The following is a 72,089-nucleotide window of genomic DNA, read 5'->3' on the forward strand; positions in this document are numbered from 1 at the left end:
CTGGACTGTGTACTGTTACTGTATTCTTTTTCATGTTCATCACACTGTTAATTGTTACTGCTGCTTTATCCTTGCTGATTGATGCTGAGTTCTTATTTCAATTTGAACTTCATTGTTTCATTCAGTGATGCTTAATTGTTTGAATCCATATTCCTTACTTGTAATTGATTGTTGAATTCAATGAAGGAATGCTGACTGAATCAATTCTTTTTATGCTATTTTGGGTGCCGTATCTTAGGCCATTACTTGCTCCTTGCTGCTTTTTGTTGTTTTTATGAGTTTAATTGTTAATGAATTCATATGGAATCTGAATTGATTGATTGAAATTGGGAAATAGGCCAATTTACTGCTGAAATGCTACCGAATTTTTCCTAACCTTATTTTATCAAGTGACATTGCATTATTTGGCGCAACAAGATTCTATTTGATGGATTTCTGTGTCAATAGAATCTTGTTTGCTACACGGTTTTGGAAATTTCCTCAAGAACTTCTTTGTAAGTTTTGGTCATGCTTCTAACATTCTTTGCTTGTTTGTAATGCTAATTTACTTCTATGCATTAAATAGTTCAAGTGGATTTTCAAATTGACCAGAATTTGAATTCTTTTGAAAATTAGAGCCTCTTTTGTATAAACTCACAAGATTGAAGGTTTTTAATCTATGTGACTGAATTGATTCATTTTATTTTTTACCTAACTTCCATTAAGTCACATAGATCATGCGGTTTTCAATTCTTGTTTCAACTTGTGACTTTTATGCTTCATTATAATTGTTTGAATTCTCCTTGTTTACCTTGTTCATCAAGGTTTCACCTTTGTTAACACCAAAATGTCCTACCTTGTGCTAAGTGAATGTGCCCAATTATTCTTTGATTATGTGCTTTACACATCTAATTGCATTACTCACTTAAGTATAATGCATATTTTATTTTGCGAAGTTGAACATGAACTTGCTTGTTTTGGAACTTTGGAAACTCTCTGAAATTAAGGAACATTTTTGCTATGCATATAACTTTTGCCTTTCTTTTTGTTTTCAACTAACTCTTTCTTTTTCTTCACATAACTCTTGACCTTTCTTTCCTTTTTTGACTAACTTTTTCTTTTTTTTCTTCACTTAACTATTAACTTTCCTTTTCCTTTTTAACTAACCATTTTTCCTTTTTCTTCATTTAACTTTTGACTTTCCTTTTTTCTTTTCAACTAACATTAATTTTTAACTGTTTTCTTTTTCTTTGTGTATAGCAACAATGCTTCTTTCTTCTCTTTACCTTTGATAAACAAGCAAGTTAGTTATCTTAGATTACTTAATTTGATTGGAAGTTGCTTCTGTTTACTTTTGGCTTGAATCTCATGTATACTTCCATTCAAATTTACATTATCTGTTCATTTCATATATATGCTATTTTGTGGATTAGTTCTCTCTTTTTCAGCACCACCATCGTTCTTGCAGCCACTCTATCACCTGACCCACCAGATGACGGTGGAGGTGACGACAGTGATGACTTCTTCCACTCCACATGATCTTGAGCACCAAGGACGGTGCTACATTTTAAGTGTGGGGAGGTCGTCCAACTTTAGCAGTGCATTTTGGGTGAAAAATCTCATTTTTGAACACTTTTAGCTTAGCTTTTTAGTTGCTTTGTACATATTTTATCCTTTTGAAAACTTTTTTACTTAGTTTATTACTTTTTTTACTTACTTAGTTTATTGCATCTTTCAATTTTGCTTGTACATAACCTAGTATTATATTGTAGTGATGCATATTTTTACATCTTTTAATTTTGGCTTTCACATATGTTTTTAGCTTTTAGTTATGATTGTGATTTGGATGATGTGATGATTGCGCTAAGTTAATTTCTTATACACTTGCTATTTTGGTTTGATTGAAATTAGGAATTAAACTTAGGATTTTTGACTTTTTCCATCCAATCACATTATATATACATATATATAAAATAAATGCTAGTCAATTTAATAAAATTTTCAAAAAACTTACTTTTTATTTAGGGCATTGAAATTCAAATTAAATTGAGTTAAAAATTTTCGTTGAAACTTGCATGATTTATACATTGTGGAATATGGTTTTTGAGTTAAAGAATATACAATTTGTGAGTTTTTGGGCTTTATTGTGTGGTTACATCATTTGACCACTTATTTCATTCTTGTGTGTTGCTCTTCTCTATGATTGTAATCTTCGGTTTGTTTATTTCTATATATCCATTGTTTAATATATATTTGTGATTGAGATCTTCACTTCTTTATAGCTCACTTAACCCAAATAGCCTACCATTTCATTTATCTTTGTTTGCCACTTTGAGCCTTTATAGTCTCCTTTTGTTCTTTATATTGCCACATCACTAACCTTAAGCGGAAAATAATTAATCTTCCTATTTGAATCTTTGGTTAGCTTAGGATAGTGAGTGTGTATGTCAACTAAGTGTGGGGAAGATTTGGGAACATGAAAATGTGTGTTTTAATTCTTGTTGGGAAATCTTGGAAATTTAGGTGTATACTCATGTAATATTATAGAAACCATACGTATTGATATTTTGTTATATATTTTATATTTAAAAAAAAAGAAAAGAAAAGAAAAGGAAAAGAAATAATGAAAAAGGGGACAAAATTACCCCTATGAGAAATTGGTGCACAAAATTGACTCCGCAATATTCGCACAGATAGACTGACAAGTGCACCGGGTTGTCCAAGTAATACCTCAGATGAGTGAGGGTCGATCCCACAGATATTATTGGTTTGAACAAGCAATGGCTACCTTGTAGATTTTAGTCAGGCGGATAGAAAATATAGTTGTCACAAAAAACACATAAAACAGAATAAATAAATAGAACGTTACTAGATAGATGTGAAATCAGTGATGAGAAAACGGTTGAGGTTTCAGAGATGCTTCTTCCTTATGGATCAAATTTTCTCACCATCTACTCCAACTTCTGATTAATTCATTCCATGGCAGGCTGTAAATGATTAACACCGGGTCTCATTAATCTCCTCTACTTCAGATCAAACGCCGGGCCAGCGGTCATCCAATCTAAACGGGGTGAAGCTCTAGCAATCCATTCCCTTGGTGATTGGTGCGCAGAAATTGTGATTACACTTTAATTATGTAAAATTCATCGCTCTTTCTTTCCCTGGTAATGGCGCCAAAAACATGATGCCAATACCATGGTTCACAACTTCGCACAACTAACCAGCAAGTGCACTGGGTCGTCCAAGTAATACCTTACGTGAGTAAGGGTCGAATCCCACGGAGATTGTCGGTATGAAGCAAGCTATGGTCACCTTGTAAATCTCAGTCAGGTGGATATCAAATGGTTATGGAGTTTTCGAAATTAATTAATAAAATAGGGATAGAAATACTTATGTAATTCATTGGTGAGAATTTCAGATAAGCGAATGGAGATGCTTTCGTTCCTCTGAACCTCTGCTTTCCTGCTATCTTCATCCAGTCAGTCTTACTCCTTTCCATGGCTGGCTTTATGTGATACATCACCATTGTCAATGGCTACTTTCGGTCTTCTCTCGGGAAAATGATCCAAATGCCCTGTCACGGCACGGCTAATCGTCTGGAGGCATCACCCTTGTCAATGGCTTCATCTTATCCTCTCAGTGAAAATGGTCAACGCACCCTGTCACGGCACGGCTATTCATCTGTCGGTTCTCGATCATGCTGGAATAGGATTTACTATCCTTTTGCGTCTGTCACTACGCCCGACAATCGCGAGTTTGGAGCTCGTCACAGTCATTCAGTCATTGAATCCTACTCGGAATACCACAGACAAGGTTTAGACCTTCCGGATTCTCTTGAATGCCGCCATCATTCTAGCTTATGCCACGAAGATTCCGATTAAGAGATCTAAGAGATACTCATTCAGTCGAAGGTAGAACGGAAGTGGTTGTCAGGCACGCGTTCATAGGGAATGATGATGATTGTCACGTTCATCACATTCAGATTGAAGTACGAATGAATATCTTAGAAGCGAAACAAGATGAATTGAATAGAAGACAGAAGTACTTTGCATTAATCTTTGAGGAACAGCAGAGCTCCACACCTTAATCTATGGAGTGCAGAAACTCTACCGTTAAAAATATATAAGTGAAAGTCCAGGCATGGCCGAGAGGCCAGCCCTCAAACGTGATCTAAGATAGCATACAACTGATCAAAGATGCCTAATACAATAGTAAAAGGTCCTATTTATAATAAACTAGCTACTAGGGTTTACAGAAGTAAGTAATTGATGCATAAATCCACTTCCGGGGCTCACTTGGTGTGTGCTTGGGCTGAGCTTGAGTGTTGCACGTGTAGAGGTCCTTCTTGGAGTTGAACGCCAGTTTTTGTGCCAGTTTGGGCGTTCAACTCTGGTTTTGGCTCCTTTTTTGGCGCTGGACGCCAGATTTAGGCAGAAAGCTGGCGTTGAACACCAGTTTACATCATCTATTCTTGGCCAAAGTATGGACTATTATATATTTCTGGAAAGCCCTGGACGTATACTTTCCAACGCAATTGGAAGCGCGCCATTTCGAGTTCTGTAGCTCCAGAAAATCCACTTTGAATGCAGGGAGGTCAGAATCCAACAGCATCAGCAGTCCTTCTTCAACCTCTGAATCTGATTTCTGCTCAAGTCCCTCAATTTCAGCCAGAAAATACCTAAAATCACAGAAAAACACACAAACTCATAGTAAAGTCTAGAAATGTGAATTTAGCATAAAAACTAATGAAAACATCCCTAAAAGTAACTAGATCCTACTAAAAACATACTAAAAACAATGCCAAAAAGCGTATAAATTATCCGCTCATCACAACACCAAACTTAAATTGTTGCTTGTCCCCAAGCAACTGAAAATCGAATAGGATAAAAAGAAGAGAATATACTATAAATTCCAAACTATCAATGAAACATAGCTCCAATCAAATGAGCGGGACTTATAGCTTTTTGCCTCTTGAATAGTTTTGGCATCTCACTCTATCCATTGAGGTTCAGAATGATTGGCATCTATAGGAACTCAGAGTTCAGATAGTGTTATTGACTCTCCTAGTTCAGTACGATGATTCTTGAACATAGCTATTTTATGAGTCTTGGCCGTGGCCCTAAGCACTTTGTTTTCCAATATTACCACCGGATACATAAATGCCACAGACACATAATTGGGTGAACCTTTTCAGATTGTGACTCAGCTTTGCTAAAGTCCCCAATTAGAGGTGTCCAGGGTTCTTAAGCACACTCTTTTTTTTTGCTTTGGACCTTGACTTTAACCGCTCAGTCTCAAGTTTTCACTTGACACCTACACGCCACAAGCACATGGTTAGGGACAGCCTGGTTTAGCCGCTTAGACCAGGATTTTATTCCTTTAGGCCCTCCTATCCACTGATGCTCAAAGCCTTGGGATCCTTTTTATTTGCCCTTGCCTTTTGGTTTTAAGGGTTATTGGCTTTTTCTGCTTGCTTTTTCTTTTTCTTAATTTTTTTTCTTTTTTTTTCGCCTATTTTTTTTCTGCAAGCTTTTTTTTTTGCTGCTTTTTCTTGCTTCAAGAATCATTTTTATAATTTTTCAGATTATCAAATAACATGTCTCCTAGTCATCATTCTTTCAAGAGCCAACATATTTAACATTCTTAAACAACAACTTCAAAAGACATATGCACTGTTCAAGCATACATTCAGAAAACAAGAAGCATTGTCACCACATCAATATAATTAAACTAAGTTCAAGGATAAATTCAAAACTCATGTACTTCTTGTTCTTTTGAATTAAAACAGTTTTTATTTAAGAGAGGTGATGGATTCATAGGACATTCATAACTTTAAGACAAAGTTACTAACTACTAATGATCATGTAATGAAGACACAAACATAGATAGGCACATAACATAGAAAACGAAAAAACAGAAGAATTAAGAACAAGGAATGAATCCACCTTAGTGATGGTGGCGTTTCCTTCTTGAGGAACCAATGATGTCCTTGAGCTCTTCTATGTCTCTTCCTTGTCTTTGTTGCTCCTCCCTCATTGCTTTTTGATCTTCTCTTACTTCATGAAGCATGATGGAGTGCTCTTGATGTTCCACCCTTAGTTGTCCCATATTGGAACTCAATTCTCCTAGGGAGGTGTTGATTTGCTCCCAATAATTTTGTGGAAGAAAGTGCATTTGAGGTATCTCCGGGATCTCATGGTAATGAGCTTCTTGCGCCTCTTGAGCTCCATGAATGGGCTCTCTTGCTTGCTCCATCTTCTTCTTAGTGATGGGCTTGTCCTCTTTAATGAGGATATCTCCCTCTATGTCAATCCCAGCCGAATTGCATAGGTGGCAAATGAGGTGAGGAAAGGCTAACCTTGCCATAGTGGAGGACTTGTCAGCCACCTTGTAGAGTTCTTGAGGTATAATCTCATGAACTTCCACCTCTTCTCCAATCATGATGCTATGGATCATGATGGCCCGGTCTATAGTGACTTCAGACCGGTTGCTAGTGGGAATGATTGAGCATTGAATGAACTCCAACCATCCTTTAGCTACAGGCTTGAGGTCCAATCTTCTTAGTTGAACCGGCTTGCCTTTGGAGTCAATCTTCCATTGAGCTCCTTCTACACATATGTCCATAAGGACTTGGTCCAACCTTTGATCAAAGTTGACTCTCCTTGTGTAGGGGCGTGCGTTCTCTTCCATGTTTGGCAAGTTGAACGCCAACCTCACATTTTCCGGACTAAAATCCAAGTATTTCCCCTGAACCATTGTAACATAGTTCTTTGGATCCGGGTTCTTACTTTGATCATGGTTCTTGGTGATCCATGCATTAGCATAGAACTCTTGAACCATTAGGATGCCGACTTGTTGGATGGGATTTGTTAGAACTTCCCAACCTTTTCTTTGAATTTCATGTCGGATCTCCGGATACTCATTTCTTTTGAGTTTGAAAGGGACCTCAGGGATCACCTTCTTCTTGGCCACAACATCTTAGAAGTGGTCTTGATGGGCTTTGGAGATGAATCTTTCCATCTCCCATGACTCGGATGTGGAAGCTTTTATCTTCCCTTTCCCCTTTCTAGAAGATTCTCCGGTCTTAGGTGCCATCAATGGTAATGGAAAAACAAAAAGCTTATGCTTTTACCACACCAAACTTAGAATTTTGCTCGCCCTCGAGCAATAAAAGAAAGAATAGAAGATGAAGAAGAAGAAATATAGGAGAGGGAGGGTGGGAAGTGTTTCGGCCAAGAAGGGTGTAGAGGGGTGTGTTGTGTGAATTTGATGAAGAATGGAGGGCTTTATATAGGGAAGAGAGGGGGGAAGGTTTCGGCCATATTGGTGGGTTTGGGTGGGAAATTGGTTTTGAATTTTGAAGGTAGGTGGAGTTTATAAGGTAGGTTTATGGGGGAGAGTGGATGGATGTGAGTGGTGAAGAGGTGATGGGGAAGAGAGATTGAGGTGATTGGTGAAGGGTTTTTGGGGAAGAGTGTTTATGGGGTTGTGTGAAAGAGAGTGGTGAGAAGAAGTGAGTGGAGGTAGGTGGGAATCCTGTGGGGTCCACAGATCCTGAGGTGATCCTGTGGGATCCACAGATCCTGAGGTGTCAAGGATTTGCATCCCTGCACCAATTAGGCATGTAAAATGCCTTTGCACACAACTCTGGGCGTTCAGCGCCAGGTTGGTGCCCATTTTGGGCGTTCAACGCCCATTTGTTGCCATTTTTGGCGTTGAACGCCAGAACCATGCTTGTTCTGGGCGTTCAGCACCAGAACCATGCTCTGTTCTGGCGTTGAACGCCAGGCAGATGCTTCCTCCAGGGTGTGATTTTTCTTCTGCTTTTTTTTTATTCCGTTTTTAATTTTTATATTTATTTTGTGACTCCTCATGATCATGAACCTACAAAGACATATAACTAAGAAAAATATAGTTAGATAAATAAAAATTGGGTTGCCTCCCAACAAGTGCTTCTTTAATGTCAATAGCTTGACAGTGGGCTCTCATGGAGCCTCACAGATGTTCAGAGTATTGTTGAGACTCTCCAACACCAAACTTAGGGTTTGGATATAGGAGTTCAACACCAAACTTAGAGTTTGGTTGTGGCCTCCCAACACCAAACTTAGAGTTTGACTGTGGGGGCTTTGTTTGACTCTGCTTTGAGAGAAGCTTCTTCTGCTTCCTCTCCATGGATGCAGAGAGAGATCCTTGAGTTGTAAACACAAGGTTGTCCTCATTCAATTGAAGGATCAATTCTCCTCTATCCACATCAATCACAGCTCTTGCTGTGGCTAGGAAAGGTCTTTCTAGGATGATGGATTCATCCTCTTCCTTTCCAGTATCCAAGACTATGAAATCAGCAGGGATGTAAAGGCCTTCAACCTTTACTAATACGTCCTCTACTTGTCCATAAGCCTATTTTCTTGAATTGTCTGCCATCTCTAATGAGATTTTAGCAGCTTGCACCCTATAGATTCCCAGTTTCTCTATTACAGAGAGGGGCATGAGGTTTATTCCTGAACCAAGGTCACACAGAGCCTTAAAGATCATGGTGCCTATGGTACAAGGTATTGTGAACTTTCCAGGATCCTGTCTCTTCTGAGGCAATGTCAGTTGATCCAGATCACTTAGTTCATTGATGAACAAGGGAGGTTCAACTTCCCAAGTATCAATGCCAAATAATTTGGCATTCAGCTTCATGATTGCACCAAGAAACTTGGCTGTTTGCTCTTCAGTAACATCCTCATTCTCTTCAGAAGAGGAATACTCATTAGAGCTCATGAAGGGCATAAGGAGGTTCAATGGAATCTCTATGGTCTCTAGATGAGCCTCAGAGTCCTTTGGTTCCTCAGAGGGAAGCTCCTTATTGGTCACTGGATGTCCCAGGAGGTCTTCCTCCTTGGGATTTACGTCCTCCTCTCCTTCTTTGGGTTCGGCCATGGTGCTTATGTCAATGGCCTTGCACTCTCCTTTTGGGTTCTCTTCTGTATTGCTTGGGAGAGTACTAGGAGGGATTTCAGTGATCCTCTTACTCAGCTGGCCCATTTGTGCTTCCAAATTTCTAATGGAAGACCTTGTTTCATTCATGAAACTCACAGTGGCCTTAGATAGATCAGAGACTAAGTTTGCTAAATTAGAAGTATTTTGTTCAAAGTTCTCTGTCTGTTGCTGAATGGATGATGGAAAAGGTTTATTATTGTTAAACTTGTTTCTTCCACCATTATTAAAGCCTTGTTGAGGCTTTTGATCCTTCCATGAGAAATTTGGATGATTTCTCCATGATGAGTTATAGGTTTTTCCATAAGGTTCACCTCTGCTATTGCAGGGTTCTCAGGATCATAAGCTTCTTCTTTATAAGAAGCCTCTTGAGTACTGTTGGATGCAGCTTGCATTCCATTCAGACTCTGAGAGATCATATTGACTTGCTGAGTCAATATTTTGTTCTGAGCCAATATGGCATTCAGAGTATCAACCTCAAGAACTCCCTTCTTCATAGGCGTCCCATTATTCACAGGATTCCTTTCAGAAGTGTACATAAACTGGTTATTTGCAACCATGTCAATGAGTTCTTGAGCTTCTGCAGGCGTTTTCTTTAGGTGAATGGATTCACCTGCAGAATTATCCAATGACATCTTTGATAGCTCAGATAAACCATCATAGAATATATCCAGGATGGTCCATTCTGAAAGCATGTCAGAAGGACACTTTTTGGTTAGCTGCTTGTATCTTTCCCAAGCTTCATAGAGGGATTCACCTTCCTTCTGTCTGAAGGTCTGAACATCCACTCTAAGCTTGCTCAACTTTTAAGGAGGAAAGAACTTGGCTAAGAAAGCCGTGACCAGCTTATCCCAAGAGTTCAGGCTATCTCTGGGTTGAGAGTCCAACCACACTCTAGCTCTGTCTCTTACAGCAAAAGGGAAAAGCATGAGCCTGTAGACTTCAGGATCTACTCCATTAGTCTTAACAGTATCACAGATCTGCAAGAATTCAGTTAAGAACTGAAAAGGATCTTCAGATTGAAGTCCATGAAACTTGCAATTTTGCTGCATCAGAGAAACTAATTGAGGTTTCAGCTCAAAGTTGTTTGCTCCAATGGCAGGAATGGAGATGCTTCTTCCATGTAAATTGGAATTAGGTGCAGTAAAGTCACCAAGCATCCTCCTTGCATTATTATTATTTTTGGCTGCCATCTCCTCTTCCTGTTCGAAAATTTCTGAAAGGTTATCTCTAGATTGTTGTAATTTAGCTTCTCTTAGTTTTCTCTTCAGAGTCCTTTCAGGTTCTGGATCTGCTTCAACAAGAATATTCTTGTCCTTGCTCCTGCTCATATGACAAAGAAGAAGGCACAGAAAAAATAATAATAATATGGATCCTTTATACCACAGTATAGAGGTCCTTGTGTTAGTAGAAGAAAAGAAGAAGACAAAGAATGTGATGTAAAGAAAGAAACACAACTGTGAGGAGGGCAGAGATCTGAGATGAGATGTTAGTGAATGAATAAATAAATAGAAGGAGATGAGAGAGAAGGAATTTTCGAAAATAAATTTTGAAAAAGAGTTAGTGATTTTTGAAAATAGTTTTTGAAAAAGGTTAGTATTTTTTTTTTGAAAAATTTTAAAATCAAAAATAAAAATAGTTAGTTAATAAAAAAAAAATTTTTGAAAAAGAGGGAAGATATTTTCGAAAATTGAGAGAGAGAGAGTTAGTTAGGTAGTTTTGAAAAAGATAAGAAACAAACAAAAAGTTAGTTAGTTAGTTGAAACAAATTTTGAAAAGATAAGAAGTTAGGAAGTTAGAAAAGATATTTTGAAATCAAATTTTTGAAAAAGATAAAATAAGAAGATATTTTTGAAAAGATATGATAGAAATTAGTTTTTGAAAAAGATTTGATTTTTAAAATCACAATTAACGACTTGATTCACAAGAAATCACAAGATATGATTCTATAACTTAAAGTTTGAATCTTTCTTAACAAGCAAGTAACAAACTTGAAATTTTTGAATCAAAACATTAATTGTTATTGTTATTTTCGAAAATTATTTGATAAAAATAAGAAAAAGATTTTTGAAAAATATTTTTGGAATTTTCGAAAATAACTTAAGAAATTTGAAAAAGATTTGATTTTTGAAAAAGATTTTGAAAAAGGTGAGATTTTTAAATTGAAAATTTGATTTGATTCATAAAAACAACTAGATTTTTAAAATTTTTTGAAAAAGTCAAATCTAATTTTCGAAATTTTAAGAGAGAAAAAGGGAAAGATATTTTTTTGATTTTTGAATTTTTAATAATGAGAGAGAAAAACAAGAAAAATGATGCAATGCATGAGAATTTTAGATCAAAACATGTGATGCATGCAAGAATGCTATGAATGTCAAGATGAACACCAAGAACACTATGAAGACCAAGATGAACATCAAGAACTCATTTTTGAAAAATTTTTAATGCAAAGAAAACATGCAAGACACCAAACTTAGAATTCTTTAATGCTTAGACACTAAGAATTCAAGAATGCATATGAAAAACACCAAACAACACAAAACAAAAAATCATCAAGATCAAACAAGAAGACTTACCAAGAACAACTTGAAGATCATGAAGAACACTATGAATGCATGAAATTTTCGAAAAATGTAAGATGCACATGCAATTGACACCAAACTTATAACATGACTCAAGACTCAAACAAGAAACAGAAAAATATTTTTGATTTTTATGATTTTCTAATTTTTTTGGATTTTTTTTTTCGAAAATTATTATGAAAAACAAAAATAAGGATTCCAAAATTTTTAATATGAATTCCAGGAATCTTACATTCTTAGTCTAAAGCTTCAGTCCAGGAATTAGACATGGCTCACTAGCCAGCCAAGCTTTCAATGAAAGCTCCGGTCCAAAACACTAGACATGGCCAATGGCCAGCCAAGGTTTAGCATGTAACATAAGAGAATATACTGCTCATTACTTATCGAAGTAACTTGCCTCTATGCTGATGGTTTGGAAGCCTCAGTCCAAAAGAATTTAGACATGGCTTTACAGCCAGCCAGGCTTCACATGCTTCATGAAACACTAGAATTCATTCTTAAAAATTTTGAATAATAAAAATTTTTTTTTTCGAAAACAGGTGAGAAAATTTTAGAAATATTTTTGAAAACAAAATAAAAAGAAAATTACCTAATCTGAGCAACAGGATGAACCGTCAGTTGTCCATACTCGAACAATCCCCGGCAACAGCGCCAAAAACTTGGTGCACAGAAATTGTGATTACACTTTAATTATGTAAAATTCATCGCTCTTTCTTTCCCTGGTAATGGCGCCAAAAACATGATGCCAATACCATGGTTCACAACTTCGCACAACTAACCAGCAAGTGCACTGGGTCGTCCAAGTAATACCTTACGTGAGTAAGGGTCGAATCCCACAGAGATTGTCGGTATGAAGCAAGCTATGGTCACCTTGTAAATCTCAGTCAGGTGGATATCAAATGGTTATGGAGTTTTCGAAATTAATTAATAAAATAGGGATAGAAATACTTATGTAATTCATTGGTGAGAATTTCAGATAAGCGAATGGAGATGCTTTCATTCCTCTGAACCTCTGCTTTCCTGATATCTTCATCCAGTCAGTCTTACTCCTTTCCATGGCTGGCTTTATGTGATACATCACCATTGTCAATGGCTACTTTCGGTCTTCTCTCGGGAAAATGATCCAAATGCCCTGTCACGGCACGGCTAATCGTCTGGAGGCATCACCCTTGTCAATGGCTTCATCTTATCCTCTCAGTGAAAATGGTCAACGCACCCTGTCACGGCACGGCTATTCATCTGTCGGTTCTCGATCATGTTGGAATAGGATTTACTATCCTTTTGCGTCTGTCACTACGCCCGGCAATCGCGAGTTTGGAACTCGTCACAGTCATTCAGTCATTGAATCCTACTCGGAATACCACAGACAAGGTTTAGACCTTCTGGATTCTCTTGAATGCCGCCATCATTCTAGCTTACGCCACGAAGATTCCGATTAAGAGATCTAAGAGATACTCATTCAGTCGAAGGTAGAACGGAAGTGGTTGTCAGGCACGCGTTCATAGGGAATGATGATGATTGTCACGTTCATCACATTCAGATTGAAGTACGAATGAATATCTTAGAAGCGAAACAAGATGAATTGAATAGAAGACAGTAGTACTTTGCATTAATCTTTGAGGAACAGCAGAGCTCCACACCTTAATCTATGGAGTGCAGAAACTCTACCGTTAAAAATACATAAGTGAAAGTCCAGGCATGGCCGAGAGGCCAGCCCTCAAACATGATCTAAGATAGCATACAACTGATCAAAGATGCCTAATACAATAGTAAAAGGTCCTATTTATAATAAACTAGCTACTAGGGTTTACAAAAGTAAGTAATTGATGCATAAATCCACTTTCGGGGCCCACTTGGTGTGTGCTTGGGCTGAGCTTGAGTGTTGCACGTGTAGAGGTCCTTCTTGGAGTTGAATGCCAGTTTTTGTGCCAGTTTGGGCGTTCAACTCTGGTTTTGGCTCCTTTTCTGGCGCTGGACGCCAGATTTGGGCAGAAAGCTGGCATTGAACGCCAGTTTACGTCATCTATTCTTGACCAAAGTATGGACTATTATATATTGCTGGAAAGCCCTGGATGTCTACTTTCCAACGCAATTGGAAGCGCGCCATTTGGAGTTCTGTAGCTCCATAAAATCCACTTTGAGTGCAGGGAGGTCAGAATCCAACAGCATCAGCAGTCCTTCTTCAACCTCTGAATCTGATTTCTGCTCAAGTCCCTCAATTTCAGCCAAAAAATACCTGAAATCACAGAAAAACACACAAACTCATAGTAAAGTCCAGAAATGTGAATTTAACATAAAAACTAATGAAAACATCCCTAAAAGTAACTAGATCCTACTAAAAACATACTAAAAACAATGCCAAAAAGCGTATAAATTATCCGCTCATCAGTGATCCTACTCAAAGCGCCACAGACAAGGTCGGATCTTCTGGATCAGAGAATGTTGCATCCTGGTTCTAGCCTATACCACAAAGGCCCTAATCGCCCCGCACCTCGGCTGCACTGATGTCACCAAGTACCCAACGAAGTCGTGGATTAGTCATCTAAGAGATGTATAATCAAGCTTGTGGTTTAGTACTATCCCGTCAAGGACTCGCAAGAACCCATGTGAAATAGGGATGATGGTCAAGTTACACTCCCAATTCATTAGGATGAAGAACGAAGATACATCTTAGAATGAAATCAAGCATAGATTGAAAATAAAATAGTGATATTATTAATCCATAAGAATCAGTAGAGCTCCTAACCTTAACCTAGGAGGTCAGTGACTCATATTATACAGAAAAGTAATGTTCGAAAGTAAAGTGGGGGAAGAAGATGAGGTAGAAGATCCTAAACATGGGTGATCTTCTCTAATATATACTAATATAATAACTAAGGATTACAGAAATAAGATAGACTAGTCTTGTAGTGCGAAAATCCACTTCTTGGGCCTACTAGGTGAGTGTTTGGGCTGAGCTAAGGGTGACTCCACGAGCTAGTACCCTTTTTGGGCATTGAACGCCAGCTTTGGACTCTTTTTTGGGTGTTGGACGCCAGCTGCTCCCTTTTGGGCGTCCAACGCCAGGAAGAGGTTGAAGTGCTGGCGTTGAACGCCAGTTTTGGACCTTCATTTCCAGAGCAAAGTATAGACTATTATATATTTCTGGAAAGTCCTGGATGTTAACTTTCCAATTCCGTTAAGAGCGCGCCATTTGGACTTTTGTAGCTCCAAAAATGCTCCTTCGAGTGCACAGAGGTTAGAATCCAACAGCATTTGTAGTCCTTTCTCTGTCTCTGACTCAGACTTTTCCAAAGCTCCTCAATTTCAGCTAGAAAATACTTGAAATCATCATAAAACATACAAACTCAAAGTAGAATCCAAAAATATGAATTTTACACTAAAACCTATGAAAATATAGTAAAACTTAAACAAAACATAACAAAAACTATATGAAAATGATGCCAAAAAGTGTATAAAATATCCGCTCATCAGAACACCAAACTTAAACTGTTGCTTGTCCCCAAGCAACCAAAAACAAAGTAGGATTATAAAGAAGAGAAGGATACAATAAATCTCAGAGTTTTCAATAACACTCAGTTTCAATTAGATGAGCGGGACTAGTGGCTATTCACTTCTGAATAGTTTTGGCATCTTACTTTCCTTTGAAGCTCAAAATAATTGGCATCTTTAGGAACTCAGAATTCAGATGATATTATTAACTCTCCTAGTTTAGTTCTTTTTTATTCTTGAACACAGCTTCTTTTGAGTCTTGGCCATGACCCTAAGCGCTTTGGTTTCCAATATTACCACCGGATACATAAACGCCACAAACACTTAACTGGGTGAACCCTTTAGGATTGTGATTTAGCTTTGCTAGAATTCCCAGCCAGTGGTGTCCAGAGTTCTTAAGCACACTCTTTTTTCTTTGGATCATGACTTTAACTGCTCAGCCTTAAGCTTTTCACTTGACACCTTCACACCATAAGCATATAATTAGGGAAGCAGCTCATTTGAACTGTTTAGGCCAATATTTTGTTTCTTTTAGGCCCTCATAACTATTGATGCTCAAAGCCTTGGACCCTTGCTCTTGCCTTTTAGTTTAAAGATATATTGGCTTTTTCTTTTTCTTTTGCTTTTTTTCGCATTTATATATTTTTTTTTCTTTTATTGCTTTTTTTGCTTTTTTGCTGCTTTTTCTTGCTTCAAGAATTAATCTTTTTGGATTTTTCAGATTACCAATAATACTTCTTTTTTATCATTCTTTCAAGATCCAACATTCTTAACTCCAACATCAAATATGCACTATTTATTCATACATTCAGAAAGTAAAAGTAATGCCACCACATCAAGATAATTGAACTATTCTTATGATATAACTCGAAATTCAAGTATCTCCCTTTTCTCTTTCAAATAAAATTTTTCTTTTAAGTATGGTGAGAGATGCTTGGAATAATTTATAGCTTTAAGACATAAATAAAGATGATCATGCACTAAAAATAAACAATAAGATATAACGCCTAATGGAAAACAGAGAAAAATAACTTAGGCAAGGTGACTAAGGGAACGAGACCACCTTAGTAACGGCGGCTACTAATCCCTCTAGTGAATCCAATGGAGCGTTTAAGCTACTCTATGTCTCTTTATTGACTCTGTTGTTCTTCCCTTATTTCATGGAGGATAGTGGCGTGGTCTTGATGCTCCACCCTCAGTTGCTCCACATTTGAAGTTAGCTCCCCTATTGAGGTGTTAAGTTGATCATAATAGTTTTGGGGAGGAAAGTACATCCCTTAAGGCATCTCAGGGATCTCTTGTTGAGGTGGCTCCACATGCTCTTGTTGAGGTGCATGTGTAGGCTCTCTAACATGCTCCATCCTTCTTTTAGTGATGGGCTTGTCCTCCTCAATGGGAATGTCTCCTTCTATGATAATTCTAGCTGAATTGCATAAGTGACATATGAGGTAAGGGAAGGGGAGGCAAGTGTCTTTCCCTTCCTCTTTCTTGAGCTTTTCACCAGTCTTTGGTGCCATACTTAGGGATGGTAGAAGTAAAAAAGCAAAGCTTTTGCAACACCAAACTTAAGAACTTTGCTCGTCCTCGAGCAAATAAGAACAAAAAGGGAAGAACAGAGTAGAAGAAGAAGAAAGAGGGAGAGATAGAGGGTGAGGTAGGTGGGGTAGGTGGAGATTCTGTGGGACCCACTGGTCCTGAGAGGCTAGGGAATCGAATTCCTTGCCCCCTGATGAGCGGATAATTTATACGCTTTTTGGCATTGTTTTTAGTATGTTTTTAGTAGAATCTAGTTACTTTTATGGATGTTTTCATTAGTTTTTATGCTAAATTCACATTTCTGGACTTTACTATAAGTTTGTGTGTTTTTCTGTGATTTCAGGTATTTTCTGGCTGAAATTGAGGGACTTGAGCAAAAATCAGATTCAGAGGTTGAAGAAGGACTGCTGATGCTGTTGGATTCTAACCTCCCTGCACTCAAAGTGGATTTTCTGGAGCTACAGAACTCAAAATGGCGCGCTTCCAATTGCGTTGGAAAGTAGACATCCAGGGCTTTCCAGAAATATATGATAGTTTATACTTTGTCCGAGTTTAGATGACGAAAACTGGCGTTCAACGCCAACTCTCTGCCCAATTCTGGCGTCCAGCGCCAGAAACAAGTTGAAAAGTGGAGTTCAACGCCCAAACTGGCACAAAAGCTGGCGTTCAACTCCAAGAATGACCTCTCCACGTGTAGACTTTAAGCTCAGCCCAAGCACACACCAAGTGGGCCCCGGAAGTGGATTTATGCATCAATTACTTACTTCTGTAAACCCTAGTAGCTAATTTATTATAAATAGGACTTCTTACTATTGTATTAGATATCTTTGATCAGTTGTATGCTATCTTAGATCATGTTTTGGGGGCTGGCCATTTGGCCATGCCTGGACCTTTCACTTATGTATTTTCAACGGTAGAGTTTCTACACTCCATAGATTAAGGTGTGGAGCTCTGCTGTTCCTCAAAGATTAATGCAAAGTACTACTATTTTCTATTCAATTAAACTTATTCCGCTTCTAAGATATTCATTCGCACTTCAACCTGAATGTGATGAACGTGACAATCATCATCATTCCCCATGAACGTGTGCCTGACAACCACTTCCGTTCTACCTTCGATTGAATGATTATCTCTTAGATCTCTTAATCAGAATCTTCGTGGTGTAAGCTAGATTGATGGCGGCATTCATGAGAATCCGGAAGGTCTAAACCTTGTCTGTGGTATTCTGAGTAGGATTCTGGGATTGAATGACTGTGACGAGCTTCAAACTCGCGAGTGCTGGGCGTAGTGACAGACGCAAAAGGAGGGTGAATCCTATTCCAGCATGATCGAGAACCTCAGATGATTAGCCGTGCTGTGACAGAGCATTTGGACCATTTTCACAAGAGGATGGGATGTAGCCATTGACAACGGTGATACCCTTGCATAAAGCCAGCCATGGAAAGGAGTCGGATTGATTGGATGAAGGCAGCAGGAAAGCAGAAGTTCAGAGGAACGAAAGCATCTCTATACGCTTATCTGAAATTCTTACCAATGATTTACATAAGTATTTCTATCCTTAGTTTATTATTTATTTTTGAAAACTCCATAACTATTTTATATCCGCCTGACTGAGATTTACAAGGTGACCATAGCTTGCTTCATACTAACAATCTCCGTGGGATCGACCCTTACTCACGTAAGGTTTATTACTTGGACGACCCAGTGCACTTGCTGGTTAGTTGTATCGAAGTTGTGACAAATTATGAATTGAGATTAGAGCACCAAGTTTTTGGAGCCATTACCAGAGATCACAATTTCGTGCACCAAGTTTTTGGCGCCGTTGCCGGGGATTGTTCGAGTTTGGACAACTGACGGTTCATCTTGTTGCTCAGATTGGGTAACTTTCTTTTCGTTTTCTTTTCAAAAAGTTTTCAAAAATTTTTCAAAAAAATCTTTCAAAAAATTTCTCCTTTGTTTTCGAAAAAATTTTTTTTTTTAAAAATAAAAATGTTTTCAAAAATATATTTTTCTTCAGAATTTTTAAGAATGAATTCTAGTATTTCAAGAAGCATGTTGAAGCCCGGCTGGCTGTAAAGCCATGTCTAATTCCTCTGTAGGGCATGTCAGGCGTGTCATGTCTGAGTTACATACTAAAGCTTGGCTGGCTATTAAGCCATGCCTGACCCTTTGATTGGAGCTTTAGACTAAAGAGCATAAGATTCCTGGAATTCATATTAAAAATTTTGGAATCCTTATTTTTCTTTTTCAAAATGATTTTCGAAAAAATTAAAAGAAAATACAAAAAATTTCATAAAATCATAAAAATCAAAAATATTTTTCATGTTTCTTGTTTGAGTCATGTGTCATGTTATAAGTTTGGTGTCAATTGCATATTCATTTTGCATTTTTCGAAAATTCATGCATTCATGGTGTTCTTCATGATCTTCAAGTTGTTCTTGGTAAGTCTTCTTGTTTGATCATGATATTTTCTTGCTTTGCATCTTTTCTTGTTTTACATGTGCATTTTTGCATCCATAGAGTCTAAACATGAAAGATTTCTAAGTTTGGTGTCTTGCATGTTTTCTTTGCATTAAAAATTTTTCAAAAACATGTTCTTGATGTTCATCTTGACATTCAAAGTGTTCTTGGTGTTCATCTTGACATTCATAGTGTTCTTGCATTCATCACATATTTTGATCTAAAATTTCCATGCATTGAGCATTTTTAGTGTTTTTCTCTCTTATCATTAAAAATTTAAAAATCAAAAAAATATTTTCCCTCTTTTCTCTCAAAAATTCAAAAATTTGAGTTGACTTTTTCAAAAATTTTTAAAAATCTAGTTGTTTTTATGAGTCAAATCAAATTTTCAATTTAAAAATCTTATCTTTTTCAAAAATTAAATCTTTTTCATTTTTCTTAGTTATTTTCGAAAATTTCAAAAATATTTTTCAAAAATATTTTTCTTAATTTTATCTCATAATTTTCGAAAATAACATCATCAATTAATGTTTTGATTCAAAAATTTCAAGTTTGTTACTTGCTTGTTAAGAAAGATTCAAACTTTGAGTTCTAGAATCATATCTTGTGATTTCTTGTGAATCAAGTCATTAATTGTGATTTTAAAAATCAAATCTTTTTTTTCAAAAACTAATTTCAATCATATCTTTTCAAAAATATCTTCTTATCTTATCTTTTTCAAAAATTTGATTTCAAAATATCTTTTCTAACTTCCTAACTTCTTATCTTTTCAAAATTTGCTTCGACTAACTAACTAACTTTTTGTTTGTTTCTTATCTTTTTCAAAACTACCTAACTAACTCTCTCTCTCTAATTTTCGAAAATATCTTCCCTCTTTTTCAAAATTTCTTTTTAATTAACTAATTATTTTTATTTTTTATTTTAATTTTCAAAAATTACTAACACTTTTCAAAAATTATTTTCGAAAATCACTAACTCTTTTTCAAAAATTATTTTCGAAAATCCTTCTCCCTCATCTCCTTCTAATTATTTATTCATCTACTAACACCCCTCTTCATCTCACATCACTGCTCCTATCCTTACCCTTGTGTTTGGATTCTTCATTCTTCTTCACCCCTATTCCTTTTCTTCTTCTACTAACTATAAGGAACCTCTTTACTGTGACATAGAGGATTCCTCTTCCTTTCTTGTTCTCTTCTCTTTCTTATGAGCAGGAACAAGAAAAAAGGCATTCTTGTTGAAGCTGATCCAGAACCTAAAAGGACTCTGAAGAGGAAACTAAGAGAAGCTAAATTACAACAATCCAGAGACAACCTTATTGAAAATTTCGAACAAGTAAAGGAGATGGTAGCCGAACCCAACAACAATAATGCAAGGAGAATGCTTGGTGACTTTACTGCACCTAATTCCAATTTACATGGAAGAAGCATCTCCATTCCTGCTATTGGAGCAAATAACTTTGAGCTGAAACCTCAGCTAGTTTCTCTGATGCAGCAGAACTGCAAGTTTCATGGACTTCCATCTGAAGATCCTTTTCAGTTCTTAACTGAATTCTTGCAGATATGTGATACTGTTAAGACTAATGGAGTAGATCCTGAAGTCTACAGGCTCATGCTTTTCCCTTTTGCTGTAAGAGACAGAGTTAGAGTGTGGTTGGACTCTAAACCCAAAGATAGCCTGAACTCTTGGGACAAGCTGGTCACGGCTTTCTTAGCCAAGTTCTTTCCTCCTCAAAAGCTGAGCAAGCTTAGAGTAGATGTTCAAACCTTCAGATAGAAAGAAGGTGAATCCCTCTATGAAGCTTGGGAAAGATACAAGCAGCTGACCAAAAAGTGCCCTTCTGACATGCTTTCAGAATGGACCATCCTGGATATATTCTATGATGGTTTATCTGAGCTATCAAAGATGTCATTGGATACTTCTGCAGGTGGATCCATTCACCTAAAGAAAATGCCTGCAGAAGCTCAAGAACTCATTGACATGGTTGCTAATAACCAGTTCATGTACACTTCTAAGAGGAATCCTGTGAGTAATGGGACGCCTATGAAGAAGGGAGTTCTTGAAATTGATACTCTGAATGCCATATTGGCTCAGAATAAAATATTGACTCAGCAAGTCAATATGATTTCTCAGAGTCTGAATGGAATGCAAGCTGCATCCAACAGTACTCAAGAGGCATCTTCTGAAGAAGAAGCTTATGATCCTGAGAACCCTGCAATAGCAGAGGTGAATTACTTAAGTGAACCTTATGGAAACACCTATAATCCATCATGGAGAAATCATCCAAATCTCTCATGGAAGGATCAACAAAAGCCTCAACAAGGCTTTAATAATGGTGGAAGATACAGGTTTAACAATAGTAGACCTTTTCCATCATCCACTCAACAACTGACAGAGAACTCTGAACAAAATACTTCTAATCTAGCAAACTTAGTCTCTGATCTATCTAAGGCCACTGTGAGTTTCATGAATGAAACAAGATCCTCCATTATAAATTTGGAAGCACAAGTGGGCCAGCTGAGTAAAAGGATCACTGAAATTCCTCCTAGTACTCTCCCAAGCAATACAGAAGAAAATCCAAAAGGAGAGTGCAAGGCCATTGAATTGATCACCATGGCCGAACCTGTAAAGGAAGGAGAGGACGTGAATCCCAAGGAGGAAGACCTCCTGGGACGTCCAGTGATCAATAAGGAGCTTCCCTCTGAGGAACCAAAGGAATCTGAGGCTCACCTAGAGACCATAGAGATTCCATTAAACCTCCTTATGCCATTCATGAGCTCTGATGAGTATTCCTCTTCTGAAGAGAATGAGGATGTTACTGAAGAGCAAGTTACCAAGTACCTTGGTGCAATCATGAAGCTGAATACCAAATTATTTGGTATTGAAACTTGGGAAGATGAACCTCCCTTGTTCACCAATGAACTAAGTGATCTGGATCAACTGACATTGCCTCAGAAGAAACAGGATCCTGGAAAGTTCTTAATACCTTGTACCATAGGCACCATGATCTTTAAGGCTCTGTGTGACCTTGGTTCAGAAATAAACCTCATGCCCCTCTCTGTAATAGAGAAACTGGGAATTTTTGGGGTGCAAGCCACTAAAATCTCATTAGAGATGGCAGACAATTCAAGAAAACAGGCTTATGGACAAGTTGAGGACGTGTTAGTAAAGGTTGAAGGCCTTTACATCCCTGCTGATTTCATAGTCCTAGATACTGGGAAGGATGAGGATGAATTCATCATCCTTGGAAGACCCTTCCTAGCCACAGCAAGAGCTGTGATTGATGTGGACAGAGGAGAATTGATCCTTCAATTAAATGAGGACAACCTTGTGTTTAAAACTCAAGGATCTCTCTCTGTACCCATGGAGAGGAAGCACAGTAAGCTTCTCTCATTGCAGAGTCAACCAGAGCCCCCACAGTCAAACTCTAAGTTTGGTGTTGGGAGGTCTCAACAAAGCTCTGCACATCTGTGAGGCTCCATAAGAGCCCACTGTCAAGCTATTGACATTAAAGAAGCGCTTGTTGGGAGGCAACCCAATGTCTATTTATCTAATTTTTATTGTTTTTCATGTTTTATTAGGTTCATGATCATGTGGAGTCACAAAATAAATATAAAAATTGAAAACAGAATCAAAAATAGCAGAAGAAAAATCAAACCATGGAGGAAGACCTTACTGGCGTTTAAACGCCAGTAAGAAGCATGTTTTGGGCGTTCAACGCCAGAACAGAGCATGGTTCTGGCGCTGAACGCCAGAAATGGGCAGCATCTGGGCGTTTGAACGCCAGAAATGCACCTTGGAGAAGAGCTGGCGCTGAACGCCCAGAACAAGCATGGTTCTGGCGTTCAACGCCAGAAATGGGCTACAAATGGGCGTTCAACGCCCAGAACAAGCACCAATCTGGCGCTGAACGCCCATAGTTGTGTGCAAGGGCATTTTGCATGCCCAATTTGGTGCAAGGTTGTAAATCCTTGAACACCTCAGGATCTGTAGACCCCACAGGATCACCTCAGGATCTGTGGATCCCACAGGATCCCCACCTACCTCCACTCACTTCTTCTCACCCCTCTTTCACACAATCCCATAAACACTCTTCCCCAAAACCCTTCACCAATCACCTCAATCTCTCTTCCCCATCACTTCTTCACCACTCACATCTATCCACTCTTCCCCATAAACCTACCTCATAAACTCCACCTACCTTCAAAATTCAAAATTAATTTCCCACCCAAACCCACCCTAAATGGCCGAACTTACCCCCTCCCCTCCCTATATATAACACTCCATTCTTCCTCATTTTCACACAACACAACCCTCTTTTATTTTCTTGGCCGAAACACACCTCCCCCTGATGCGCATAAACTAGTTATGCTACGATTTAGGAAATTGCACGATCGGCAAAATTCCTTCCGGCAAGTACACCGGTTATCGTCAAGTAAAAAATCACAATAGAGTGAGGTCGAATCCCACAAGGATTGGTTGAGTGAGCAATTCGGATTAGAAGTGTGTTCTAGTTGAGCGGAATCAAGATTGAGATGAGAATTGCGGAATGTAAAAATGGCGGGAAAAGTAAATGACAAGAAATTGAAATGGCGGAATCTTAAATTGCATGAATTAAAGAGTAGAAACTAAATTGCTGAAATTAAAAGGGAATGGGGGTGATTGCATGAATTGAGTTGCAGAATGTAAAGAGAAGATGGAAATCAGAATTGGGGGATTCATTGGGTTATAGGAGATATTGAGATCTCCGAATCAAAACATGTTTATCTCTTCCTCAAGCAATGCGTTCATTGAATTTTGCTTGGCAATCTTATATGATTGGATCCCAATCCCTTGGCTCACCAATTCTCTCTAAAAATGAACAAATTCCCAATCCCTTGGTTTAAATGTTCATAAGAAGAGATGATGCTCGATCACTGATTATACCACACAGTTTCATGAACCACAATTTGGTAGGATTACATGTCACAATATCCATCCAAACCCCAATCCAATTCACTGTGAGAAAGCTTCTCTAGCATGAATCCTCCATTCCTTTCCCAAGGTTCCGAAGGATTCCAATTATGGGTAGTTTCTTTCCCAAGACAACTACCCAATGGAATTAGATCGAGAAGCTTTCTAACAAAATTCAAGAGAAAAGATTGAAGAAGAAGATAAACTATTATTGATTCATTGAATTACAATAGAGCTCCCTAACCCAATGAAAGGGGGTTTAGTGAGTCATAGCTCTGAATTCAATTACAAAGATATGAAAACTAGCTAAAAGTGAAGGTCCAGGTCCTCCCTAACTTAAATTCTATCCTATTTATACACTTTCTATATTGAGCTTCTGTTGTGTTTCTTGGGCTTTGAGGCCTCTCCCTGCTTTCCTTTTGCTTTGGGTTTATGATCCATAATCTTGATGAGGCTGCTGATCCAAATTCTGTAACATTCATTGAGCCATCTTAGTGATAATCAAATAATAATACATGACTCAACAAATTGAAATTTCAGACTCATCAATTCTTCAGGCCCAATCCCATAAACCATGATATTCAATTGGGTTTCATGCCAGAGTAAGTTTAAGTTAATGTTTGTGCTCAAAGACTAACTTAAACCGCAATATTTTTGGCTCAGAAACCTTTTCCAAGAGTGGCGTTTAAGTTGCAGTTTAAGCTTAAACTGCAGCTTAAACGCCAGACACTTCCAGTGAAGCCTTTTGTAGAAGCACGTTTAAGCTTCAGTTTAAGGTTAAACTGAAGCTTAAACGTGGAAATGGAAGAAGGCAGCCCTGGAGAGTCATGTAGTCGAACACGTTTAAGCTTCAGTTTAAGGTTAAACTGAAGCTTAAACATGGAGATAGGAAGGGCAGCCCTGGAGGTCGAACACGTTTAAGCTCCAGTTTAAGGTTAAACTGGAGCTTAAACGTGGAAGAGGAGGAAGCCATCCTGGAGGTCGAACACGTTTAAGCTCCAGTTTAAGGTTAAACTGGAGCTTAAACGTGGAAGAGGAGAAAGGTAGCCCTGGAGGTGTCGAACACGTTTAAGCTCCAGTTTAAGGTTAAACTGGAGCTTAAACGTGGAAGGGGGGAAAGGCAGCCCTGGAGGAGAGTTCTTGGTCGAACACGTTTAAGCTCCAGTTTAAGGTCAAACTGGAGCTTAAACGTGGAATGGCTCCCTGGTGCACTTCCCACTTCTGGCGTTTAACCTCCAGTTTAAGGTTAAACTGGAGGTTAAACGTGGAACTGCCCCCCTTGGTATCCTTCTCACTTCTGGCGTTTAACCTCCAGTTTAAGGTTAAACTGGAGGTTAAACTTCAATTCCAGCATTTCTTAGCCTTCATGATTCTGGCGTTTAAGCTCCAGTTTAGGCTTAAACTGGAACTTAAACTCCACATGTGATATTCAAGCTTCCTTTATTGATTTTGTTGCTTCCTTGCTTAGCCTCTTCTTCCTTGAAATCATCCAAACAAATGCATCAAAGTCTTGCAAAATTTCATGAGAAATCTTCCATTCATAGCATTCAAGTAATATAACTAAAACTCATGGAATTTGCATCAAAATCATATTGTTTGGATGGTTCATTGTTTTGTTATTCTTTTAACCATTCTTGGTTACTTTAAGCTCAAGAAAATGCATAAAACCACTAAAACTTAACAGAAAAATACTAGTGAAACTAGCCTAAGATGCCTTGGCATCACAACACCAAACTTAATACTTGCTTGTCCCTAAGCAAGTCCTGAGTTATTTAAGAAGAAAGTATGAAACAAAAAGCAATTACATTGGCTATATTAGCAAGCATTTGAAGTTCCTCAGAAGGGTTTTATGCAGAAAGTTGCAGCATCACTTTTTCATTCTTATCAGGTAAGATTATCACTTTTTCATTGCATCCATCAAACACTGCTATGGCCTCTTGTTATTCTTATGTCCTTGGCACTTTTCTCTTCTTTGTTTTTCTTTTCTTTTTCTTAGAGCTCCTTTGCTCCTTGTTTGCTTAGTGTCATGTGTTGCACAAGCCTTTGGCATTTTCTTTTTCTTATCAGTGCACTACACATATCCACTTTAGGCATCTTAGTTCACATTTCTTCTTGAGACATTGGTGCCCAGCACCTCTTTGTGTGACTAAATGTTTTGTATTTAGGTTGCTCTTGATAATGGACTTTTGGTTGATAATCCCGGGTTAGTTAACCCAAGTTACCAAGTGTTGAAACACTCCTCAGAACCTATTCATCCAAGCATATCCTTAATACATAAACACCACAGGCATTTGTCTCAGAAGTTCGAACCATTGGTGCCTAGCTTATTTTCTCAATTTTCTTGCTTTTTGGTTGCCCTTATTTTAGTGGCTTTTTCTTCTTCTTTTTCTTTCTTTTTCATGGCCAAAGACATTTATTCATCAAGATCCATAGACAGTTTTCAATTTCTACACAAAAAATGATAATTTTACACTCTAATTCCAGTGATCTGACTAAACAATCAAGCATGCATACCACCACTTAATTCTACTTGATTTGTCACTAATTTAGCCAAGTTACTTTTGTTCAAACTTTTCTTTTATTTTTGGAAACAGAACAAGCATGGCAAGCACTTGTTTAAGAAGGTGAAGTTATATCCAAACATCTAGGCATTCACTTTATTCAAAGCAGTAAACAGACACTCATACTAAAAAAAAAACTCCACATAACACTTAAATGACTTATGATGAAAGAAAGCTCATAAAGACAATCCACCAATTATCATTTGATTATTAAGGAACAAGACCACCTCTTATTTATTGCTTGGTTCTTCTTAATTCTTGGGATCCTGCTTCTTCTTGCTTCCTGCCTCTTTTTGACCACTTGTGCTTCCTTTGTCTTTTCTTATGAGCTTTTTCCAGAATCCAGCCTTTTTCATCGTTTCTTCCACTCCTTTTTCAAGGATCATTGCCTTGTTTATTTCTCCTTCTTTCCTCCCTTTGAAATACTCATCAAAAGCTGGGAATGCTGGGTCCATCTTGTGTAGATGTTCCCCTATGTAGTTAAGCTTGATTTGCAAACTGATGTTGTAATCAGCTTGGACTGAGTATCTTGCATTCTGTAAAGTGGTGGCTTCCTTGATTGCCAAGACATTGGCATCTTGGTGTTGGCATATGTGGCTGAAGGATTCCTGTAAGTGTAAATTCTGTTCCCTTTGCAGATCGAAGAATCTTGATTCAAAGTTCCTTTGCATATCCATCATTTTTAGGTGAAAGTCCTCTTGTCTCTCCTGAGACCTCATGTATTGTTGAGACATTCCTTCCATGATTTCCTGCATTCTGCTCATATCCATGGGGTCTCTGGGAATTTGTTGTCTTCTTTCTGGAATTGCTTGCTCTTCTTGCTCTTCTTCTCTGTCTTCTCCTTCCTGTCCTTCTTGTTCTGCTTCTTGCTCGGCTTCCACTTGTTGCCCTTCTTCATTTCTTCTTCTTGTATGTCTTGGAGGAGTTGGGCCAAGAGTCATTCTGTACGCAGTTATGGCCAATCCAGGATATAGCCAATTAGGTCTTTCATCCTCAAGTGGTACTTGGGCATCGATGCATAGTCTAATGATGGTGCTAGGGAAGTGGAGCCAGGATTCAGGGTCACTTTTCTCACTAAACTCTTGTATCTGTTCAGCAATGAGTTTATGAACTTTGATCTCCCCTCCCACCATAATGCAATGTAGCAAGATGGCTCTTTTAGGGACTATTTCTGAAGAGTTTGCAGTGGGTAGGATGGATCTCCTAACTATTGCATACCACCCTTTAGCTTCAGGTGTTAGGTCTCCCCTTCTCAAGACTCTTGGAGCCCCTCTTGTTTTTCTCACCCATTCAGCTCTGATGGCACAAAGATCTTCAGCAATAGTCGTGTAGTCAGGTTCTCCTATCATCCTTTCCTCATAACTCGCTTGGCTGAAATGTATGTTTTTCAGGCCAAGAGTTTTCATGATTGCCTTGGGGCTGAAGTCAACTTCCACCCCTCTCACATAGCTTTTGTATGTGGGTTTCTTGGTTGAGTCTTCCCTCACTGCATTTGCATAGAACTCTTTCACCAAGTTGATGTTGATTTTTGTGATTGGCTTAGTCAGGAGCTCCCACTTCCTCTTTTTGATCTTCTCCCAAACACCTGGGAACTCATCCTTTTCAAGGTCAAAGGGAACTTCAGCTAGTACCCTTTTAGGTCTCATCCATTCGGCTTGAATCTCATGGAAAACTGATTTGTATCTCCTTGCATCGAATTCCCTGTTCTCCTCCATTGGTTGCTTGTCTTTTCTTCTTTTGTGGCTAGATGAAGCTGCCATTGGTTCTTTAGTTTTGGGGTAAGTGACAAGCTAAAGTTGACAAGGTGAAGCAAGAAGTGTTGTTGGAAGTGTGGTGAGGTTGTTTTCGGCAAAAGATAGTTATGCTATGATGAAAGAAAATGTGCATGAAGGAGATTTGGTGGTGTAGAGCTCGTTCCTCAAGTGGTTCTTTATAGTGCCTGTAGGTGAAAAATGGACGGCTAGGGTGGTTTGTGAAGGGTGGCTTGATGGTAAATATATGAATTAGGGAGAAGGACGAATTGCTTTTCATTTTCTTGGAAGTATTCTGGGTGCATTAGGTTGTACATGTAGCTATCTTTTCTTGCAGAACTTCCTTTTCCCATGTGTTAGTTTCAAAGACTTGTGAACTTCCTTTTTGACCAAGCACCGTACCTCCCTTTGTCTTTTTCCTCCATTTTTGTCTTTTCTTTTGTACCTGCACAAACAAACAAGTTTGCTATCATTTTTCGGTCCATGTGAATTATGAATAGTACTTGCACATGTAAATCAATGATTGTCTTTATTAGCTTATAGCCGTGACTTCTATATGTATGCACACTTATTATTTGGACACCAAACTTAGTGTTTGGTCAAGTCTCCTGATGACATGAAATCCATATTAGTTGTCCTTAATGAATGTGCTTAATTCTAATAAATCATAGTCACCTTGGCTCTTTGATTCTAAACAAATTTACTACCCTAAGTAATTGAAACCAAAGCATTAAAACATGCGAATGGTATACTTGTCATGAATTTCAAAATCCAGAGGAACTTCGTGTTTTTCATGAACCGTGTTCAAAGAGGAACACCAAACTTAATCTTTGGTTGTGCACTAAAAATTGAATGCATTTTGAATAAAATTTGGGGTGCCTTCAGGCACACCAAACTTAGAGACAAATTGCATTTTACATGCAATGTTTAGTGCACTCTTTCAGCAGTTGTCCTGAGGATTCAAGTTCATGCATAAGAAACCATGCTTTATTAGATGCACAACAAAACAAAAAAAGTAAGGATATTAAAACATGGGTTGCCTCCCATGAAGCGCTTCTTTAACGTCACTAGCTTGACGGTTGTCCCTTGTTAGGGTGGATTGTAGTGCTTGACGTCTTCTCCTTTCACTATGAAAACGTCCCCACTTGATTCATTCATGACCTCTAAATGTTCCATAGAAAGAACTTTCCTGATTGTGAACACTTGAGGGAGCTGGGAAGGAATGGTTTTGAGGCCAGGTGGGATTGGCAGATAATGACTTGATTTCACGTTATCTCCCGGAGAAAAACCTTCAGTGGGAATTTTCTTGTTTCTCCACCCTCTTGGCAATCTCCCTATCACTCTTCCCTTTCTCTTGAGGATTTCTTCATTGACCCTTATGTCAGGAGGATCCTTCTGATCTGTTTCCATTGATTCTTGTGGCTTTAACTCTTGCAACTCTTGTTTGCCTTCCAAGGACTGTTTTAGAGTTTCAGCTGCTGGATTACTTTCCTCCAAACACAGATGGCTACTATCATCCTTAGGCTTTTCAGGTTCTGGTTCAGGCTCAGATGCAGGTTTGAAAACTTTGAAAATGAGCTGTTCATCATGTATTCTCAGAATTAGCTCTCCTTGTTCTACATCTATGAGCGCTCTAGTAGTGGCTAGAAATGGTCTGCCCAGAATGATAGGGTGTAAGTAGCTTTCCTCCATGTCCACAATGACAAAGTCTGTGGGGAAGTAATAATCCCCCACTTTCACCAGCACATTTTCAACTACCCCTTCAGCTTGCTTCTGAGTTTTGTCAGCCAGTTGTATGATTACATCAGTGGATCTCACCTCATTCAGTTGTAGCCTCTTCATAAGAGTTAGAGGCATCACATTTATGCTAGCTCCTAGATCACAGAATCCTCTGTCAATTTTTGTTTCCCCTATGATGCAAGGGATATGAAAACTTCCTGGGTCCGTTTTCTTAGAGAGTGTGTCCTTCTTGATGAGAGCACTGCATTCTTTGTTCATTGTTACCGTTTGTCCTCCCTTCAAAACTCTTTTCTTGCTTAACAATTCCTTTAAATACTTGATGTGTGTAGGCATTTGATGGAGAATCTCAAGAAAGGGACTATTGACATGGAGAGAGTTAAATGTCTCTAAAAACCTTGAATAGGTTTTCCCTTTTTCACCTCCTCCTAACCTCTGAGGAAATGGTGCTTTTGGTTGGTATATTTCTAGCATGCCTTTTTGCAGTTCCTTGGCTTGCTCAGTTCCACTTTCCTGCTTAACTTCTTCCACACCTTCCTTCAAGATTTCTGGCTCCTGCTCTGAGGGCCTGATTCCTTCTTCTTCTGAAACTTCCTTCAATATGGTGATGGCCTTGCATTCTTCCCATCTCACTCTCTTTTGTTCCCCTTTAGGATTCTTTTCTGTGTCACTAGGGAACACTGCAGTTGATTTGACGGCCTGTTGAGATAGCTCTCCTACTTGAGACTCCATCCTCTTGAGTTTTTCACCATGGTTTCTTAAGGTAGCTCTCACATCATCCCTGAAGCTTTTCAATTCGGTTATGTCTTGACTCATGGTTGCCATCATTCCTTCTATCCGGTTTAATTGATCTTGAAATTGTTGGTTCGGATTAAGTTGGGTAGGTTGATTATTTTGGCTATGATATGATGGTTGGGGGTAAGTGTTTTGTGTGGCTTGGTATGATCTTTGGTTGGAGTTTTGGTATGTGGAATTGTTATGTTGGTTGTGGTTGTAAGGTTTGTGGTTTTGTGGTTGGGTTTGTTGGTTCCCCCACCCAAAGTTTGGGTGATTTTTCCATCCTGGGTTGTAAGTGTTGGAGTGTGGATCATATGATTGCCTTTGTTGGTTTTCCACATAGTTGGCCTCTTCCCAATCACCTCCTTCAATGCTTACTTCCTCTTGATCTTGTGTGTGTATTGCAGCCACTTGCTTTGTTTCTAATTGCCTGGTAAGCTCTGCTAGTTGCTTGGCAAACACCTTGTTTTGGGCTAGAATTGTATCAACATGGTTCAGCTCCATGACTCCCTTAGTGTTGTGCCTTTCTGATGCATAGTAGTACTCATTCTCAGCCACTGTCTCAATCACTTCAATGGCCTCTTCCACAGTCTTTTTCCTGTTCAATGAACCTCCTGATGAATGGTCTACAGCCTTCCTTGATTCATAAGAGAGTCCATCATAGAAAATATGCAATTGCACCCAATCATGGAACATGTCTGGTGGGCATTTCCTTGTCAAATCCTTGAATCTCTCCCATGCCTCGTAGAGAGTTTCACCATCTTGTTGTCTAAAAGTTTGAACCTCAGATCGAAGCCTATTGACCTTTTGTGGGGGGTAGAAACGTGCCAGAAACTTGCTTTCCACCTCATCCCATGTTGTTAGACTCCCCCTTGGGAATGATTCCAGCCACTTAGCTGCTTTGTCCCTAAGTGAGAATGGGAACAAAAGCAGTTTATAGGCATCTTCCTGGACTCCATTGGACTTCACAGTGTCACAAATTCTCAGGAATTTTGTGAGATGTTGGTTGGGATCTTCATTAGCACTTCCACCAAATGAACAATGATTCTCCACAAGTGATATTAGCTGTGGTTTGAGCTCGAAATTGTTGGCCTGAATGGGTGGTTTCTGGATGCTGCTACCACAATTCCCAGAGGTTGGGTTTATGTATGAACTAAGAACCCTCCTCTTAGGAATGGCATTGTTTCCATCAGCTCTCTCATGGTTGTGAACTTCTCTATCCATGTTGAGATCTAAAGCTTCCTCAAAATTGTCCTCAGATTCTCCTTCAGATTCCTCTTCTCCCACTACTCTCTTCCCTCTTGCTTCCCTTCTAAGTCTATGAAGGGTCCTCTCTGGTTCGGTATATGGAGGAGTTGATGTCTCTCCTCTCCTACCTGTCATACAAGAACACAGCACAGGCAACAAACAAGTGAAATACTCTTGGTTAATGGAAGAGTATGGTTAGAGCAATTGAGGAATTAATTCAAACAGTTAGTGAGTCAGTGAGTTAGTTGCTTGAATTTAAAGGCATAAAGAAAGAAAGCATGTAACCGAGTGCAGAAATTAAAATTCAACAAATAACTTGTACTGAATTATTCAAAACAGAAAAAAAATGCTCAATCTAGTTAACTTCCAATTTGAGAATTGTCAATCGAAAACCAATCCCCGGCAACGGCGCCATAAACTTGATGCGCATAAACTAGTTATGCTACGATTTAGGAATTTTGCCGATCGTGCAATTTCCTAAATCATAGCATATCAAGTTTATGCACATCAAGTTTATGTAGGGGGTTTAGTGAGCTCTATTGTAATTCAATGAATCAATAATAGTTTATCTTCTTCTTCAATCTTTTCTCTTGAATTTTGTTAGAAAGCTTCTCGATCTAATTCCATTGGGTAGTTGTCTTGGGAAAGAAACTACCCATAATTGGAATCCTTCGGAACCTTGGGAAAGGAATGGAGGATTCATGCTAGAGAAGCTTTCTCACAGTGAATTGGATTGGGGTTTGGATGGATATTGTGACATGTAATCCTACCAAATTGTGGTTCATGAAACTGTGTGGTATAATCAGTGATCGAGCATCATCTCTTCTTATGAACATTTAAACCAAGGGATTGGGAATTTGTTCATTTTTAGAGAGAATTGGTGAGCCAAGGGATTGGGATCCAATCATATAAGATTGCCAAGCAAAATTCAATGAACGCATTGCTTGAGGAAGAGATAAACATGTTTTGATTCGGAGATCTCAATATCTCCTATAACCCAATGAATCCCCCAATTCTGATTTCCATCTTCTCTTTACATTCTGCAACTCAATTCATGCAATCACCCCCATTCCCTTTTAATTTCAGCAATTTAGTTTCTGCTCTTTAATTCATGCAATTTAAGATTCCGCCATTTCAATTTCTTGTCATTTACTTTTCCCGCCATTTTTACATTCCGCAATTCTCATCTCAATCTTGATTCCGCTCAACTAGAACACACTTCTAATCCGAATTGCTCACTCAACCAATCCTTGTGGGATTCGACCTCACTCTATTGTGAGTTTTTACTTGACGATAACCGGTGCACTTGCCGGAAGGAATTTTGCCGATCGTGCAATTTCCTAAATCGTAGCATAACTGGAGGTCGAACACGTTTAAGCTCCAGTTTAAGGTTAAACTGGAGCTTAAACGTGGAAGAGGAGGAAGCCATCCTGGAGGTCGAACACGTTTAAGCTCCAGTTTAAGGTTAAACTGGAGCTTAAACGTGGAAGAGGAGGAAGCCATCCTGGAGGTCGAACACGTTTAAGCTCCAGTTTAAGGTTAAACTGGAGCTTAAACGTGGAAGAGGAGAAAGGTAGCCCTGGAGGTGTCGAACACGTTTAAGCTCCAGTTTAAGGTTAAACTGGAGCTTAAACGTGGAAGGGGGGAAAGGCAGCCCTGGAGGAGAGTTCTTGGTCGAACACGTTTAAGCTCCAGTTTAAGGTCAAACTGGAGCTTAAACGTGGAATGGCTCCCTGGTGCACTTCCCACTTCTGGCGTTTAACCTCCAGTTTAAGGTTAAACTGGAGGTTAAACGTGGAACTGCCCCCCTTGGTATCCTTCTCACTTCTGGCGTTTAACCTCCAGTTTAAGGTTAAACTGGAGGTTAAACTTCAATTCCAGCATTTCTTAGCCTTCATGATTCTGGCGTTTAAGCTCCAGTTTAGGCTTAAACTGGAACTTAAACTCCACATGTGATATTCAAGCTTCCTTTATTGATTTTGTTGCTTCCTTGCTTAGCCTCTTCTTCCCTGAAATCATCCAAACAAATGCATCAAAGTCTTGCAAAATTTCATGAGAAATCTTCCATTCATAGCATTCAAGTAATATAACTAAAACTCATGGAATTTGCATCAAAATCATATTGTTTGGATGGTTCATTGCTTTGTTATTCTTTTAACCATTCTTGGTTACTTTAAGCTCAAGAAAATGCATAAAACCACTAAAACTTAACAGAAAAATACTAGTGAAACTAGCCTAAGATGCCTTGGCATCACCCCCCTTCTCTCCATATTTTTTTCTTCTTCTTCATCTATTCTTTCTTATCTTGCTCGAGGGCGAGCAAAATTCTAAGTTTGGTGTGGTAAAAGCATAAGCTTTTTGTTTTTCCATTACCATTGATGGCACCTAAGACCGGAGAATCCTCTAGAAAAGGGAAAGGGAAGACAAAAGCTTCCACCTCCGAGTCATGGGAGATGGAAAGGTTCATCTCCAAAGCTCATCAAGACCACTTCTATGATGTTGTGGCCAAGAAGAAGGTGATCCCCGAGGTCCCTTTCAAACTCAAGAGAAATGAGTATCTGGAGATCCGACATGAAATCCAAAGAAGAGGTTGGGAAGTTCTAACAAACCCCATTCAACAAGTCGGCATCCTAATGGTTCAAGAGTTCTATGCCAATGCATGGATCACTAGGAACCATGATCAAAGTAAGAACCCGAATCCAAAGAATTATGTTACAATGGTTCGGGGGAAATACTTAGATTTTAGTCCGGAAAATGTGAGGTTGGCGTTTAACTTGCCTATGATGCAAGGAGATGAGCGCCCCTACACTAGAATGGTCAACTTTAATCAAAGGTTGGACCAAGTCCTCATGGACATATGTGTGGAAGGAGCTCAAAGGAAGATTGACTCCAAAGGCAAGCCGGTTCAACTAAGAAGACTGGACCTCAAGCCTGTGGCTAGAGGATGGTTGGAGTTCATCCAACGCTCCATCATCCCCACTAGCAACCGATCTGAAGTTACTGTGGATCGGGCCATCATGATCCATAGCATCATGATTGGAGAGGAAGTAGAAGTTCATGAAGTCATCTCCCTTGAACTCTACAAAATAGCCGAAAAACCCTCTCCTGGGGCAAGGCTAGCTTTTCCTCATCTTATTTGCCATCTATGTTACTCAGCTGGAGCTTTCATAGAAGGAGACATTCACATTGAGGAAGAGAAGCCCATCACTAAGAAAAAGATGGAGCAAGCAAGAGAGCCCATTCATGGAGCTCAAGAGGCGCAGGAAGCTCATCACCATGAGATCCCGGAGATGCCTCAAATGCATTTTCCTCCACAAAACGATTGGGAGCAAATCAACACCTCCCTAGGAGAATCAAGTTCCAACATGGGACAACTAAGGGTGGAACATCAAGAGCACTCCATCATCCTTCATGAAATTAGAGAAGATCAAAAAGCAATGAGGGAGGAGCAACAAAGACAAGGAAGAGACATAGAAGAGCTCAAGGACATCATTGGTTCCTCAAGAAGGAAACGCCACCATCACTAAGGTGGACTCATTCCTTGTTCTTACTTTCTCTGTTTTTCGTTTTCTATGCTAAGTGCTTATCCATGTTTTGTCTTCATTACATGATCATTAGTAGTTAATAACTTTGTCTTAAAGTTATAAATGTCCTATGAATCCATCACCTCTCTTAAATGAAAAATGTTTTAATTCAAAAGAACAAGAAGTACATGAGTTTCGAATTTATCCTTGAACTTAGTTTAGTTATATTGATGTGGTGACAATGCTTATTGTTTTCTGAATGTATGCTTGAACAGTGCATATATCTTTTGAAGTTGTTGTTTAAGAATGTTAAATATGTTGGCTCTTGAAAGAATGATGATAAGGAGACATGTTATTTGATAATCTAAAAAATCATAAAAATGATTCTTGAAGCAAGAAAAAGCAGCAAAGAACAAAGCTTGCAGAAAAAAAAAGAAAAAAAAAAGGCAAAAAAAAATAGAAAGAAAAAGAAAAAGCAAGCAGAAAAAGCCAAAAGCTCTTAAAACCAAGAGGCAAGAGCAAAAAGCCAATAACCCTTAAAACCAAAAGGCAAGGGCAAATAAAAAGGATCCCAAGGCTTTGAGCATCAGTGGATAGGAGGGCCTAAAGGAATAAAATCCTGGCCTAAGCGGCTAAACCAAGCTGTCCCTAACCATGTATGGCCGAACCCTAACCCCTCCCCACTCCTATATAAACCCCTCATTCCCTCTTCATTTTCACACAACACAACCCTCTCTTCACCCCTTGGCCGAAACCAACTCTCTCTCCCTCTCCTCTATTTCTCTTCTTCTTCTACTTCTTTCTCTCTTCTTTTGCTCGGGGACGAGCAAACATTTTAAGTTTGGTGTGGTAAAAAGCATTGCTTTTTGTTTTTCCATAACCATTCATGGCACCAAAGGCCAGAGAAACCTCTAGAAAGAGGAAAGAGAAGGCAATTGCTTCCACCTCTGAGTCATGGGAGATGGAGAGATTCATCTCTAAGGTCCATCAAGACCACTTCTATGAAGTTGTGGCCAAGAAGAAAGTGATCCTTGAGGTTCCTTTCAAACTCAAAGAATGAGTATTCGGAGATCCGACTTGAAATCCAAAGAAGAGGTTGGGAAGTCCTCACCAACCCCATTCAACAAGTCGGAATCTTAATGGTTCAAGAGTTCTATGCAAACGCATGGGTCACTAGAAACCATGATCAAAGTGTGAACCCGAACCCAAAGCATTGGCTCACCATGGTTCGGGGGAAATACTTAGATTTTAGTCCGGAGAATGTGAGGCTGGCGTTCAACTTGCCAATGATGGAAGAGAATGCACGCCCCTACACTAGAAGAGTCAACTTTGATCAAAGGTTGGACCAAGTCCTCATGGACATATGTGTGGAAGAAGCTCAATGGAAAATTGACTCAAAAGGTAAGCCGGTTCAATTAAGAAGGCTTGACCTCAAACCAGTAGCTAGAGGATGGTTGGAGTTTATTCAACGCTCAATCATTCCTACTAGCAACCGGTCTTAAGTTACTATAGACCGGGCCATCATGATCCACAGCATCATGATTGGAGAGGAAGTGGAGGTTCATGAGATTATACCTCAAGAACTCTACAAGGTGGCTGACAAGTCCTCCAACTTGGCAAGGTTAGCCTTTCCTCACCTCATTTTCCACCTCTGCAATTCGGCTGGGATTGACATAGAGGGAGACATCCTCATTGAAGAGGACAAGCCCATCACTAAGAATACTTGGACGACCCAGTGCACTTGCTGGTTAGTTGTATCGAAGTTGTGACAAATTATGAATTGAGATTAGAGCACCAAGTTTTGGAGCCATTGCCAGAGATCACAATTTCGTGCACCACCCCCTTATGGGCGTTGAACGCCTAGCTCCTGCTCCTTAGTTGGCATTCAACACCAGCTTCATACTCCATATAGGGTGTTGGACGCCCATTGGGGGCCTCATCCTGGCGTTCAATGCCAGGCCTCTGCTCCTCTTTGGGCATTGAATGCCCATTAGGGACTCCCTGTGTGGCGTTCAACGCCAGCTTTCTTACCCATTTGGGGCGTTGAACGCCCCTCTTGCCTCCTTAGCTGGCGTTCAATGCCAGCAAGGGACTTACTCCAAGGTGTTCTATTCTTCATCTTTCAATGCCTTTGTCTCTGTTCTAAGTACTGCACAAGATCACAAACATTAAAAAACAAGGGAAAACTCTGAAAATAAACTAAAATAAACTCAAATGAAAGTAAACAGAAGAAATAAGAATAGAAGTACTCTACTCATGGTTGGGTTGCCTCCCAACAAGCGCTTCTTTACCATCACTAGCTTGACACTTGATTGTTGACTTTCTTCCTCTTCTTTCAGTTGGTTAATAGAAATGACTCCATGAGATAAGAGGAGGAGATTAGTGCCCTCAGATTTGAATTCCTCCTAACAAGCTTTCTTTTAGTGTGATGAGCTTGATTCTCCTTGTTTGTTAGGGTAAGGGTTGTATTGTTTCTCTATCCCCTATGCATCTTCTTCTTGGGACCTTCCTCCTTGGTGGGTGGTGACTGCCCAACACCAAACTTAAGTTTGATGTCTGGGGAAACTGTATGAGTTTTCACCAAGGGAGGAGACTTCAGAATTGTACTTTGCATGGAAGTACCTCCTTTGTCAGGGGGTAGTGGAGGTTTCAGGACCTTGATAATCATGTAATCCTTCTGTAACCTCAGCACCAATTCGTCTCTCTTTGCATCAGAGAGGTTTCTTCCAGTAGAGAGAGACCATTGTTCCAAAATCTCAGCAAAATGAATATTCATTTGCATCTTTTTAGAGCCTTCCAAGGATTGTGAGCAGTGCTCGTCCTTGGTCTCCTTTCCGTAGCATCATCCTGTATCTCACCCAAGTATCATAAAGGGATTCATTATCTTCTTGTTTGAAACCTTAAATGTCCAGTCTTAGCTGGGTCAGCTTCTTTGGGGGAAAGTATTGATTCAAAAACTTATCCACCAGCTGACTCCATGTTTTCAAGCTTGATTTAGGTTGATTATCTAACCACCTCTTTGCTTGGCCTTTCACAGCAAATGGAAAGAGCAACAACCTGTAGACATCCTAGTCTACTCCGTCAGTATATACTGTGTCAGCATATTGCAAGAATTCAACAAGGAATTCTGTGGGCTCCTCTTGAGGAAGTCCCTGAAACTGGCAGTTTTGCTACACTAGAGTGATTAACTGTGGGTTGAGTTCAAAATGAGCTATTCCAATAGGAGGTATACTAATGCTGCTTTCATATAAGTCAGGAGTGGGGGCTGTATAAGATCCCAAGGATCTTCTGGGTTGAGTACTCTCATTCTGATCCATAGTAATTTTGGTGTTCCTCTGCAAATAAGAGACAAAAAAAAGTGGGAGTCTCTATGTTAAAGTCTAGAGAGCTCCCAGTGAGATATTCCAAAGAAACAAGAAAATATTTTTTTTTGAAATTTCAAAAATAAATAAATAAAATATAAAACTAATTTGAAAATAAAGAAAATTATTTTAGAAATTTCAAAAAAATAAGAAAAAGAAAGATTGAGAGAAGATATGACAACCAATTAACTAACAAGATTTAAGAGGAGATTTTCGAAATTTGGAAAGAAAAAGTCAAATAAAGATTTTAAAATTTCAAAATTAGAAAGAAAGAATCAAGATAGAGAAACAAAATAAGATAAGATTTAAAAATTTAAAGGTTTTGAAATCCAAATTTAAAAGAAGATTTGAAATTAAAATAAGAGATTTGATTTTGAAAAATTTTGAATTTAAAAAGAGAAAGTCAAACAAAAGATTTGAAATTTGAATTTAAAAGGAAAGAATCAAACAAGATAAGATAAGATTAAAAAATTTAAAATTTAAAAGATTTGATTTTAAAATTTGAAAATTGAATTTTGAATTCTTGAAGCTTGAATATTGAATTTGAATTAAGATAAGATAAGAATTTGAAATTTGAATTTTAAAAATTGAATTTAAAACAAGATAAGATAAATTTTTAAATGTAAAGAGAAGGATAAGACAAAGATTTGAAAAGATAACAAGAAAGTTTAAAATTTGAATTTTTGAATTTTTGTTAAAAAATTAAAAAGACAAATACTAAAAGACACCAAACTTAAAATTTTTTGAAATCTAAGGACAAGATTTTCAAAATTTCTGGAGGGCAAACACAAAAAGACACCAAACTTAAAATTTTTAAAATCAAATAAGAAAAATAACAAGAACAATTTTGAATACAAGGAAGAACACCAAGAACAATTTTCGAAAAGCCGAAGAAAAGAAAAACCAAGAAACACCAAAAAGGCACCAAACTTAAGAATTTTGAAACCAAAGACTCTAATTTTCGAAAAGTTAGAAAAGAAAAGAAAAGAAAAGAAAAGAAAAGACTTAAAAAGACATAAAACTTAAAGATTGACACAAGACTCAAACAAAAGAAAAATATTACTAAAGAAAAGAAAAGGTTTTAAAAAGTTTTTAACAAAGAAAACAAGAAACACAAATAAAAGAGCAAATAAACCATAACAAGTACCTAATTTAAGCAACAAGATAGTCCGGTAGTTTGTCAAACTTGAACAATCCCCAACAACGGCGCCAAAAGCTTGGTGCACGAAATTGACTCTGCAATATTCGCACAGATAGACCGGCAAGTGCATCGGGTCGTCCAAGTAATACCTCAGGTGAGTGAGGATCGATCCCACGAAGATTGTTGGTTTGAACAAGCAATGCCTACCTTGTAGATCTTAGTCAGGCAGATAGAAAATATAGTTGTCACGAAAAATGCATAAAATAGAATAAATAAATAAAATGTTACTAGATAGATGTGAAATCAGTGATGAGAGAACGGTTGAGGCTTCGGAGATACTTCTTCCTTCTGGATCAACTTTTCTCACCATCTACTCCAACTTCTGATTGATTCATTCCATGGCAGGCTGTAAATGATTAACGCCGGGTCAGCGGCCATTAATCTCCTCTGCTTCAGATCAAACGCCGGGTCAGCGGTCATCCAATTTAAACGGGATGAAGCTCTAGCAGTCCATTCCCTTGGTAATCCTACTCAAAGCGCCACAGACAAGGTCAGATCTTCCGGATCAGAGAATGTTGTGTCTTGGTTCTAGCCTATACCACAAAGGCCCTAATCACCTCGTACCTCGGCTACACTGATGTCTCTAAGTACCCAACGAAGTCATGGATTAGTCGTCTAAGATATGTATAATCAAGCATGTGGTTCAGTACTATCCTGTCAAGGACTTGCAAGAACCCATGTGAAATAGGGATGACGGTCAAGTTACACTCCCAATTCATTATGATGAAGAATGAAGATACATCTTAGAATGGAATCAAGCATAGATTGAAATAAAATAGTGATATTATAATCCATAAGAATTAGTAGAGCTCCTAACCTTAACATAGGAGGTCAGTGACTCATACTGTACAGAAAAGTAATGTTCGAAAGTAATGTGGGGAAAGAAGATGAGGTAGAAGATCCTAAACATGGGTGATCTTCTCCTATATATACTAATCTAATAACTAAGGATTACAGAAATAAGATAGACTAGTCTTGTAGTGCAAAAATCTACTTCCTAGGCCCACTTGGTGAGTATTTGGGCTGAGTTAAGGGTGACTCCACAAGCTAGTATCCTTCTTGGGGGTTGAACGCCAGCTTTGGACTCCTTTTTGGGCATTGGATGCCAACTGCTCCCTTTTGGGTGTCCAACGCCAGGAAGAGGGTGAAGTGCTGGTGATAAACCCATATTTCATGAGTTATTTTGTGCTTAGTTTAAATGATTTATTCAATCCTTCACCCACTTATTCATATTAATTGCATGGTTTTACTTTCCATTCCTTATTATGTGATGTACGTGAAAAATATGTTTCCTAAGCTTTAAAATTAATTATTTTAATTACCTTTATTTCCATTCGATGCCGTGATTAGTGTGTTGAGTAGTTTCAGATTTTCTAAGACAGAATGACTTAAAGGATGAAAAAGGAAACGTACAAAAATGGAAGAAAAGTGCGAAACGGAGTTTTGAAGAAACTGGCATCCACGCAATCGCATGGACGACGCGATCGCGTGCCAGGAGCGAAGAAGCAGCGACGCGGCCGCATGACTGACGCGGCCGCGCGACTTGAGCATAGCGCATTCGATGCGGACGCGTGACCGACGCGACCGCGTGACCCACGCGGACGTGTGACAGAGGCCACGTATCAGAATTTACAGAATACGCCCCCAGCGATTTCTGAAGCCCTTTTGGCCCAGATCCAGGTACAGAACACACAGACTAGAGGCTATAAAGTGGGGGAATGCATCCATTCAAAGAGAGCTCGCATTTTTATTACTTTCCATGATTTAGATTTAGTTTTGAGAGGGAGATTCTCTCCCCTCTCTGTTAGGATTAGGATTTAGGACTTCTCTTAGTTTTTAAGAGTGACTCTCGATCCAGGTTTAATATTTACTTTAATTCATGTTTCTATGCTACTTTTACTTTGATACTTTTATTCGTATCTACAGATGTTGCCCAATTGGCTTATGAATTATTCCATGTTACAAATTATTATTTGAATTAATGATTATTTGAGGTATTTCAGTTTATTATTGTTCTCTTTAATTTAAGTTATTGTTGTTTCCCATCTAAGGACATTTTTATTCCAACAATTTTACTTTTTCCCTTTTTGGTCTTGGTTAAGAAATCAGTAACTCAACATTATTAAACTCAGCATAATTGATAATCGTTATCTTGCTAATTGAACTGAACTTCAATAATCCCAACTTTTTCTTAGGAAATAAATAGGATTCGAAGGTCAAACTAATTAGTCCCTTGACTTTCCTTTACTTTAGTAAAGGTTAACTAAGTGGAATTAAGATTCAACTTTCACTATTATTGAGAGGAATAACTAAGTTGGACTTCCAATTTCTCTTACCTTGCCAAAAGTTTGCTTTACAGTATTTATTTATTTTAATTGCTATTTAAATTATTTGTCATATCTACTCTTCACTCTCAACCCCGATTTTTATTACCTCCATAACCAATAATAAGAACATACTACCCTGCAGTTCCTTGAGAAGACGACCCGAGGTTTAAATACTCGGTTATCAATTTTAAAGGGGTTTGTTACTTGTGAGAACCAAAACGTTTGCACGAAGGGATTTTTGTTGGTTTAGAGACTATATCTACAACGCGACTATTTTTATGAACTTCTTTACTGGCAAAAATCCCTAACGTCAAAATGGCGCAATTGCCGGGGACCTGCTAACGTGTGCCTTATTATTGGTTATTGTAAATTTTTTTCTTTTGCTTGTTTATTTATTTTTGTTTTTCCTTTTTATCTTTATTTGCTACCATGAACTCTCACCCCTCTCGCTTTGAGTTTGGTTCTAACTTTGTTGAAGGAAATAGAAGTTACAGCAGGAATATGCATCAAGGTCAGACCAATCAAGGATGGATGGAGCCAAGAGGATCTAATCAACCCTTTAGGCAGCAACACCCTCCGAGATATCCTGGACAAAGACCATTCTACCGTGCATACCCAGCTGAAAGATATAGTGGACAACCTTGTAACTACCAACAAGCCCCACCCCGTGCATATAAACCATCCTTTCAACATAACCTCGAACCACCACACTCACAAGATTCTCTTCACCATTCGCCACCATATGATCCTTCCTTACCCCAGTACCAATCTAATCACTCCCAATCACCGCCACTTTCCTATGTATCATGTCCAAATCCGGTAACCCGAGAAGCAGAGGTTCGCCTAAAGGAAACAGTAAATAAACTTCAAACAACCATTCGACAACTGGAGCAAGCAGTAATTCAATGGGTTTCTATGCTCTCAAATACACAAGGATCAGCCACAGCCCCATGTGAACAGTCTAACAAAGAGCGTAGCATGAAGGAGATACCAGAAACTCCAGTGGACAAGATAGAGAATGAATTCGTACTAGAACAAGTAGAAGAAGCTGTCATTGTTCAAGAAGAAGAGTTGGTTGAAGATCTAGGAGACGCTGAACCTCCATGGGAATCCAGAACTGAGGAGAACTCCATCAAGGACGCTACAGTTGATGCTAAGGAGGATATTGTACAATCTCCAAGGCAAGTTGTTTATGAAGAATCAGACTGAATAACCCAGGACACAAATTCCCTTGATGATGATAGTCACAAGTCAAATTCTCTTAGTAATGAACTGGCATCCGCAAGTGAATTCTCTGAGGTCGAAGAATCTTCCCCAAGTGAATATGAAGACATAGAAGACTTTAACCAGGACACAGATACAATTGTAGAGCCTTGCAAGGAAGTGGAGGAATTCACAGAAGAGCAGAAGGGAGTAGAACTTATAGAACCACCAGAAATACCTATCCCAAGGCCATTACCACCTAATACAAGCTTCAAGTGGGTACAATCCTTAACTTATAACTTTACTTATTCACTTGAATATGGTTTGCTTGAAACAGATGGCTAGCTTAGAGCTCTTTGCGGCTTTAAGAGTAAGAGGGAAATGGCTCGTACTCAGAGTTGGTGCACAAGGTTCAATAAGGTTCCACGCTTCACCTCGAAGTACACGGATTGGTATCATGCTCAATTGCATGGATCACAGAGAACGTTTGGTCACCATGGTGAGATTCTACTCTTTAAACCGCCCGGATGGAGACATGTAGATCAAGAAGGAGGCGGATTTAAAAGCAAGGCTTGGGATCTTGGAGTTTATTCTGACGTTTGTCACCCCGGGAGCCTAACAATCTGTTTGAAGCTGTTCAGAAGCTTTGCATGCCTAGTTTGGGATCCCGGAGGCTATTGGCATTCCAAGCACTGGTGGAGATTTTTGGATGAATTTAAACATAAGCCGCCATAGCAGGAAGCTCCTCCAATGTCCAACTTAAGGACTTTAACTAAAAGTGCTAGGTGGGAGACAACCCACCATGGTATGGTTGCTTCTTTTTCAATTTAATTCTTGTTAATTGCTTTCATTTTTATTTTCTTTTCATTTTACTTTATTGAACCTGGAATCATGCATAGCATTCATATTAATCATTGTATTCTGCATTTATCTTACATATAAAAAAAAGGGGATACACGACGCGATCGCATGCCCATGCGATCGCATCATATTGCGAAAACACTATCCACGCAACCGCGTCACCCACGCGGCCGCGTGCATTGGAGATCGGCATTAAGATCCAACGTCCAGAAAGTTAGGCTGGAATCGTGCGGCCCTTGTGCGTTTTGCACAAATTGGCCCACGCGATCGCTTGCCCCATGCGATCGCGTCACTTGCACAAAAACAATCCCACGCGACCGCGTGAGCGACGCGATCGCGTCGCATGGATTGCACAACACACTATCAGGAGACAGAGAGTTGCGTCGAAATGACGCTGGAGTCGTGCGTCTAGCACAAATTTCAGCGACGCGATCACGCGACCCACGCGATCGCGTCACCCCCTCTTCTACCCCTTCCATGCGATCGCGCGACCCACGCGATCGCGTCACCTCCGTTTTCAGCCCCACCACGCGACCGCGTGCACCACGCGGCCGCGTGGATTCCAATTTAAAACCCCTCAGATCACGCGAACCCTATTATCGCGCCGCCCCCCTGAACCCCCTTCCTTCCCCCCTCTCCTCCTCCAAGCCACAACCACCACCAAGCCACTTCCGCGCCACCACCCAACCGCCGTCGGCCACCCAGACGCCACCGCCAACTACCCCCTCCCTCCTTTTTCCCTTCTTCCTTCCTTTTTCTTCTCTTCCCCCCATCTCCGTTACTGCCCCCCTCCGCACCACCACCCACCGCCGCCATCCGCCCCCCATCCGACCACCCACACGCACCCACATTGTAACCCCTAACCCCATCACCCCTTCCCTTTTACCCTGACCGAACTGCCACGCAAACACAACCGCGCCGCCGTGCCCGCCACCGCGCTGGACACGCCGTTGTCACTACCCAGCCGCTTTTCTGCCCCGTTCTACTTCCTCCGCTTTTCAGGTTCCGCAACACGCAATCCCTTTTATCCGTTCGTAGTTCTTCTTATTTTTTTCCGTTTCTGTTCATAATTAGGATAGATAGTCTTGCATGTTGTAGTGGATTTTAGGTTGTTAGGTAGATTAGGCTGTGGTTAGTGGCTCTAGGTCTGTTTATTTGCACTGTTCTTGCTTCTATTTTATCATATTTGCAAATCTGCTGTTGCTGTAATCTTGTTCATATGCTGTATTTCTTGTATATTGCTGCTCTTTACATTGAATTTTCATGTTTATATTATATATATGTACCTGCAGCTTGACTTTTTAATTCATATGAACTGCTTTGATTGCTGTTTATTTTCCGGGATAATCCAATTTTAGCCGGAATGCTGCCCAAATTTCTATAAAAATGTTTTCATTCATATTTCGGTTTGGCAATTTGAACTCTGTTTTCCACTGCTTTAACCAAACCATTTCATAATTGCCTGGGCATGCTTTCTTATCCTTTTTGATTTCCTAGTTTATAAACTGCATTTGTGATGTTTTGATTCCAACTTTTGCTTTCTTTATATCTATTTGAATCAGCATCTACTTGTTTTTCTTGTTTGGTTATGAGTCACTATAGTTCCTACCTATGAATCCTTGTTACATGGAATATTTTCTTTATGCCACTTACCTTAACCCACTTTTTACTGACTCACTAATTTTAATTTACTGACTTCTTTTTCAAATTCTCACCATACTAACCTTTTAAAATATCTTTCCTGATTTTTCACTTTCCTCTAACTTTCTAACCATGGCATAACGACAATTTGTCTATTTAACTTGAATTTTGATACATTTTGGATTGTAACTTCTTCCTTTCAAACTTTTAAACTACTATACAATCCTTAATGCACATTTACTTAACTCATTTACCTCATTCAAATTCTCCCATGCCACTTTGTGTTTTCTTTGCCTATATGCCTACTTGCTTTCCTATTTTTATATATCCTGGTTTTCCATTTTTCAGGATGTCTGCCTCACAGAGGAAAGGAAAGGGCAAAGCTACTGGCAAGCGCAAAAGAGGAGATTCATCCCAGTCCATCATTGACCTAATGCATGATTTCTCATGGCGGGATAAGAACTTTAAACAGCAGGAAAAAGCTGACCAGCTGCTCCCTGCAAATGATTCAATAAAATTTGCAAACCGATACTGCGAGCTGAAGTATCCGGCATTTGCAAACTCCAGGAATCTATACCTGGAGAGAACTCTGAAGATTCCAGAAGCACTCCAGCAGTACACCACTGAGCAAATCAAGCAAAGAGGCTGGTTCTTTCTGGAGCGAGCACTGACAGAGGTCAATGCATCTTGGGTCAGGGAATTCTACTGCAACTACTACATCACCACCCTCGATGCAGTGAACCTGAGAAGAAAGCAGATTCTGGTCACTGAGGAGGCCATAGAGGACATTCTCCGGCTCCCAGCCAAGTCCGATCAGCTTGATAGTTATAAAAAGGCTGAGGAGGACATGCGCCTGATGAGGTTTGATTGGGATGCTGTGAAGGCACGGATAGCTCTCGACCCAAATGTTCCTTCGGAGATGGGTCAGGACACCACCATGCCTAGAGGGATCAAGAAGGCGTACTTAAATGATGAGGCTCGGTTATGGCACCAGATCTTGAGCAACTATGTGATGCCGAGTACTCATGAGACGGAGATCCCAGCTGCTATGATCACCCTCCTATGGTGTGTGATGGAGGGTAAGGACCTTTATCTACCACGCGTTATCCGGCATTATATGGCTAGGGTCCACGTCCGAGGCACCCTCCCTTTTCCGTATCTGGTTACACAGCTAGGCCGTCGAGCTGACGTGCCATGGGAGGATGCCGATGAGAGACCACCAGCGGCAGACTGCAGGAAGATCATTCCTCACAGTAGGAACTTCCTAGCTTTGGGCTACAGACCACCACCCTTCACTGCTACTGATGAGACATCCCCACCGTCTGCTGGACCCTCTTCATCCACTGCTGCTCCTGCTGCCACCACTGCACCTCCACCTGCCTCTGAGCCCGTATACCGCCTCGTGCACCGCCTATTCCGACAGCTTGATCAGATGGAGCGCCGTAACCGGCGCCGGTATGAGAGATTGGAGCGTCGCAGCCAGCGACGCTATTCGCATCTGAAGCTGATGATCCGACAAGGTGGTGACATCCCCTCCGAGCCCGACACACCATCAGAGCCATCAGAAGAGGAGGAGGATGAGCCCCAGGAGGAGACCCATCCGCAGGCAGGCACAGAGCAGGCTGCACCACATCAGGAGGTTACGCATCAGATCGAGGTTGCAGATCCGGAGATCCCGATCCAGTCATCACCGCCTCTACAGCAGCCAGACGCTCAGCCCACCACCACCACAGAGCCTCTAGCTACCATCCCTACTAGTGATGATTGAGAAACCCATATTTCATGAGTTCTTTTGTGCTCAATTAGAGTGATTTATACAATCCTTCACCTACTTATTCACATTAATTGCATGGTTTTACTTTCCCTTCCTTATTATGTGATGTAAATGAAAAACATGTTTTCTAAGCTTTAAAATTAATTATTTTAATTAACTTTATTTCCATTCGATGCCGTGATTAGTGTGTTGAGTAGTTTCAGATTTTCTAAAGGCAGAATGACTTAAAGGGTGAAAAAGGAAACATACTAAAATAGAAGGAGAAAGCAAAACGGAGCTTTAAGGAAACTGGTACCCACGCGATCGCATGGATGACGCGATCGCGTGCCAAGCATGAATCAGCAGCGACGCGGCCGCGTGACTGACGCGACCGCGTGGCAAGAAAAAGCTCCGAATGACGCGACCGCGTGACCCACGCGGATGCGTGACAGAGGCCACGCACCAAAAATTACAGAATACGCCCCCAGCGAATTCTGAAGCCCTTTTTGGCCCAGAACCAAGTACAGACAGCATAGACCAAAGGTTATAAAGTGGAGGAATGCATCCATTCAGAGAGAGCTCGCCAATTTCTAGTTTTCATGATTTAGATTTAGTTTAGAGAGAGATTCTCTCTCTCTCTTAGGATTTAGGACTTCTTCTTGTTTTGGGAGTAACTCTGGATCCAGGTTTTAATGTTCTTTTATTTTAGTTTTACTTTTATCCCAACATTTGAATTGATTATTATAATTTGATTTATGAATTATTCCATGTTACAGATCTCTATTTGAATTAATGATATTTGAGGTATTTTCAGTTTATAATTGTTCTCTTTGATTTAAGTTGCCATTGCTTCCCATCTAAGGATACTTTCATTATTCCAGCAATTTACTTTTCCCCCTTTTGGTCTTGGTTAAGAATTTAGTAACTCAACAGTTATTAAACTCAACATAATTGATAATCGTTATTTTGCTAATTGAGCTGAACCTAAATAATCCCAACCTTTTCTTAGGAAATAATTAGGATTCAAAGGTCAATTTAATTAGTCCCTTAACTTTCCTTTGCCCTGGCAAGGGTTGATCAAGTGGAATTAAAATACAACTTTCATTATTGTTGAGAGGGATAACTAAGTTGGACTTCTAATTTCCCCTATCTTGCCAAAAGTTGTTTTACAGTTATTATTTATTTTTAATTGCCATTTAATTCACTCGTCATTTAAATTACTTGCTTCTCACCTTCTAAACCCCGATTACAACCTTTATAACCAATAATAAGAACATACTTCCTCGCAGTTCCTTGAGAAGACGACCCGAGGTTTGAATACTCGGTTAACAATTTTTAAAGGGGTTTGTTACTTGTGACAACCAAAACGTTTGTACGAAGAGATTTTTGTCGGTTTAGAGACTATATCTACAACGCAACTGTTTTTATGAAATTCTTTACCGACATAAAATCCTAACGTCAAAATGGCGCCGTTGCCGGGGAACTGCTAACGTGTGCCTTATTATTGGTTATTGTAAATATTTTTCTTTTGCTTGTTTATTTATTTTTGTTTTTCCTTTTTATCTTTATTTGCTACTATGAACTCTCACCCCTCTCGCTTTGAGTTTGGTTCTAATATTGTTAAAGGAAATAGAAGTTACAGCAGGAATGTGCATCAAGGTCAGACCAATCAAGGATGGATGGAACCAAGAGGATCTAATCAACCCTTTTGGCAGCAACACCCTCCGAGATATCCTGGACAAAGACCATTCTACCGTGCATACCCAGCTAAAAGACATGGTGGACAACCTTGTGACTACCAACAAGCCCCACCCCGTGCATATGAACCATCCTTTCAACATAACCTCGAACCACCACACTCACAAGCTTCTCTTCACCATTCACCATCATATGATCCTTCCTTACCCCAATACCAATCCAATCGTTCCCAATCATCACCACTTTCCTCTGTATCATGTCCAAGTCTTGCAAACCGCGAAGTAAAGGATCGCCTAAAAGAAACAGTGAGTAAATTTCAAACAACCATTCAACAACTGGAGCAAGCACTAATTCAATGGGCCACTAGACGCTCAAATATACAAGGATCAACCACAGCTCCATGTGGACAGCCCGATGAAGAGCGTAGCATGAAAGAAATACTAGAGACTCCAGTGGACAAGACAGAGAATGAATTCATACTAGAACAAGTGGAAGAAGCTGTCATTGTTCAAGAAGAAGAGTTAGTTGAAGATCTAGGAGATGCTGAACTTCCTTGGGAATCCAGAATTGAGGAAAACTCCGTCCGAGATGCTAAAGTTGATGCTAAGGAGGATACCGTACAATCTCCAAGGCACGTCGTTTACGAAGAATCAGACGGAATAATCCAAGAAGCAAACTTCCTTGATGATGATAGTCACAAGTCTAGTTCCCCTAGTGATGAACTTGCGTCCGCAAGTGAATTCTCTGAGATCGAAGAATTTTTCCCAAGTGAATATGAAGATGATGCGGAGGTAGATTTCTCTCAACCTCCAATCTATGACTCAAGTGATGAGAAAGACATAGAAGACTTTGACCAGGATACAGATACAATTGAAGATCTTTGCGAGGAAGTGGAAGAATTCACAGAAGAGCACAAGGAAACGGAACTTGCAGAACCACCAAAAACACCAATTCCAAGGCCATTACCACCTAATACAAGCTTCAAGTGGGTACAATCCTTAACTTATAGCTTTACTTATTCACTTGAATATGGTTTTCTTGAAACAGATGGCCAACTTAGAGCTCTCTGCGGCTTTAAGAGTAAGAGGGAATTGGCTCGTACTCAGAACTGGTGCACCAGGTTCAATAAGGTTCCGCGCTTCACCTCGAAGTACACGGATTGGTATCATGCTCAATTGCATGGATCATGGAGAACGTTTGGTCACCACGGTGAGATACTACTTTTTAAACTGCCCGGATGGAGACATGTAGACCAAGACGGAGGCGGATTTAAACGCAAGGCTTAGAATCCTGAGGTTTATTCTGACATTTGTTACCCCAGGAGCCTAACAATTTGTTTGAAGCTGCTCAGAAGCTTCACATGCTTAGTTTGGGACCCCGGAGGCTATTGGCATTCCAAGCACTGGTGGAGATTTTTGGACTTATTTAAACATAAACTACCATAACAGGATACTCCTCCAATGTCCAACTTAAGGACTTTAACTAAAAGTGCTAGGTGGGAGACAACCCACCATGGTATGGTCGCTTCTTTTTCAATTTATTTCTTGTTAATTGCTTTCATTTTTCCTTTTTCATTTTAATTTATTAAACCTGGAATCATGCATATAAAAAAAAAGGGGTTGCACGACGCGACCGCATGCCCCATGCGATCGCGTCATATCGCGAAAAACACCACCCATGCGACCGCGTGACCCACGCGGCCGCGTGATATATATATCGGCATAAGGATCCAACAAACAGAAAGTTAGGCTGGAATCGTGCGGCCCTTGTGCGTTTTACACAAATTGGCCCACGCGATCGTATGCCCCATGCGATCGCGTCACTTGCACAATATCAATCCCACGCGACTGCGTGAGCGACGCGATCGCGTGGCATGGATTGCACATCACCCCAAAAGGAGATAGAGAGTTGCGCTAAAACGGCGCTGGAGTCGTGCGTTTAGCACAAATTCCAGCGACGCGATCGCGCGACCCACGCGATCGCGTCACCCTTCCTTTCCCCCTCATGCGATCGCGCACCCCACGCGATCGCGTCACTCCCATTTTCGCCCCAACCACGCGACCGCGTGCCCCACGCGGCCGCATGGATTCGAAAATATAACCCCCCAGCTCGCGAACCCTATCAGTCGCGAGCCCTCCTCCACCCCCAACCCTCTTCTCCCTCTCTGCTCCCTCTCCCTCCAACCACTACCCCGCACCACCCAGCCGCCACCGCCGACCACCCAGACGCCGCCGCCACCTCGTACGCCGCCGCCCGAACCCCCTCCCCTCCCTTCTTCTCCCTTCCTCCTCTCTCCTCCCCTCTCCACCACTGCCTCCGCAACCACCGCCCCCCACCGCCGGCCACCCAGCCGCGCCCCCCTCTCTCTCCACCACCCAACCGCACCCCCTTCTTCTATCACCAACCAAAAACCCTCGCCGCCACTGCCCCCATCAGCAGCCACTGCGACACCGTGCCCCACCACCACGCCGGACGCCGCCGCAGCCACCTTCTTCCCTGTTCCACCCCTTCCGCTTACCAGGTTCTGCAACCCGCAACCCTTTTTATCCGTTCGTCACTTTTCTGTATTTTTTATTCCGGTTATGTTCATGATTAGGATAGCTAGACTTGCATGTTGTAGTGGATTTTTAGGTTGTTAGGTAGCTTAGGCTGTGGTTAGTGGATCTAGGTCTGTTTACTTGCACTGTTCTTACTTCTGTTTTATCCTATGTGCAAATCTGTTGCTGCTATAATCATGATTCATATGCTGCTTTCTTGTATGTTGCTGCTGTTTACATTGAGTTTTTATGTTTATTTTATATCTATGTACATGCAGCTTGATTTTTTAATTCATATGAACTGATATGATTGCTGTTTATTTTCTGGGACAATCTAATTTTAGCTGGAATGCTGCCCAAATTTTTTTTAATTTTGTTTTCATTCATGTTTTGGTTTGGCATTTCTGAAATCTGTTTTACTCTGCTTTACCCAAACCATTACATGAATGCTATGGCAGACTTTCTTATCCTTTTTGATTTCCTGGTTCATAAATTGCTTGTTCAATTATGAGTACTTCTATTCTTACCTGTGAATCCTTGTTATATGGTTTTTTCTCTATGCCACTTACTTTAACCCGCACTTTACTAACTCACTGATTTTAATTTACTAATTTCTTTTTCAAATCCTAACCATACTAACCTTTTTGATCTCTTTTCTGATTACTTTTACTTCCTCTAACTTTCTCCCTATGGCATATTGATTTTTTTTCCATTTAACATTAATTCAATAACATTTCAATTACTCATTTTCCTTATTCTATATCTCCCTTACCGCTTTGAGTTTCCTTTGTTTAAATTGCCTATTTGCCTTCCTATTTTTTTTTATCCATTCCTGGTTTTCTGTTTTTCAGGATGTCTACCTCACAGAGGAAAGGCAAAGGCAAGGCTACTGGCAAGCGCAAGAGAGGAGATTCCTCCCAGTCCATCATTGCTCTAATGCACGATTCCTCATGGCGGGAGAAGAACTTCACACAGCAGGAAAAAGCTGACCAGCTGCTCCCTTCGACTGATCCTATTAAATTTGCAAACCGGTACTATGAGCTGAAGTACCCGACTTTTGCAAACTCCAGAAATCTATACCTGGAACGTACCTTGAAGATTCCAGAAGCCCTCCAACAATACACTACTGAGCAAATCAAGCAACGGGGCTAGTTCTTTCTAGAGAGACCACTGACAGAGGTCAATGCATCTTGGGTACGGGAATTCTATTGCAACTACTACCTTACTACCCTAGATGCAGTGAACCTGAGGGGAAAGCAAATTCTGGTCACTAAGGAGGCCATAGAGACCATTCTCCAGCTCCCAGCCAAGTCCGATCAGCCAGATGATTTTGCACAGGCTGAGGAGGACATGGGCCAGATGCGGTTTGATTGGGATGCTGTGAAGGCACGGATAGCTCTCGACCCTGCTGTTCCTTGGGAGATGGGTCAGAACACCACTATGCCTAGAGGGATCAAGAGAGTGTACTTGAATGATGAGGCTCGGCTTTGGCATCAGATCTTGAGCAATTTTGTGATGCCGAGTACTCACGAGACTGAGATCCCAGTTACCATGATCACCCTCCTCTGGTGTGTGCTGGAGGGTAAGGACCAGTACTTACCTCATTTTATCCGGCATTATATGGCCAGGGTCCACGTCCGAGGCACCCTCCCCTTTCCTTATTTGGTTACACGGCTAGGCCGTCAGGCTGATGTACCTTGGGAGGATGCCGATGAGAGACCACCAGCGGCGGACTGCAGGAAGATCATTCCTCACAGCAGGAACTTCCTTGCTTTAGGCTACAGACCACCACCTGTCACTGCTACTGATGAGACAGCCCCTCCGTCTGCTGGACCCTCTTCATCCACAGCTGCCCCTGCTGCTACCACTGCACCTCCACCCGCCTCTGAGCCGATTTATCGCCTCGTGCACCGTCTATTCCGCCAGCTTGATCAGATGGAGCGCCGTAACAGGCGCCGGTATGAGAGATTGGAGCGCCGCAGCAGGCGACGCTATTCCCATATGAAGCTGATGATCAGACAGGGCGCCGACATCCCCTCCGAACCCGACACACCATCAGAGCCATCAGAGGAGGAGGAGGATGAGCATGAGGAGGAGCCTCATTCCCAGGCGGAGACCCATCAGCAGGCAGCCACAGAGCAGACTGCCCCGCATCAGGAGGTTATGCCCCAGCTTAGGCTGCAGATCCGGAGATCCCGATCCAGTTAGTCTCCCCTCTACAGCAGCCAGACTCTCAGCCCACCACCGCCACAGAGACCCCAGCTACCATCCCTACCAGTGATGACACTCCTTCACACCCGGGTTGATTGAGCATCGAGGACGATGCTTCATTTTAAGTGTGGGGAGGTCGCCATCTCTGGCGTTTATTTTGGTGAACTACTACATACTTTTTCTTTTATTTTGGATATTTTTCTATATTTTTTCTCTTTTTCTTTTACTGTTATTTTCTGAGTACTTATACATTGTTTTTATGTATTTTTGCTCTATTTTCTGCATTTTGCATCTTTAGTTCATACATTAGCCATTTAGTTTATTTTAGCTATTTAGTTTAGTTTGTAATTCTGATTTATTAGTGGATTAATTAGTATAGTTTACCCTTTTTAACATAAGATAGTATAGTTTAAATTGAAAAATATAAAAAGGAAGTAAGCTAGGAAATTGAACATATCAGATTTAAAACCACAAAACTTGTATATAGCATTACATGATGTAGTTAAGCTGACAACATTTCATCAAGGAGGAACATTAAAACTTTAAAAGCTACCCTAAATAATTTTTTATGAGAATAATGGGAATTTTTAACTAAACCTGCATACAATATATAAATAATATATGGTGCTCGAGTTAGAAAACACACAGCCTGTGAGTCTTGAGCTTAAATTGTATGGTTGCATTCAAACCATAATTTCATTTTTGTGTGTTACATTTCTTTTTATTCTGATGTTCTTTCCTTTGCTTTAATCTATATGTCCAGTTATAGAATATAGAATGGATACATACCAAGAGAATGATTGAGGCCATCATTTGATTTCAACTCACTTACCCCAAATTAGCCTACCTTTTACATCACCCTTGTTAGCCCCCTTAATCCTTTTAAAACCCCTTTATTATAGTTAGCCAAATTACTAGCCTTAAGCAGAAAAACAAAAGAAAATCCCAAGTGAATCCTTGGTTAGCTTAAGATAGAAAATTATGAATAGAGTTAAATGTGGGAAACCTTTTGGGAACATGGGTAATAGAAACAAAAGGATAGAAAAAGTTAAAAGAATAAAAATAAAATTTGGGAAGCATGCTCATGAGAAATTCTAAGTGATTCAACTACCATGTGTATAAAAAAAAATTTTTATTTTTCAGCATCTAAATAAAAGGGGATCCAAAAGAAATTCCCCAATGCAAAATAAAAACAATGCACATGGAATAAAAATAAAAAGTAAAAACATGAGCATGTAAACAATAAGTGGGATAAGATGGGAGAATAGGTAAAGAAGTTTTATCTTGCTAAAAATGTATGTTAAGGTGAGATCTTAGTCTAATTAAGGATTCGCTTATTAGCTTACTTAACCCTATACATAAATCCTTACCTTTACCTTGGCCCCATTACAACCTTAATTAAGACCTCATGACTTTTTGGTATGACTATATTCCATAATTGTTGACTGGTTAGATGAAAAACAAAGCTATAGAAATTAAGGATAAAAAGAAAAATAGAGTGAATAAACCCAATAAACACTGAGTGACTAGAGAGTAAACACAAAATCCAGTGAGGGTTCTATAACTCATCAACATATATCTGTGCTTATATTTACTAATTGTTTTGCAAGTTTGTACAATATTTTCTTTCCCATCTCATTTGCTAAAATGCTTTATTATTTAAGGGTTAGCTATATATATATATGTATATATATCTCCTTGAGAATGTGAAATAATTTGACTACATGTAGGCTTTATATATGAGTGGATGAATTAGAATTGCATAACTTATTAGGTAGATGCATTTAGCGTAGGTTGCATTTCATAACATTCCATCACTTTAACCTTAATTATTTACCTTGGATTTAGCATGAGGACATGCTAGTGTTTAAGTGTGGGGAGGTTGATAAACCCATATTTCATGAGTTCTTTTGTGCTTAATTAGAGTGATTTATACAATCATTCACCTACTTATTCACATTAATTGCATGGTTTTACTTTCCCTTCCTTATTATGTGATGTAAATGAAAAACATGTTTTCTAAGCTTTAAAATTAATTATTTTAATTACCTTTATTTCCATTCGATGCCGTGATTAGTGTGTTGAGTAGTTTCAGATTTTCTAAAGGCAGAATGACTTAAAGGATGAAAAAGGAAACATACTAAAATAGAAGGAGAAAGCAAAACGGAGCTTTAAGGAAACTGGTACCCACGCGATCGCATGGATGACGCGATCGCGTGCCAAGCACGAATCAGCAGCGATGCGGCCGCATGACTGACGCGACCGCGCGCCTTAAGCAGAACGCACATGACGCGGTCGCATGACTGACGCGACCGCGTGGCAAGGAAAAGCTCCGAATGACGCGACCGCGTGACCCACGCGGACGCGTGACAGAGGCCACGCACCAGAAATTACAGAATACACCCCCAGCGAATTCTGAAGCCCTTTTTGGCCCAGATCCAAGTACAGACAGCATAGACCAAAGGTTATAAAGTGGAGGAATGCATCCATTCAGAGAGAGCTCGCCAATTTCTAGTTTTCATGATTTAGATTTAGTTTAGAGAGAGATTCGAATCTCTCTCTCTTAGGATTTAGGACTTCTTCTTGTTTTGGGAGTAACTCTGGATCCAGGTTTTAATGTTCTTTTATTTTAGTTTTACTTTTATTTATTTATTCCAACATTTGAATTGATTATTATAATTTGATTTATGAATTATTCCATGTTACAGATTGCTATTTGAATTTATGATATTTGAGGTATTTTCAGTTCATGATTGTTCTCTTTGATTTAAGTTGCCATTGCTTCCCATCTAAGGACATTTTTAATTATTCTAGCAATTTTACTTTCTCCGCTTTTGGTCCTGGTTAAGAATTCAGTAACTCAACAGTTATTAAACTCAACATAACTGATAATCGTTATCTTGCTAATTGAGCTGAACCTAAATAATTCCAACCTTTTCTTAGGAAATAATTAGGATTCAAAGGTCAATTTAATTAGTCCCTTAACTTTCCTTTGCCCTGGCAAGGGTTGACCAAGTGGAATTAAAATACAACTTTCATTATTGTTGAGAGGGATAACTAAGTTGGACTTCTAATTTCCCCTATCTTGCCAAAAGTTGTTTTACAGTTATTATTTATTTTTAATTACCATTTAATTCACTCGTGATTTAAATTACTTGCTTCTCACCTTCTAAACCCCGATTACAACCTTTATAACCAATAATAAGAACATACTTCCTCGCAGTTCCTTGAGAAGACGACCCGAGGTTTGAATACTCGGTTAACAATTTTTAAAGGGGTTTGTTACTTGTGACAACCAAAACGTTTGTACGAAGGGATTTTTGTCGGTTTAGAGACTATATCTACAACGCGACTGTTTTTATGAAATTCTTTACCGGCAGAAAATCCTAACGTCAATGACACCCCTTCACACCCGGCTTGACTGAGCATCAGGGACGATGCTTCATTTTAAGTGTGGGGAGGTCGCCATCTCTGGCGTTTTATTTTGGTGAACCACTACATCTCTTTTTTCTTTTATTTTGGGTATTTTTCTGTATTTTTCTTTTTACTGTTATTTTCTGAGTACTTATACATTGCTGCTTTTATGTATTTTTACTCTATTTCTGCATTTTGCATTTTTTGTTCATATTTTTTGTTATTTAGTTTAGTTTGCAATTCTGACTTATTAGTGGATTAATTAGTATAGTTTACCCTTTTTAGCATAAGATAGCATAGTTAAATTGAAAAATATAAAAAGGAAGTAAGCTAGGAAATTGAACATAACAGATTTAAATCCATAAACCTTGTATATATAGCATTACATCATATAGTTAAGTTGACAAGATTTCATCAAGGAGGAACATTAAAACTTTAAAGGCTACCCTAAATAATTTTTTTATGAGAATAATGGGAATTTTTAACTAAACCTGCATAACATATATGAATGATATATGATGCTTGAGTTAGAGAACACACAGCCTGTGAGTCTTGAGCTTAATTGTATGGTTGCATTCAAACCATAATTTCATTCCTGTGTGTTTCGCTTCTTTTTATTCTGATGTTTTTTACTTTGCTTTAATCTATATGTCCAATTATAGAATATAGAATATAGAATATAGATACATACCAAAAGAATGATTGAGGCCATCATTTGATTTTAGCTCACTTACCCCAAAATAACCTACCTTTCACATCACCCTTGTTAGCCCCCTTGAGCCTTTAAAATCCCTTTTATTCTATTTAACCACACTACTAGCCTTAAGCAGAAAAACAAAATAAAATCCCAAGTTGAATCCTTGGTTAGCTTAAGATAGAAAATTATGAATAGATTAAAATGTGAGGAACCTATTGGGAACATGGATGATAGAAACAAAAGGTAGAAAAGTTAAAAGAAATAGAATAAAATTTGGGAAGCATGCTCATGAGAAATCAAAGTGATTCAATTACCATGTGCAATAAAAAAAAGAAGTTTTTTTTCAGCATTTAATAAAAGAGGATACAAAAGAATTCCCCAATGCAAAATAAAAGTAATGCACATGGGATAAAAATAAAATTGAAACATGAGCATGTAACAACAAGTGGGATAATATGGAAAAATTGGTAAAGAAGCTTGTTCTACTAAATATGTATGTTAGGTGAGATCTTAGTCTAATTAAGGATTCACTTATCAGCTCACTTAGCCTTATACATATATCTTTATCTTTACCTTGGCCCCATTACAACCTTAATTAAAGACCTCATGACTTTTGGTATGACTGTACTCTATAATTGTTGATTGATTAGATGAAGAACAAAGTTATAGAAAGTAAGAATAAAAAGAAAAGTAGAGTGAATAAACCCAATAAATACTGAGTGACTAGAGGGTAAATATAAAATCCAGTGAGGGTTCAATAACTCATCAACATATATCTGTGCTTAATTTACTAATTGTTTTGCAAGTTTGTACAATATTTTTATTTTCCATCTCATTTGCTAAAATGCTTTATTATTTAAGGGTTGGCTATATATATATATATATGACTCCTTGAGAATGTGAATTAATTTGACTACATGTAAGCTTTATATATGAGTGGATAAATTGGAATTGCATGACTCATTTAGGTAGACGCATTTAGAATAGGTTGCATTGCATAACATTCCACCACTTTAACCTTACCTTATTCTTTACCTTGGATTTAGCATGAGGACATGCTATTGTTTAAGTGTGGGGAGGTTGATAAACCCATATTTCATGAGTTATTTTGTGCTTAGTTTGAATGATTTATTCAATTCTTCACCCACTTATTCATATTAATTGCATGGTTTTACTTTCCCTTCCTTATTATGTGATGTACGTGAAAAATATGTTTCCTAAGCTTTAAAATTAATTATTTTAATTACCTTTATTTCCATTCGATGCCGTGATTAGTGTGTTGAGTAGTTTCAGATTTTCTAAGACAGAATGACTTAAAGGATGAAAAAGGAAATGTACAAAAATGGAAGGAAAGTGCGAAACAGAGTTTTGAAGAAACTGGCATCCACGCGATCGCATGGACAACGCGATCGCGTGCCAGGAGCGAAGAAGCAGTGACGCGGCCGCATGACTGACGCGACCGCGTGACTTGAGCATAGCGCATTCGATGCGGACGCGTGACCGACGCGACCGCGCCACAAGGAAAACTCCAGATGACGCGACCGCGTGACCCACGCGGACGTGTGGCAGAGGCCACGTATCAGAATTTATAGAATATGCCCCCAGCGATTTCTGAAGCCCTTTTGGCCCAGATCCAGGTACAGAACACACAGACTAGAGGCTATAAAGTGGGGGAATACATCCATTCAAAGAGAGCTCGCATTTTTATTACTTTCCATGATTTAGATTTAGTTTTGAGAGGGAGATTCTCTCCTCTCTCTCTTAGGATTAGGATTTAGGACTTCTCTTAGTTTTTAAGAGTGACTCTCGATCCAGGTTTAATATTTACTTTAATTCATGTTTCTATGCTACTTTTACTTTAATGCTTTTATTCGTATCTACAGATGTTGCCCAATTGGCTTATGAATTATTCCATGTTATAGATTATTATTTGAATTAATGATTATTTGAGGTATTTCAGTTTATTATTGTTCTCTTTAATTTAAGTTATTATTGCTTCCCATCTAAGGACATTTTTATTCCAACAATTTTACTTTTTCCCTTTTTAGTCTTGGTTAAGAAATCAGTAACTCAACATTATTAAACTCAGCATAATTGATAGTCGTTATCTTGCTAATTGAACTGAACTTCAATAATCCCAACTTTTTTTTAGGAAATAAATAGGATTCGAAGGTCAAACTAATTAGTCCCTTGACTTTTCTTTACTTTAGTAAAGGTTAACTAAGTGGAATTAAGATTCAACTTTCACTATTGTTGAGAGGAATAACTAAGTTGGACTTCCAATTTCTCTTACCTTGCCAAAAGTTTGCTTTACAGTATTTATTTATTTTAATTGCCATTTAAATTATTTGTCATATCTACTCTTCACTCTCAACCCCGATTTTTATTACCTCCATAACCAATAATAAGAACATACTACCCTGCAGTTCCTTGAGAAGACGACCTGAGGTTTAAATACTCGGTTAACAATTTTAAAGGGGTTTGTTACTTGTGACAACCAAAACGTTTGCACGAAGAGATTTTTGTTGGTTTAGAGACTATATCTACAACGCGACTGTTTTTATGAACTTCTTTACTAGCAAAAATCCCTAACGTCAGCTGGCGCTGAGCAAAGTATAAACTGTTATATATTGCTGAAAAGCCCTGGATGTTAGCTTTCCAATGCTGTTGAGAGCGCGTCATTTGGACTTCTGTAGCTCCAAAAATGCTCCTTCGAGTGCATGGAGGTCAGAATCCGATAGCATTTGCAATCCTTTCTCTGTCTCTATCTCAGACTTTTTCAAAGCTCCTCAATTTCAACCAGAAAATACTTGAAATCATCATAAAACATACAACTCAAAGTAAAATCCAAAAATATGAATTTTGCACTAAAATCTATGAAAATATAGTAAAACTTAAACAAAACCTAACAAAAACTATGTGAAAATAAATGATGCCAAAAAGCGTATAAAATATCCGCTCATAAGAAATTCAATAAAAATTAATGCATATGTGATGAATTAAATTTAATGCATGAGTGTGTGTATATGTAAAAGTGAGAATATGGGTAGCTAAGTTTGATATTAGAATTGTGTAGGTTGTGTGATTTTCGGTTTATTGTACGGTTTGGAATTTCACAAATGAAATCTCGTTGCAAGTATAGTTCTAAACCAACGAAGAATCCTCACATGCAAAAATATTGGTTGTCACAAGTACAAACCCCAATAAAAGTTAACCGAAGTATTTAAACCTCGGGTCATCTCACAAGGAATTGCAATGAAGTGATCAATTATTGGCTATGAAGATGCAAGGGGGTTTGATTTTATAATTGGCAGAAAATTTAAAAGCAAGAAAGTAAATAACAAGTACTACTAAAATAAGAGGAAGAACTCTTGGCTAGACTTAGGTAATTGAGATCACCATCCTTGTCTACAAACCATATATTGATAATTATGAGGGACCAACCCATTAAGTCTACTTCTAAAAGCTTTAAGTACGTTTAATGTCTACTCCTAAGCTTGAAGTACGTCAAATAAGCTTGATCAACATCAACCCATAAGTCCTAACCTACCTACCAATTAGCTTAATAGTGGGTCAGCGTCAATGGGTATCAAATTGACTACATAGGGTTCTCAAATCACCAATTCATTGAGACCCAATGACTCAAGGTCACTCAATCCCCCTAGCCTAGGCTAAAAGTAAAAGAAACTACTCAAAAACACCTAGAGTGCAATAAAAATAAATATCACAAAATGCTAGAATTAACAAAACCCATAACTATCATAAGCAAGAAATCAACAATAGCAATTAAGATGAACATGAAAAGGACATAGAAACATAAAATTGCATTAGAAGAAATCAAGATCCAACAATGATTCATCAACATAAAAGAGAGCAAAATAAGAAATTAACAAGAGAAACTAAGAAGATTAAGACAATAGAACACTAAAATATAAAGAGAATTGAAATCAAAACAAGAATTGAAAGAGAAATTTGAGAGAGATTAACCTAACTTTACCCTAATTTCTATCCTAAATCTAGAGAGAGGAGAGAGCCTCTCTCTCTAGAATTCTACCTTAAAACATGATAAAAACTCTACTATGACTACTTGGTTCATTTCTCCCTCAATCCTTGGGTTCAATAGCATCAAAAATGAGTTGAATTGGGCCCAAAATGTCTCAGAAATTGCTGGCCATGAGTCGTGGGTGACCTATGTGCATCACCTAACTGCAAGGAAACTATAGCAAATTTTATATCATTTTGAAGCCTTGGATGTTAGCTTTCCAACGCAACTGAAACTGCTTCATTTGGACTTCTGTAACTGAAGTTATGATCATTTTAGTACGAAGAGGTCAGGATTGACAGCTTAGCAATTCCTTCATTTCTTCGTGAGTTCTCCCACTTTGCATGCTTTTCCTTCATTCTTTCAATCCAATCTTTGCCTTATGAACCTGAAATCACTCAACAAACATATCAAGGCATCGAATAGAATTAAAGTAAATTATATTTAGATATTTTAAGGCCTAAAAATCATGTTTTCACACTTAAGCACAAATTCAGGGAGAATTATAAAACCGTGCTATTTCATTGAATAAATGTGAGAAAAGTTAATAAAATCTCCTAAATTAAGCACAAGATAAATCACAAAATTGGAGTTTATCAAACTTCCCCACACTTAAACCAAGCATGTCCTCATGCTAAGAATAAAGAAGGACAAGAAAAGGGGTATGAACATTTATTCAATGCAAATAAACTATATGCTCCTATCTACATACATGCAACTAAATGCAAAGTGATTCTACCTACTTGGTTAAAAATGAATCAATCTCCAAGAACATATATAAGCAAGTAGGGCAAAGGTCATATGATGACTCACAAACTCTACTAATTCAAATATCAAAATGAAGTTCAAATAGACTTGCAAGAAGAAAGCTCATGAAAGCCGGGAACAAGGAATTGAGCATCGAACCCTCACCGGAAGTGTATCCGCTCTAGTCACTCTAGTGTGTAGGGTTGATCACTCAATTCTCTTCTAATCATGCTTTTCAAGATTTGTTTTTCATCTAACAATCAACAATCATTCAATGCATGCATACATTCATCATGAGGACTTATTCATAGGTTGTAATGGGGCTAGGGTCAAGGTAAGGATGTATATGGTCAAGTGAGCTTGAAATTTGAATCTTTGATTAACCTAAGTTCTCACTAAACACATATAACAACCTATACAATTCTAATACAATACCTAGCTACCCATGATTCCCACTTTTTTTTTTCACATACTCATGCATTCTCTTTAATTCACATTCCATATGCATTGTTATTATTACTTTACTTTGGGACATTTTTGTCCCTTTTTTATTGCATTTCTCTCTCTCTCTCTATATATATATTCTTTTTTTTTCTATGTTTTTTGTTTTTTGTTTTTTTAATCATTTTTTTTCTTTAAAGTATATACAAACATATCAATGCATATGGTTTTATATATTTAATGCATGAGTATGTACCAAATTCCCAATATTTTCAATAAAAATACAAAAACACTGTTTTACCTCAACCAATGTCCCAAGTTTCCCATACCCAAATGATACACACTCTCACTAGCCTAAACTAATCAAAGATCCAAATTAAGGACATTTATTGTTTTTCACTTAGGGGTAGTGATGTGCTAATATTAAGAACAAAAGGGATTAAATAGGCTTAAGATTGGCTAACAATGGTTGATGAAAGGTAGGCTATTTGGGTAAGTGAGCTAAATTAAATGATGGCCTCAATTATATAAATGCATGTATACATGGAATAATGGACATAAAGAATCAAACAAATCAAAGATTACAATCATAGAAAGAGAATAATACACACAAGAATTAAAATAAGTGGTTATAAGATGTAACCACGCAATTGGACTCAAAACTCACATGCTTGTGTTTTTAGCTCAAAAATCATGTTCCAAAATAAATTTTTTCAAGCAAGTTCAACAAATTTTTTTTTTTCAAATTGGCAAGGTTCCCTAAAACAATTTTTCTTGGAAAAGAAATCATCACCCTAACCAAGTAGTCCTAACATAAAAAGAAGTGGTAAAATATGTACAAATTTTAACTATCATACAACCTATCATGCAATGCAACAACTAATCTAACAAAGACAAAAATTGAAAAATTGGTGGTGAAAAAAGAAAATTGTTACCCATAGAGATCGGTCGAATGACCTCCCCACACTTGAAGATTGCACCATCCTCGGTGCATACAAAGAAGAGTAAGGTGGACAAGTTGCTACAATTGATGAGCTCCTTCAAAAGGTTGTGCGTGCGGGCTTGTTTGTTGCTCCATTTAGAAGCTTTTCCTTTTTCTCTTTTGGTGGCCAACCTAAAAGGGAAGAAAAAGAAAGAAAATCAAGCCTACAACAAAGATATTAAAGCAAATAGAACATAGGCGGGAGCTAATGCCAAATGAGAGTAGGGTTCTCACTACATATTAGTTACGCATATAAGTGAGAAAACAATGTAAACTAAGGCATATTACTAATACTTGATGCAATAGTAAAATCAGAGCATAAGCAAATGACATGAAGAGCATCAAGTTTAAGTAAGAATTGACACAAACAAGATTAGTGATAAGTATGAGAGCATTTGGTCCTATCCTAACTCAATGACAATAATGTACAAAAACAAGGGATAATGAGTTAGGAAGGACTAAAGCACTAATCTTGTGTGTAGAGCAAATATTACAATTAATGCCAAACAAGTCACGAAGCACCAAGATTAACCAAGAAATTTTCAACAATTGAGTAAGAGAATTCAACACCATTATTAAAATAAGGAATTTAGAAAAGAAACTAAAAACAAGTTATAAGAACGAAATTAAAATGCAATGGATGATAATATGCAAATGCAACATGTGAAAGAAAATGAAAAAAAATAAGAAAATGAGAAGTGGAAATTCGAAAAGAGAGGAAGAAAAAAGTAAGAAAGGAAGAAGAAAGAATATGAAAGGCGAGAAGAAAAGAAAAGGAAAGAAGAAGAAAGGAGAAAGAAGAAAGAAGAAAGAAGAAAGAAGAAAGAAGAAAGAAAAGAAGAGAGGATGAAAAAAGAAAACAGAGCAGAAAACAGGGGAGGCAGGGCGCGGAATCGACGCGCGCGCTTCATCCACGCGTACGCGTGGAAAGCAGGCAGGACAAGCGACGCGTAAGCGTCCTCCACGCGTATGTGTGAGACATAGAAAATGCAGATGACGCGTAACGCGTGGGTCTTCGCACAGTTCTCGCACAAACTTCGCACAACTCTCTGGTTTTGTACCAGGAGTTGTAAAAACGCAATCGACGCCCACGCGTGGACACCCCCCTTTTTTTTTCTTTTTTTAACATATGAAAACAGAAACTGAGCATTCTCCTAATCTACAAGCATTCTAAAGCAATCAAAATTCAAATTTAACAACAAATATTTTTGGTTTTTGAAAAATTTTAAAATACAAAGCAAACAAAACTTACACTTCAAGTAAAACACTACTCAACAACAACTACTCTACAACTTAAGGCACAAATCTAATCAAACAAGCTAACAACTAAAACACCAAATAAACAGGAATATGCAAAGAAGAATACTACCTAACAATGGCAACTCAATATATTCATTGATTATATATACAAGAGAATGGAAAGAGTTTACCATGGTGGGGTGTCTTTCACCTAGCACTTTTAGTTTAAGTCCTTAAGTTGGACATTTGGGAGGCTCCTTGTCAAGGTGGTTTATGCTTGTATTCATCCTTGAACCTCCAAGAATGCTTGCTCCTCAAACGGTTATCAGAATTTCCAACCGTCTTCACCAAGCTTGGGTGAAGTTCCTCCCAAGATATGAGCTCCCAAAATTGGTCTTCATGTTGTGATCCGGGATCCCATATCTTATTTTCACACCCATCTTTTAATTGATCATCATGGTTCCACTTGGGTGGTAGACAAGCCGAATTCTCATTGAAGCCTCCAAACAACTTCCTAGACCCATTCAATTTTTCACTCTTCCAACCATGGGATCTATGCCTTGAGGTTTCAACCTTAATGAGCCTAACATTATTTTTCCAACCATTACACAATTCTCTCATACTCTTAACTCCACAAAGAGCTCTAAGTTGACCATCATTTTCAATCAAATCATATTCAAGTGAGAAAGTGAAGCTTAGGGATAAGAATTTTACCCACTTGAAAGTTGTGTAGGATGGAGATTTAGGAAGGGGAATCTCCCCACACTTAGCCAATGCGAGATCCATTCCCTTGTTCTCTTCCTTTGCAACTTCCACCTCTTTGCAAGCTTCTTCAATTTCAATTCTTTGTTCACCAACTTCTTCTATACACCCCTCATGCTCAAATCATATGTCGGAGGTTGTGCACGGTCCTCCTTGTCATCAATTTCATAACACAATGAGGTAGGTTCATCAATTTCAAAAGACACATTGGGTGGTGTGGAATCATCTTCAATGATGGAGCTTACTTCTTGCTCAACCTCTTCCTCTTAGTAGCTTCCTTCCAATTCAATCTTTTCTTCGTTGCTTACCAAGGGTATGGGAGGCGAGGTATCTTCTTCTTTACTCTCTATGTCAAGCCCGATGGGAGAGGATTTAATTGTACACAAGAATTCATCAATGATTGAATCCATCTCTTGATCAACCTCTTCAAAATCTTCAACCAGGATATGTATTGGAGGTTATGCACCCTCCTCAACATCAATGTCAAGCTTCTTTGAAGAGGGCTCTATGATTCTACATTCCCATGGACTTCCAACATCTCCTAAGACTTCAACCACTTCTTCTGGCTCAATTGTCTCCCCATGTGGCAATCATTGTTTCAACTCCGCTTCTCCACCTTAAAGCTCCAAACTCACTCCCTCACTATGCTCCTTGATTGCTTCTCCACATTCAACAATGGAAGTGCTTTGATCGCATAGGCTTAGGCATGATGAGTATATGTTGCTAATGGCTTCCTCCATGATAGCCATCTTGGCTTCCAGCTCCTTAAACTCCTTTTGCGTCTCTTCTTGCCTTTGGAGGTAAGAGCTAATATCTCCTTGGAGAGACTCATCCATTGGAGGTGGTGGTGGGAGAGAGGGTTCATTATTTGGGAGGGAGAATTCATAATTGGAAGATGGTTCTTCTTGGTAAGGGTATGAAGATGGTATATATGGAGGTGGTTCTTAGGAGTAATTGTGTTGGAATCGTTGTGGTCCGATGTATGGTTCATATGACTCATAAGGTGGTTGGTATGGTGGATAAGTATTAGGGTCATATGGAGGTGTTTGGTGGTAGAAGGCTTGTGAGTAAGGTGATTCAAAACCATGTTGAAGGGGTGGTTCATAGGCATATGGTAGTGGTTGTTGACAACCACAATGAGGGTCACCACATCCATTAGATTGATATGCATTAGGAGTGGAATTATACCTATAAGGGACCGGGAAAGGTTGTAGCCAAGGAGGTTGATCAATCCTTTGAGGCTCCTCCCACCTTTGATTGTTCCATCCTTGATGCATATTATCATTGTAGTTTTCATTTCCTACAACATAATTTGAACCAAACTCATAGCCAAAACAGTGAGAATTCATAGTAGCAAATAAAAACAAAGATAACAAAAATAAGCAACAAAGTCCTAAACCTAAGAAGAACTAACAAACAAGAAAAAGGCAAACATATTCACATATTCACAATAGCCAATAACATAGCACCATTGCAATTCCCTGGCAACGGTGCCATTTTGATGTTCGGTTTCTTGTACGATTTAGAATTTCACAAATGAAATCTCGTTGCAAGTATAGTTCTAAACCAACAAAGAATCCTCACATGCAAAAATATTGGTTGTCACAAGTACAAACCCCAATAAAAGTTAACCGAAGTATTTAAACCTCGGGTCATCTCACAAGGAATTGCAATGAAGTGATCAATTATTGGCTATGAAGATGCAAGGGGGTTTGATTTTATAATTGGCAAGAAAATATAAAAGCAAGAAAGTAAATAACAAGTACTACTAAAATAAGAGGAAGAACTCTTGGCTAGACTTAGGTAATTGAGATCACCATCCTTGTCTACAAACCATATATTGATAATTATGAGGGACCAACCCATTAAGTCTACTTCTAAAAGCTTTAAGTACGTTTAATGTCTACTCCTAAGCTTGAAGTATGTCAAATAGGCTTGATCAACATCAACCCATAAGTCTTAACCTACCTACCAATTAGCTTAGTAGTGGGTTAGCGTCAATGGGTATCAAATTGACCATATAAGGTTCTCAAATCACCAATTCATTGAGACCCAATGACTCAAGGTCACTCAATCCCCTTAGCCTAGGCCAAGAGTAAAGGAAACTACTCAAAAACTAGAGAAAAACACCTATAGTGCAATAAAAGTAAACATCACAAAATACTAGAATTAACAAAACCCATAACTATCATAAGCAAGAAATCAACAATAGCAAATTAGCAATTAAGATGAACATGAAAAGGACATAGAAACATAAAATTGCATTAGAAGAAATCAAGATCCAACAATGGTTCATCAACATAAAAGAGAGAAAAATAAGAAGTTAACAAGAGAAACTAAGAAGATTAAGACAATAAAACACTAAAATATAAAGAGAATTGAAATCAAAACAAGAATTGAAAGAGAAATTTGAGAGAGATTAACCTAACTTTACCCTAATTTCTATCCTAAATCTAGAGAGAAGAGATAGCCTCTCTCTCTAGAATTCTACCCTAAAACATGATGAAAACTCTACTATGACTACTTGGTTCATTTCCCCCTCAATCCTTGGGTTTAATAGCATCAGAAATGAGTTGAATTGGGCCCAAAATGCCTCAGAAATCGCTGGCCACGAGTTGCTCAAGATGGCCCACGCTGATCCTGCGACGTGTGCACGTGGAGGACGCGTGCGCATCACCTAACTTCAAGGAAACTATAGCAAATTTTATATTATTTTGAAGCCCCAGATTTTAGCTTTCCAACGCAACTGAAACCGCCTTATTTGGACATCTGTAACTCAAATTATGATCATTTTAGTACGAAGAGGTCAGGATTGACAGCTTAGCGATTCCTTCATTTCTTCATGAGTTCTCCCACTTTGCATGCTTTTCCTTCATTCCTTCAATCCAATCTTTACCTTATGAACCTAAAATCAATCAACAAACATATCAAGACATCGAATAGAATTAAAGTGAATTAGATTTAGCTATTTTAAGGCCTAAAAAGCATGTTTTCACACTTAAGCACAAATTCAGGGAGAATTACAAAACCATGCTATTTCATTGAATGAATGTGAGAAAAGTTGATAAAATCCCCTAAATTAAGCACAAGATAAACCACAAAATTAGGGTTTATCATTGTGTATGTGTTAGGTGAGAATTTACATTAATCAAAGATTCGAATGCAAGCTCACTTAGCTATATATATTTTCTTACCTTTATCCTTAGCCCCATTACAACCTTAAAAAGTCCTCATGATTTTTGCATATGTACATTAAATTTTTGTTGGTTGGTTAGATGAAGAACAAACTTTAAAAAACATGATTAGAGGAGAATTGAGTGGATTGACCCTAGACACTTGAGTGACTAGAGTGTATATACACATCCGGTGAGGGTTCAATTACTCAATTCCATATTTTCACCTATGATCATTGTTATCTTGTAAGTTTGTTAAATTCTTTTACATGACTCAATTCAATTATGAATGTGATTTGGATATGATTGTCTTTGCCCTTGCTTTATATAGATGCTTTCTGGGAAATTGATTTACTTGGACTAAGCAAATGCATATAGTTAGATAGTATAAGGTAGAATGGTTACATACATATAGATAGATTGCATATAGATAGTTACATTAAATAATTATTGATTTCCCTTCTTGTCTTTCTTTAGTATAGCATGAGGACATGCTATTTTTTAAGTGTGGGGATGTGATGAATCCACATTTCATAATATTTATTTGTTCTATTTTGGTAGATTTCATCAACTTTTCTTGCATTTATCTATTGAAATAACATAGTTTCATGATTTCTTCCTAAATTGTACTTCAAAGTAAAAACATACTTTTTAGGCCTTTTAACTGCTAAATTTTGTTCACTTTAATCCCATTTGATGCCTTGATGTATTTTCTAAGTGATTTCAAATTTTCAAGGCAAGTATGGGTTGAAGAAGTGAGAAAAGAGCATGAAAAAGAGAAGAAGCCATGAAGAAATGGAGTTTGGAAATTTCAGCATCCATGCGTACGCACAGTGATGCGTGCGTACGCAAAATTGTGAGCTCATGGCGACGCGTACGCGTGACCCATGCGTACGCGTGAGGGTGAATTTCGTCAGGTCACGCGTATGCGTACGCATGACCCATGTGTACGCGTGACCCTTATCACGTGAGCTCATTAATTGTAATACGCTGGGGAGAATTCTGGGCCTCCAAAACCCAATCCAACTCACTTCTGAAGCTATTTCAAGCCAAATTGAAGAAGGACGAAGGGGGGGGAGCAATTAGGTTTAGGTTTTTACATGTTTTAGCTTAGCTTTTCTAGAGAGAGAAGCTCTCCATTCTCTCTAGAATTTAGGATTTCTGGCTTAATTTCTCTTTAATTTTAGTCTTTAATTCTTGTTTTAGTATAGTTTCATTTATGTTTTCATGCTTTTTTGTCTTAATCATCATTTCTTTTGTTATTTTCTCAACTTTGCCACTTTTAGTTTATAAACACTTGTTAATTTTGGTTCCATTAATGCAATTTTGATATTTTATCTTTCTTTAATGCTTGTTGAGTTTCAATTATTATTCTCATGCAATTGGTAGTATAGATTTTATTTTTATTGCAATTTATGATATTTTTCTTTTATGCATGTTAGGTGTTTGATAAAATGTTTCTTATAGTTTTTGTATAGTTTTCACACTCTTGGTTAGAAATTGGGTAATTAGGTGAACTTGAGTTATGGATGTCCATTCTACATTGTGTTAGGATTGTTAGTTGGTTTGGTTTCTATTGACGCTAGTCTTTCACTAAGTAATTAGTGAGTTGACTAGAACTTATGGATTGAGATCAATTATGCCATTTTGACTTATCCTCGATATTAGGATAGACTAATTGGGATTAATTCTACGCAATTACCATGTTTGTGGTCCATGACTAGGATAGAAATCCTTAATTTCCCAATCCTTGCCAAGAGTCATTCTTGCCTCTTGAATTCCATTTTTGTTGCTTTACTTGCTTTGAGTTTTAATTCTCTTGCATGCTTATTTACTTTCTTGCCTTTTAATTTTCTTGTCACTTGCAATCACAACCCCCAATTCCTTCATAACCAATAATTGAGCACTTTTTTTGCAATTCTTAAGAAGAATTACCCGAGGGATTTAAAATTTCCGGTTATTTTGTGTTAATTGTGACATCTTTGATTTAAACTTTGATTGAGAGTTAATAGTTGGTTTAGACTATGCTTGCAATGAGATTCTATTTTTGTGAAATTCTAGATTAACAATAACTCTCACATCAATAAACTTAAATTTTATTTTTTTTTATAAATTTACTCATCATCATTTCCTCCTACAGTCGAAGATAACAAAAGCATATATAACTAATACCAACCAATCAAACAAGTAAAAAAGATAAAATTAAGGTACAAAAAGAA

The 72,089-nt window shown here is 38.6% G+C and overlaps 3 non-coding genes across 3 annotated transcripts; 2 read left to right on the forward strand and 1 right to left on the reverse strand.

The window, feature by feature from the left end:
* The first annotated feature begins 9,647 nt into the window (after positions 1-9,647).
* On the forward strand, positions 9,648-9,755 carry LOC112725435 (small nucleolar RNA R71). The gene has a single exon (XR_003164545.1). It is a non-coding gene; the product is annotated as a small nucleolar RNA R71 (small nucleolar RNA).
* An 11,016-nt stretch (positions 9,756-20,771) lies between these two features.
* On the reverse strand, positions 20,772-20,879 carry LOC112725667 (small nucleolar RNA R71). The gene has a single exon (XR_003164759.1). It is a non-coding gene; the product is annotated as a small nucleolar RNA R71 (small nucleolar RNA).
* Positions 20,880-31,501: 10,622 nt separating this feature from the next.
* LOC112726058 (small nucleolar RNA R71) lies at positions 31,502-31,605 on the forward strand. Its single transcript, XR_003165127.1, has one exon. It is a non-coding gene; the product is annotated as a small nucleolar RNA R71 (small nucleolar RNA).
* The last annotated feature ends 40,484 nt before the right edge of the window (positions 31,606-72,089 follow it).

The sequence above is a fragment of the Arachis hypogaea genome, chromosome 11 (genome assembly GCF_003086295.3).
Source record: "Arachis hypogaea cultivar Tifrunner chromosome 11, arahy.Tifrunner.gnm2.J5K5, whole genome shotgun sequence".
Taxonomy (NCBI): Eukaryota; Viridiplantae; Streptophyta; class Magnoliopsida; order Fabales; family Fabaceae; genus Arachis; species Arachis hypogaea.